Consider the following 54,343-nt stretch of genomic DNA (forward strand, 5'->3'; position numbering starts at 1 on the left):
TATTATATTTACGAAAAATGACCATAGTTTATGTCATAATCTCGTTGTATCTAGAGTATTTTTAGATTCTCTAATACATTGATACAATTATAATTATAATAATGCATTTAAATAAGGTGATTTTTCATTATTGTAACTGGCTGTTCTTTTATTAAGCCCTCAAACTTTCAACTTCCCATTATTAAATTTACACTACATAATCACATAATCACATAATCACAACAAATACAATTGGATTCCAAATTAGTGTAGGTATTCCAATCATATATATACACATGAGTAGAACAATTGACTAATAAACATTTGGATACAACAGACTCAACTATTTGGTTGTAGAGCATAATGTAGTAATGTACCAGATTATGCTTATATTAACTAACTAGTTTCTTAGCACGTGTATATCATATCATATAGTACATGATGTTGTAAAATAGAATTAATATTATTAAATAAAAGTTTTTTTAGTAAATAATTATAATTGAAAGAATATTGGACAAGTGCTTTCAAATGATTAATACAAATTTTCATAGAATTTATTATTTTTTGAGATAAAAATGACCAGATATCATTGAAACATTTCAAATTGCATTCAAAAAATTTAAATATGGGCGAAAGTGATATTTCTTAAGTAGTATTATTCTTTACTTTACTCAATTTGGTAAACAAACTTAACCAACAAAACAGAAAAATAGCAGCAAGATAAAAAAATGATCAGCAATAACTTTTCCTCTCGAGGTTACGACGGTAAATGATGGACACCATTTAAATACAATTACTCTCTTAGATATTAATACTTGAAATTTAATATGTGCATGACACTAGGAACGATTATCATAAATATTTTAATATTTTATCTTTAAACGTGATATGTCTTTTATAAAATATTATTATTCAATCAATATTTGAGTAAGTCCATGATATGGATGCAATTTGACAAAAAAAAAAGTGTACTTATATAGTGAATATCAATACTTTTATAAGTTATTTATAGAATCTTTTATTTTATTTAAGATCATTTTATGATCAATCACTACTTTCTTATTAGTTTTATATAGCTAGCAAATAGTGTATCTTGTGACATAAAATTTTCTTAGATCAAAATGAATACAAAATAACAGGAAGTTCATACTTAAAAAAATTCATACTCAACATAAATATAAGAAAGTAAAAATATGTGGATCAATTCATAGACAATGAATAAGGAATGCGAAAATATATGTTCATGCTATATTCACCCTAGTGTTTCATTTGATTGAAATTTCTTCCCACCAACACTTTACTTTTTATGTTCATTTTACTAACATATCTATTAAAAAATTATTATTATCATATTATAAGTAAAAGTGAAATCTATTTTTGAAATAGTAGACTTAACATCAAAACTACTAATTCAATGGACTACGTTGATGCCTGATGTTTTAGCAAAATTAGAAAGAAACTCCTTCATTTGAGGTTAAAAGAATAAGAAATGGAATTACAAAGAAGAAATATCTTACCCCAATCATGTGCCTTTTTTTATATTTGTTATTATTATTGTCTCTCCCACATCTTTATCTATTTATTTTATTAGAAAAAATAATCCACAATGTGTGTATTTAAATTCTCTCTGGAATGAAAACACAAAAAAAGTTATTCAAGAAACAAAATAAAAAAAATAAATGAAAATTCTCGCGCACTATATATAGAAGATTTATGTGTTAAGAAAAGTTCATAGATAATTGCTTATTTCTTTGTTCTCTTATTTTCTTCTTTAATAGAAAGTCAGTACCTAAATTCCAATGTTAAGAACTTCGGTGAAACATATCAATGGATTGGGGATGAATCATTTATGAAAATTTTAACTGATCTCAAATTGTCACAGAAAAGAGATCCCCTAGAATTTATAAGGAGTGAATGGTTGTGATTTATGACTGAAGAAACATGAAGGTAGAAATTGTTGTGATTATTCGTAGTAAATTAGTCTTTTTTCAATAAATAAAACATGTAGGTTAATAAAAGAGTATTAATATTCTAAAGTGATAGAAATAATATTGATGTATGTATGTGATGACAATCATCAGAGGAAAATATGAGTGTGAATTGATGAATAATTTGCTACAATTTGTTTACCAACTCTTTCTAATGTGGTACCTCGAATTTCGTTGGGTTTCGAACTTAATCAACTATTGCAAATAACAATTGAGATTTTTTAAGAAGAAGAAGAGTAGAAAATCTAAAAAAATGTAGTTTAAAAATGAGAGGAAACCCCTTTATTTATAGCTAACAAATAGTAGCATGAATATGTTCTGATTATGCCTTATCAAATAAGTCACAACCCTTCAAAAGAGTCCTTGCTCATCGGAAAAGACATAACCCTTTGAAAAAGTCAAAACTCATCGGATTAGGCACAACCCTTTGGTAAAGTCACGACCCTTTGAAAAAATCACAATCCTTTGGAAAAGTCACAACTCATCGGAAATGTCACAACTTGTCAATAAAGTCACAAAAATTTGAAAAAGTCACAACCCTTTGGAAAAGTCACAACTCATCGCAAAATTCACAATCCATTAATGTGAAAAGGTATCAACTTTTAAAATAACATAATTAAATAAATAAAATAAATTGAGTATTTTTAATTGAGGATATTATAATAATTCAACATTCATGTTTAGAGTTCATGTTTTTAAGGTGGTATAGATCAACATTTTAAACTTCTTTTAATAATTCAATACAAGTGACAAATGAATCTAATACAATATAAATATCCAGTTGTATAAGCATACTACTGTATAAAAAGTTGAAAAGTATATAAACCTCATTTTCTTCCTAATGTTTAAATCAAATAATAATATGCTTTAAGTACAACAAATGAGTAACATACATTTGGTGCAATAAAATCAAGTGTTTGATTGAACAATAATATGCATTAATGTATCATGGGCAACCCAGAAATATGATAATGTGTTACAAGTATATAGTATTTAAGTATTCTAGGGCATGAAAAAACAAAAATTATACAAATGGTCTAAAGCCTCCCCAATCTATACCCGAAATCCCAACTACACACTCCAACTTTACGGGTGTTCTATTACCCCTGAACATTTTATTTCTCTATTTAGTGCACACCTGAGTGCTGACATGTCATATAGGAGGTGAGAACACCTCCTCTAGGCGCGTTAGAAAAAGAAATAAATTGACACACGTTAAAAGAGGCAATAAATTGGCAGTGGACATCTTCCCCAAATTAAATGAACCTTTGTTCCTTCTTCACCACTATTAATCCTTGTTCCTTTTGACGATTTTCTTTCAAAAATGGCTAGATTTTAGTTGTTTATGTTCATTTCTACTTTAAATTTTGAAGTTGGGGTTTGTAATCTACTCTAATTTCTTACTTAGGTTCTCTAATTTAAATTTTGAATTTTCTCTAAAAACGTTGAAAATGGCAAATGAAAACTTAAATAAGTTTTGTATTGATGAATCAGACCCAATGCTCAACTCTGTAGTGAGATGCAAACATGAAAATTTGCAAACTTCTTGGTCAAAATTAAATTCGGAAAGAAGATCTTTGTCTTGCCCATGCTATGGTGTATGTTTTTTCCCTTGTATTCTTGCTTTTCTTTATAAGGGACAAAGAAAATACACACACGAATTCTTGGATCATCACTAGAAATGTGTATTTAGATGTTGTAATCGGACTTTGGTGAGGGAGATGAAAATGAGAAAAGCGAAAAGAAAGAATTAGGGGTTAAGGGGTGAGGTCGTTAGATCTTTAGGAGGAAAAAGGAAAGGTTGAAGTGGGGCCGTGCGTGCAAATCACCTTAGTTAATATATTTGATTTGTGTGTGCTGATCAACACTCAAGTGTGCACTAAATCGAGAAATAAAATATTTAAGAGGGTGATAAGACACCCGTAAAATGAAAGTGTACAGTTGAAATTTTAGATATAGGTTGGAAGGCTTTAGACCATTTCCTCAATAATAATATGTATTAATGTATCATGGACAACCCGGAAATATGATAATGTGTTACAAGTATATATGTATTTAAGTATTCTACCGTATGAAAAAATAAAATTATACAAATCTCAGTTTCTTTCTTCTGTTCTTCCTGTGCTACATTAAGATTGTTGACTTTTCTTCTCTTGTCAATCTTGATTTTCTCTTTTGAAGGTTTTGAAACCTTCTTTCTTCTTGCTAGTAAATGAGAGAGAAACTAGTTGATTTGGTCAAGAATTTGAATAGTAAACGGCTGCTGATTTGGTGGTTCACCAGTATGATGCATTTTCTTAGCGAAAAACTCAATTGGGTGTCAATAATTTTTAGTCCCCGGAACTAATACCGAAGAAAACTAAGAGAACATATGAACAACAAGAAATGTTGATAGAGAGAGTAAAGCTTTGGGATTTGGAGAAATCGAAAAATATGGGAAAGAGGGAAAGTAGGGGGAATGATGCGGTTATTTGAGGTAAAGAGACTCTGAAGCGTTAAAAGGGTCTGAAAAGCTATGAGGAAAGAGACGCTGAAGTGTAGAAAAGGGTGAAAAAAACTTGATATGGGTGTAGAATAGTATTTGCTATTTAATTAGATATCCATAAAAAATAAAAAAAATATAATACTATAGTTATATTATTTTATTATGTATTGTAGTTTGCTATTTCTCGTAGTTTTCCTATAAAATTAAGGGGGTTGAGGGGGATAATTATATCAAATGACTATTCAGTCAATTTGATTCCCAAAAGAATAGACAATTTCTTATCCACCTTCGTTTTCGTTGTTATCGTCGTCTTCGCCAATTTTTTCTTTCAATTCTTCTTCTTCCAGTTTCTCCATCTTCTTGGGACAATGAATTAAGGGTTATAGAAAAGTTTCAAAATTAGGGATTGGTGACTCAAATTTTAATTATTGAGTAGGGGTGACAATTTTTAAATTAAGAATTAAGAGGTTACATTTTTCATCCCTAAGTTTTTTTATTTAAACTTTAGTCCATCTTATATAAAATCCTAAATAATAAGAAATGGAGGGAAAAAAAGTGTACCAACGGCTCAATTTTTCCTTTTATCTCTCTTGCTTATTCTTCCATTGTTGGGGACCATTGTTGTTGCTCTTTTTCTCCATCATCATTCTTCTTCTTCTTCTTCTTGTTCATCACCATCTTCTTCTGGTTGTTCATCATTTTTTTCTTCTTCAGTTGATAATCACATTGTACTGCTGCTTTCAGACCAATTTTCATTCATATATCATTGGACATTACATCATAGGTGATTTTGGTAAGTAAACTAATGTTTTTTACTCTAATTTTTCATTTTGATAGTTTGAGCGTTTCTTCAAAATTTTACAGCCACATATCCAATAGGTAAGTCATTTGTTGCAATAGATAAATTACCTGTTGGATACATATTACAGTACCATGTCAAGCTGGGACTGAACCAGAAGCTTCTCCCAACAGATAAGTCATTTATTACAACTAATGCGTCATCTGCTGCACCAAATGACTCATTTGTTGCAACAAAGGGCTTACCTGTTGGATACATATTACAATATCAAACCAAACTGGGAAAGAACTAGAAGCTTGTCACAATAGATGAGCCATTTATTGCAACATATGAATCATCTGCTGCACCAGATGACTCATCTGTTGCAACAAATGGCTTACCCGTTGAATACATGTTACAGTACCAGGCCAAACTAGGACAAAATCAGAAATTTGTCCAAACAGGCAAGTCATATACTGCAACATATCAATTACCTGTTCCAACAAATCAATTACATGTTGCAACAAATGACTCATCTATTACAACAATTGACTTACATGTTGGATAAACTTCTGGTTCTGGACATGTATCCAACAAGTGAATCCAGTTGCAACAAGTGAATCATCTGCTGCAACGGATAACCTACTTGTTGCAATAGATAGTTGACTTGTTGGGACAATGATTGTGCATATGATTTTTAACTGTATATAGCCACTCAACTTTACTATACAATCATTATTACATATTTTTAATAAATTCCTTTAGGTATCATTAATGGAAGAATCAATAACAATAGATGTTGATTGTTATGGTGAATAGATTGAGAAAAACAATCGATTTATTTGGCGTTTAAAGGATGGTGACATGTCAGAGTCAGTATTGATGACCGTCCAAAGGGATATTTTGTATAATGATTTTGTGAACTTAATCATTAGGTATTGTGGACTAAATTGTCAACCAAATGATCTTGTCATCAGTTACATGCACAAGTCTTTTGAAAATTAGAGGGTCTTTGCCTTTTAAGATAAGCAATCAACTTCGTTTGGGTGCTTATCTGAGTGATGCAACTAGGTCCGTTTTAAGGGTGTACGTTATTGAAAAACCGATAGAGAATGAAAATGTAGGACAAGACCAATAAAATCTGTTAAATGATGAATTGAATGGGATGAACATGAATATTCTAGATGATGAGATTGGACATGATGTGAAGGAGGACCGAACACCTACACCTATTGTTGATATAGGGGGCAGTTCTCAGTTAAAACAGTTGAACAATCTTCAAGATGATGAGATAGGTTTTTACATAGGATTGACATTCAAGAACAAAGACGAACTAGTCACTTTATTGCATAATGCTTGCTTGAAAAAAGATTTCAGACTTGCAAAGGTGATTAATTCGCGTAGTGTGTATTGTTTTAAATGCGCACATCCAGAGTGCAGGTGGTGGTTGAGGGCTGTGAAATTTAAAAGTTCTGATAGATTTTGTATTAAAATTTATAAAAAGTAATTCAGAGCATATTACGAGTCATAATCCACATGTCACAGAAGTCTTTGGTAATACTTCAAAAATAGCTTTCCTAATGGTAAAGGTCCATCTACAAGAGATATGACCAATCAACTCTGTACAGAATTGGGTTGTAAGGTGAGTTATTGGAAGATATATAAGGGTAGGGAGATTGCAAAGTCTTTGGTTAAGGGAACACATGAGCACGGGTATGGAGTGCTTGATGCATACCGCTATATGCTTGAGTCCGCAAATCCAGGAAGTAAGACGGCATTGCAGGTTGATGAAAATGGAAAGTTCAAGTACTTTTTTGTAGCCTATGCGACTTGGATTCAAGGTTTTCAACAATTGAGAAAAGTCATAGCAGTTGACGGGACATTCTTGAAGAGCAAGTATGAAAGAGTTTTACTATCGGCGGTGGCGCAAGATGCAGAGAATCATATTTTTTCGGTGGCTTTTTGTGTAGTGGATAAAGAATGTGATGCCTCATATCGATATTTTTTGGAACAAATGAGAAGTTATGTAGATGATACCGATGAGCTATGCATAATTTCTGATAGGCATTCAAGTATTTGAAAGATGGTTTCAGTTGTGTATCAATCAGCTCATTATGGTTGTTGCATGAGGCACCTTGGAGAAAATATTCGAAACAATTTTCACAATGCAAAGGTTGTATCTCATTTTTATAATGTAGCGAAAGCGTACAATAAAGTTGAGTTCTATGACCATTTCAATCAGATAAGGGATATGGTACCCAAGGCAGCCGAACATCTCGAATCAGTTGGATTTCATAGATGGAGCAGGGCATTTTGCCCGGGAAATAGGTACAATATTATATATTGAGTATCTTGTTTAAGTTTAATATAATTATATATCTTATAGTTATTTTTTTATAGGTATAATATTATGACCTCAAACATTGCTGAATCTGTGAATGCAATGTTTAAAGTTGAAAGAGAATTTCCTATCGTCGCTTTATTTGACGAAATAAATATGAGATTTGCAAAATTATTTCACGAAAGGCGTATGAAGTTGGTCAACTTACCAAACATATTTGTTCCTTCAATGGAAAAATAAATATCAAAGAATATTACTTTGGGAAATAAGTTATTGGCCCATCAAATAGCCAATTACAAGTTTAGTATCAACGGTCATGGTGATGTTGCCACGGTCGATCTTTAAAGAAGAATGTGCAAATGTAGAGTTTTTGACTTGGACAAAATACCTTGTCCACATGCTATGGCAGCGCTTCGATCCCAATATGGTGCACATTTTGGAAATCAGATCTATGAGTACTCGTCTTCATATTATTCGATGGAAAAATACATAATTGCATATTGTGAGAAAATTAATTTGGTGCCTCCTGAAGATTATTGGATTATTCCTTTGGAGATATTGGAGAGAGAAATACCTCCTCTATATGTTGACCCAAGCAAACCGGGAAGAAGGCGAACGAAAATGAGGCGTGGAGTCGGAGAATCATTTTCAACAAGAAAAAATAAGTGTTCAATATGTAAAAATATTGGACACAAGGGAACAACATGCCCGGTTTGAAATGCTTCATAATTATTATAATAGTGAAATAGCTATTTTGTATTTAGTTATGAATCTGATAATTGTAATTCATTTTGGTTAATTTTATATGTTCATACTTATTATATACAATATATTAGTAATGTTCATTCGTTGCAACAAACTTTGCATATTTTGAATTAGATGCATTATTTATTGCAATAGATAATTCATATGTTAAGAATAATCAAATAAATATGATCATTTGTTGCTACAATTATAAGAATCTGTTAAAACAAATATCTAATATGTATTATCTGTTGCAATAGATGAACCATCCAATGAAAATAATCAAGCATATATGCTCATCTGTTGCAATGAATGCTTCATATGTTGCAATATATGAACATCAGTTGCAACATATGAGCATATATGTTTGATCATTTTCAATTGATTCTATATTATTTTGATATGAAATTCTTCATTAGCTCATAATTAGTGATAAATAAAGTTATTTAATTATAATTATCTTTCAATTAATAAGTTCAATTACATTTTTGTTGCATTATAGAGTAATTACATGATCAGCTAACTGTATTCGTCTTAAATAAAGTGATTAATTAATTATTTTGATATGAAATGTTTCATTAACCCATAATTAGTGATAAATAAACTTATTTAATTATAATTACCTTACAATTAATAAGTTCAATTACATTTTCGATGCATTATAGAGTAATTACATGATCAACTAATTTTATTCGTCTTAAATAAAGTGATCAATTGATTATTTTGATATGAAATGTTTTATTAACCCATAATTGGCGATAAATAAACTTATTTAATTATAATTACATTTCAATTAATAAGTTCAATTACATTTTCGATGCATTATAGAGTAATTACATGATCAACTAACTGTATTGGTCTTAAATAAAGTGATCAATTGATTATTTTGATATGAATGCTTTTTTAACCCATAATTAGTGATAAATGAAGTTCAATTATAAGTTCAATTACAATAGATAACCTCTTTGTTGCAATAGAATAATCCATCTGTTGAAAATAATCAAATAAATATGATCATTTGTTGTAACAAATATAGAAATCTGTTACAATAAATATCTAATATGTATTATCTGTTGCAATAGATGATCCATCTGTTGAAAATAATCAGTTGCAATGGATGATTCATCAGTTGCAATAGATGAGTTGCAACATATTATAACATGTTGCAATATATGTTTCAATAGTATAATTTAACTTTTTACAAATCTAAGCATAAAATAGAATTCATGATAAAATAACTGAACATCTATATAATATAAAATATTATCATCGGCAATTACAAAATATGATTAACTAAATAAGTTAAGTGTTCATGAATTACAATTCATATAAAATTCTCCAGCTTACAAAATAGAATTCATGATAAAATAACTGGACATCTATTAAATATAAAATATTGTCATCAACAATTACAACATATCAAGTTCTTCACCTTACAAAATATGACTTCAGCAACTCATACACTCTACAACTTCTGCTGCTCTTCTATGGCTCCTGAAGATGACTCAACATTGCAAGGAAGGGGAGTAGTTGTAATTTGTTGACTTTTTTTCATATTTGATAATATTTTGGAAATTGATTTTCTTCTCATCTTAATCTTCAATGGTGTGAATGACTCATAAATTTTTCTTGATGGAATAACACCTCTCTTAGATATCAAATCCTTAACAGCACTAGTAAGAGCATCAAGAGACTTTTTCACATCTTCACCAGTAGATATTAACTAAGCCTCTTTGTTCTTGCATTCTTCATATTTACATGTAGTACATGAGCTAGAAGAAAGAGCAGAAGATGTGGTATGTCTACTGAAAGGAGTGAATCCACCATATATATCACCAACATCATCAACATGCTCACCACCACTTTTAGCACCAGCATCACCAATATCAACACCAATATTAACACCAACATCAACATCTAATGCAATATCATCACCAGAAACAATATGTGCTTCCCTTCTGATCGTTGTTGCTCTAACCAATTCTTTTTTTATTAGATCCACTGTAGGGTCTGATTTTTTGTCAATAATTCCTAGAGTTAAAAAGAATGACATTTGCAACTCTTGTTCTGTGGGAACAAGCCATGGATGTACAGTCTATAAACAAAAATAGTTTATATTAAAACTAATCTATAAGTTATAATAGACAAAATATTTATTGTAATATTTACCTAGATATTCTATTTCTAACAGATGACCCATATGTTGCAACAGATGGGCCATCTATTGGAAAAAAGTAAAATAGTAGCAAATGATCAAATTTTCTTACAACAGATGACTCATATGTTGCAGCGGATAGGTCATCTATTGGAAGTAAGCAAAACAACATCAAGCTATTGAGATTTCGTCCAATAGATAACCCATTTATTGCAACAAATTGGTAAACTGTTGGACGAAAGCAAAACAACCAAAAAGATTGAGATTTTGTCCAATATATTACCTATCTGTTGCAACAAATAAGTCATCTGTTGAACCTAAATAAAATAGCAACAAATGACACATTTATTGTAACAGATCAATCATCTATTGGGCAAAAGCAAAACAGTAGCAAACTCTTATGTTTTCTTCCAACAGATGACTCATTTATTGCAATAGATGATTATAGATAAGTCATTTATTGGAAAAAAACTAAACGAAAGCAAAATAGATAATTAGTTAATTTAAATAAATATTATTCTATAGAAGACTTACTATATCATGAGGAGGATCGAAGAGATCAACGAAATTTATTTTTGGGTTGTTCTTGGCAGACAACCACCTAAGAATCCTTGGTTGAGAAATTTCTTTCGAGTAATTATTAAATTGCTGCATGAAGTAAGGTATTGCTTCAAATGCCCAAGCCTAAAAATATAAAAATGATTAAAATAAATATTTAAAATAATTATTCAATAACACAAATAAATAAAATACTAAAATTAGAGGTGAAGTTTACCATGAAAGCCCAAGGAAAGCCATATAAATTGTTAGTCTTCGATGATAACTTTGACACCAAATACTCGACAATCAAGAAATAACTATCATTACCCTATGGGTAATTGTTGAATGCATCCAAATCTCGAGCAAGCACAAACAAACTAAGATATATGACATTGCTGATGTCTTTAGCCCATAAAATGGCATGCACAAACCAAACTAAGCACAATCGCTCTTTGTGCTTTTTCAAAACCTTTTTGCTCTGGAAATCTTCTATCAAATCTTTGGCTTTATAACTAGGTCCAATAATAGCCAACAACTCAATTTCATTATTTAGTTTTTCTTTGCCTTTGTTGGTTTTGGTGTTGACTGTCTTGACTGGCTTTTTACCTTTCTTGCCAACCTTGACAAATTTAGATATCTTTTTTTCTCTTGGCTTTCTTAAGCGTGCAACTTTAGTAAGAGGTTTAGAAGGAGGATGACATCTCAGTCCAGTCACTATGGCAAATTCTTTCATGCCAAAACAAACTGGCATGCCACAGTAGTTTATCAAAATCTCATCCATTTTCTTGTTCTTATCCTCCAAAGCATCATCATCATCTCCCTTATACTTGATCATGTGCTTGAGAAGATCATACACCATGCTCATTTGAAAACGTGCATTGTTAGCCTCCGGCAGATCAAGAAAGTATCCAAAACAGCTAGACTTAAAGAAATCCTCCAACTTTCATCAATATCGTTCTAAAAGCATCAAATTTGGCGTCCATGGCTGATTTTACAACAAAATCACATGTCAAATTTGTAGGGTCATCTATAGGCATCTCTACCTGAAACTTGTCAATATTAAAAGTTTTGACAACATCTTCATCTCCTTCCTCACTTTCAAGATCATCTCCTTCATCACTTTCATTTTCATCTCCATCCTCTTCATCTCCTTCCTCACTTTCTTTTTCACCTTTCTCTTCATCTTCTTTATCATTTTCAGTTTCTTCATCATTGCCATCTTCATCATTTATTTCCTTTTCTTCTTCATCTTTATTTTTATCTACCTCCTCTACAATTTTCATATTTTCTTTCTGTTTCTGTACGACAAGTTCTTCCAATGGTGTTTGTACTTTAGCTACTTTACTTGATTTATCAGAGACTGATTCACTTGTTTTTCTTTTGGAAGCCATTTTTCTACAAATAGAAAAAATGAAAAAACTTACAATCAATTGTGCATCATTAAAAAAAGATAGCAATAAATTTAATAAATTCAACATAATATAATATTCTACAGATAATCCACTTGTTGCAACAAATAACCCATCTATTGTAACAAACAGGTCATCTATTGCAACAGAGGAGGCCCTAATGTAGTTAATTTCAAAAGATAAATATAAGATCAACTTTTTACCAAAACTAGGACATTTCATATACTTATATTGTCTAGGCATTACAAGGTTCAACAAAAAAGTGCATGTTGAATTCTTTACCTACTTCAGCCATAAAAGCAACTAGCACCTCTTCAATTAAAACCTTGTTTAGAGCAAGAAGACTAACTCCCAAAACTTGCCCCTTTTTTCTTTTTTTTTCTCATATTGATGTTTAGATCAGCTTGCATGCATCTCAACAAAGTATTCATTACTAAGTTCAATTACTTTGCCTAGTTTGTCTATACAGATGAAGCATGACATTAAACTTGCTAATTTATCCAACAAGGAGAAGACACAAAGTAGTAGCCCTTAGTTACATAATCAGGTAAATAGTTATGGGAAGCAAATTTATGATTTTGTATCATATTAGTATAGATTAAGCCAAAAATAGTTGCAATGAAAGATCATAAATGAATAGAACAAAAATAATCAATCTTTATCATCCCAAAAGCAAAATACAACAAAAACAAATGTAAGATTAAGAAAAGAGGAATAAACAAGAAAGCAGGGACACCTTTACTTTCTTTCCTTTCTTGAGTGTTCTAACCTCCACCTTCCACCCATTAGGAACCCAATTGGGCAAACCCCTTTTCTTCCCCATCTCACCTAAATTATCAACTAACCCCACTAATCCTCTCCAAGTACCCCAAAAAACAAAAAACCAAATAAAAATCAAATCTTGCCAAAAACTGTCCTACAGCATAGGGTGGGGATAGTCGATTTGCTCTTCCTAGAACAATCAGTTGGTCCACTTCCTAAAGCATAAACAAGCAAAAGCTTCATTGTCTCAACATGAATCACACAAAACCTGGGCAGCTCTTGAGGGAAGAGTATATGCAAATTGTACAGCTATTCAAAAAAAAAAAAAAACCTAAAAAGCCCTAATTTTTTTCAAAAAAATAAAGCTTTACCTGCAAATTGTTGTTCCTTTGGATGGTTAGAATAGAATAATCGAAAGTTCAAAGTACGGCGGTCGGAAGTTGAAAGTTACCGGAGAAATTGATTGTCCCAATCGAAGCAATTTTTAATTTTTGGGAAGTATGAAAATTTTCTGCAGCAGAGTGAAGAGAACGTTTGATAGAGGGGAAGGGAGTGGAAAGTTTGTTTATTTAGTAGGGGAATTGTTTTGTATTTTTAAAAAGATTATAAGTTTTGAAAATGTTAATTGAGTCCACAATGAACTTAATTTAGTATTTAAGTATGTTTGACCTTTTGTTGGCCAATATAGTCACCAATAACTAATTTAAAACTTAAAGGATACCTTTCCTTCAATTTTCTCCAGCTTCTTTATCAGATTCTTCTTTCAGTTCTTCTTCTTCTAGTTTTTATTTTATTTTAAAATTGACGTACCACAAATATGAATCGTTGCGAACGGATTATATATCAAAAGATTTAAAATGTCGAAATGATTTCATATCTAAATTTTGGTACCATTTGGAGGTGATTTTGAGTTGATCGAGATTGAATAGTCGATGTATACTTCATGTACTCAATGTATATTTCATGTATAAGTAAACTATGTTCAATTTTTTTGAGTGCATCATAATGTATAGTTAGTGTATAACTTATGTATAAGTAAGCTGTATTGTATAGTTAATAATTACTTTCTATAACTTTTGACAAGCTATCTTGTATAGTCACTATATATTTCCTAAGATTTTTGTTTTTTTTTATATAAATAAAATATGGCTATATTTGTTGCAAGCTAATTGTTTTATTGTATATATTTGAAATTGCCCTTTTTTGAGTTCGATTCATATAAGCCCTCGTCTCTTGAGATTTGCCAGGTACGACTCATGAGCCAAAAATGTTATATTTAATTTGAATTAAAATAATTGAAGTTTTAAGACGTATATAGTTTATAAGAAGTTGAAAACAATACAATTACAAAAATGAAGAAGAAAAAGAGCCGGTTCGCGACTCTCATAGAGTTGGGTTGGATTGATCATTGTAAGACATTTTTAAATGAATGATCGACTCGTCCCAACCCTTCAAATTTCTTGATTTGCGAGACTTGCCATATGGGCTCCACGGACCGATTTCGATAACTTTATATTTATATATAACAAGCTAAAAAAAGCTGGACAAATAAATTAAAATCAATTTTTTTTAGAATTTTCATATATAACCTCATAATATTCCCTTCTCTCTCTTGTTATTATTTCCGTCTTCAAATGGAAGGACGTAGAGGCGACGAAGATGGTGGAAGCAGCGCCATGTTTTCTGAACTCAAACATTACTGCATTGAACTGCTCGAACTCCACCAAAACCCTAAGAAAAATCCCTCAACCCTCACTCATCTTCTTCAATTTCTTCGCCGCTCTTCTCCTGATGATCTCCAATCCTTATTCGAGTATGTTCCTACCTCTTTACTCTTGCTATATCAACAATTCCTGTTGTTTCTAACTAATTTTTGATATGGAACTTGTTTAATTCTTTAGATTGTTCTATTGTTTTTACATGTATCATTCATTCCTTTTGAAGCTCCAGTAACTTGTTTTTGCGCAATTTTATTACATGTCTTGTCTAGAGAAAGAAAAAAAGCAAAGTGCCAACATTTAGGGGCAAAGTTAATGCTTTAAGTCTTAACACACTACTTATTTGTCCATAGAATACGCCCTGGGTGTGGCAGGGAATTAGCTAAGACTCCTCCTACCTGTATTTCACCAGTTATGCATCAAAAGTACCTGTATATTCAATTCCATTTTGCTTTGGTCTATCTTATTGCTGTAAAACCTTCACAAAGAATATGTTGCAATAGTCCTTTTATTCTTTTATTTTTCTCATTGTCAAATGACAATGAAGAAGTGATAACATTTTGACTTCTAGAATTTAGCACATTTCGCTATTTCAGTTTTATATATTAACTAAGCTTTTAAAAATATAGTACAATGATATAACATGGTTCAGCAAAGCTTAATTGTGCAGCATAACACATCTGTTTACTAAGTGATACTCGCATCACAATGATAATATGAAAGATTTCAGGAAAGCTGTGACAGACATGGTGTATTAGTAATGCTTGTATTAGTTATGTTGAGATTATTTCTTACGTATTTCCCTCTTTCATTCTTTTATCTTTTAATTCCTCGATGGGAAGATATGTGACTAGTTTTTCTTTTCCAGCTATACATTGTTTCCTTTGCTGCTTCTACTGGATGCCGCTGTTGATAGCAAATCACCACCCAATGTTGGTTCTAATGAAAGATATATGATGCCTAATACATTGAGTGATATTGTGATGGAAGGTGCTCTTCATTGTCTTGAGGAACTTCTGAAGAAGTGCTGTTTAGGGTCTGTGGATCAGGTATATAGACTTTCTTCTTAAATGCAATAGATGTATTCCGTATTTCAGTTACCAATGGTTGAGATTAGTTGAAGAAAAACCTTGCTACCTTTCTTTTTCCCAAATTTGGCAGGGAAGTTATTTGGAAATTGTTTTTCGCTAGACTATTAGGTTAATAAATTTCCTTTACTCTCTCTCTAAATACTTTGTGGTTTGGTGCCTGTTAAAGTCACTGAACTTAGTTCTCAGCTTCTGTTCGTGATTGTGTTGCTTGTTATGTGGTCTCACATGCATTGGGCCAATAGCTTTGTCATGCTTTTCTTTTTTTCGATTATTATATTTCAAACTTAATGTAGTTTCTTATATCCTGCTTGGCCTTAAGTGTGTGTTAAGAAATAAGATGACTAAGAATATAAAAAAAAAATGCATTTGTTTTTCAATAAAAAATATTTAGATGATACAAACCAAGAATTATATGAAAAATGAGTTAAAAAAATAAATCAAGTGGAAAAGATAATGTCAATCAATTTTAAAACTATTTTTAATTTCTGATCAAAGAAACATGCAGAGTTAAGTTTCTGATTCAGGTTTTATTGACTAGTCTTTTTGTTCTAAATTTCTGATGGTCCTAGTTATAAATATTATTACTAACATATTTATTTCATAATGGTTCTTTTTTTTTTTTTTTTTGATAACCGAGAAATCCGTCTCCTGTCCTTTGGACCAATCACAGCTTTCTAAACTCGGTGGATAATGGGCCCGCCCCTCTACCCTTCTCCACTTAAATACCAGGCTTAGCTTTTCATGGTGTGGGGCTTGAACCTGCGACCTAAGTCACAAATCCTCCACCTTTTGCCACTCGAGCTATGCCTTGGGGGCTCATAATGGTTCTTTAATAATATGTCATTTTGCTAGCTATACATATTATTTGGTTCGGCACTCAATAACCTATGAGTTGTCAAACTAATTTGTTGAGTTAGAAAGATTTTTTTTTTTTTTTCTATAACAGAGAAATCCTTTCTCCGTCTGTGACCCGCCCTTTGGACCAATCACAGCCTTCTAAACTCGGTGAATAATGGGCCCGCCCCTCTATCCTTCTCCACTTAAATACCGGGCTTCGCTTTGCATGGTGTGGGGCTTGAACCTGCGACCTAAGCCACAAATCCTCCACCTTTTGCCACTTGAGCTAGGCCTTGGGGGCTTGAGTTAGAAAGAATTTTACAAAAGAAATTACAAAATTCTCTTTCAAATAGCCCATAAATAAAAGTATTTTAGAATTGGTTGAAGCTATAAGCAGTTTAGACTTCTGGAACAATATTTTCTGCAATATTAGTAGATGCTATTTGGAACCACCCTTTTAAATCCATATTAGCATCTCATATCCATGATGTAAGTAAAACTATTGGGGCGACTGTAAAAGAGGTAAGAGAGTGTCATCTGCAATGTTAAAGGAACCTTTGATAGGTAAAGGAGCCAGGAGGCAATGTTAAAAGCTAGACATCTAATGAAGCACACACCTTACTGGTTTGGTGTGTGAACCGAAGTACCGTGTTAGTGAGACAAAGCACCTCGCTTATGCTGCATCTATCTTTACGACTTAAGTGCACTGTGCATGTGAAGTATTCCTTGTGATATCTTATAGTTTAAATAAAAATGTCAATGACTAGGAAGCTAAGCTAGATTCCAAACAAGATAAAAATGCTTAAAACTAACATTCAGCTTGGTTTCTGAACAAAACAAGTCCAGCTTAAGCTTGACATTGGTTTCTATAGTTAGAATATAAATTAAACTCTGTCAAGTCTGCTATATTTGCAAAATTTTTGGTTTTGTTTTATCTGTAGCTTCAGAGGAAATGAATTTTTTTGTCTAATCTGCTGCTCAGATCCCATTTTTTCTGCTACTAGATTCAAGATAGAAAATAATATAACATGTAGCTGGTTGTATTTGTTTATTATACACTTTGGGTGAAGACGATACCCTTCTTCTTCTTCTAAGCTGGAACATTAAGCGGCAACTTCCAATTTGCAGCTTGGACTGTATTACCTTTGCTTGTATTCAAAATAGTATATTGCTTGAAGCTATAGGGCTTTAGAACAGAGACTGGGAGAGGTTCAGAAGGTTGTTCCTCATTGTCTGATGTGGGTATTCTGGAGAAAGGGCTAGAAGTACTTTCAAAGGAATTATAACTGTCTCTTTTTGGGGTTTTAAGATATCAGAGTCCATTTCTTTGTCTTTGTTTTGCAGTTGGCTTTCTGAATTACTAATTTGTAGGGATTCCGTCCCTTTCTTGATGTCTTGTGTGCTCTTTTGACTTTGTTTAGTGGAATTAGAACAAAAAATATCATATGAGGTTTGTACCAAGCTAAGTGTGAGCTCGGGATCCTAAAACAAGACAATCCTCAACAAGTCAAGCATAGCTTGAGCCAAGGACCAAGTAATTGATAAAAAATACTTCATGTATGATTTAAGCCTTTTCAAGATCCGTTCTTTTTATACATGTGGTTGTTCCTTGTTTTCCCTATTTTGCTTTCGTTTTTTGATATATAGTAACGTAGAAGGAAGGACAGAAATTAGGAATTTTGAGCCTGAATATTCCTTTGACATCAAATCATCCTCATTGGAGCCATATTTTCCTATTACCAATAGCAGATAACCTCTTTTCTTCTTTCGACAAATACCAGTAGCAGACGAACTAGATTTTGATGTTCACAATCTCATTCTGTCTTAATATTTTAACACTTGGGTTTGATAGCTACCTGTGGAGAATTCAAAAATATCACCGGTTATGTTTATGGGGTTTGTTTCTCGGGGTATTCTGTCTCCTGCTTTTAGCTATCTCTTCTTTCTCTAATACCATTATCCATGCCCAAAGGGTTAGAAAATTTGGAAGCATGGACTTGATGTCTACTTGGATCATATAGATCCCCTAGTGTTACCTGAGGCCCCACACTCACGTTTGTCCACTGGTTACTTACTTTCTTACATGTGATACTACAAAAATACATGACACGGTAACCATAATCCTTTAGAAAGAAGTTTCGCTAAGTAGGAACAATTGACACTGGAATAGTGAATGGACTCTATACTTTCACAATTCCGAGTGAAACTTAGGAAGTGTGTGAATGAACAAACACTCTAGCGGAACTGATAAGATTGGAAAATATGTCTTCTAGAACTTGAGCATGTTTACCTATTGAATGTTTTATTAGTGAACAGCAGTAACAAATATCATTTGAAGTTATAAGCTTCTGCATGTTTGTAAGGCTAATATTGTCGTTCAGGCAAGATTTTAAACTAACAGTTGTACAATCACTTGGCCTTTTTAGTTTTTTTAACCTTCCCAGAAATACAGTGCATTCACTGTTCAAGTAGTTCTGGAAATTATTGTTGAGGGTCAAATAGTCCATACACTCTGTGTGTGTGTTGGTGGTGTGTGCTATTATGTTATAGTTGAATATTCTGCTTGGAAAGTCGTTTAGTAAGCCTTTCACTGGAATTGTTAGTTGATTTTTGATAGGGACTATTCTCAAGAATCCATGGTTTGCTTTTGCAGTTCATTGTATTAACAAAGAAATTGACTCGCGGGGCATTGCTTTCTCCTATGGAGGCTTCAGAAGAGTTCCGTGAAGGAGTGATAAGGTGTTTCAAAGCACTGTTGCTTAATCTGCATTGCTGTTCCAGTGAGTCCTGCCCATGCAAACAAATAAGCGGTTGGCCTTTGCTTCTGGAAAGTAAAAGTTTGCACTCTCCACCTGTTTCAAAACTTAAATTCAAGGAAGAAGAGTGTTTAGTTGCATTTCTACAGTCTGAAACTGCTTCTGTTGCTATTGGACATTGGCTATCACTTCTGCTGAAGGTATATATTTTGTTATCCGGTCGTCCCTCCGTGGACGTACGATATGTTTTTATTCTCCAGTCTCTTCGAGGCAGACATATTTCCTTACATTCTTCATAGTATTGTTCTAATTTTACTTTTGAGATTGTTCGTGGCATTCACAGGTAGCAGATGTTGAGGCAGCACGAGGGCAACAAGGCAGTGCAAGCCTTCGGATAGAAGCCTTTTCCACTCTGAGAGTACTTGTTGCTAAGGTTCCTCTTCTCTCCTTTCTGGCTGCTTTTCCTCCCTTGTGGGCTCTATTGTTATTGGCTTCCGGAGTTCTCAGTTATTCCTTCATAGGTTCGATGACTTTACTCCTGTGAGGCCGTGTCTTTGATACAGATTTAATTTCCTTACTCCAATTAATGCTAGAAATTTGCCCATAAAATGAGTCAGACATGGTCAAAGAAAGTAGAATACATGAAAATTTATGAAGTTAAGTTCATTGTTTACCAAGGTGTCTTTTATCCATGTGATACAATGATACATCTCCACGAGTTCTTTGTCAAAATATATATGTTTATGCCTAGACTCTTGTCAGAGGTTTGTTATTTTTACTACTTCCAGTTTGTTATTCTAGCGGTCAATCTTAGGTAGCATTGCTGTTCAGGTTCATATAAGTTACATCTTTACAATTCTATATTGATGTTTGGCAGGTTGGGACTGCAGATGCTTTAGCTTTCTTTTTGCCTGGAGTTGTTAGTCAAATTGGCAAAGTTATGCATATTTCAAAAACGTTCATTAGTGGGGCTGCTGGGAATGCCGAAGCTTTGGACCAAGCAATTAGAAGCTTGGCTGAATTTCTTATGATAGTTCTCGAAGACAATTTGAACTTGCCTTTTCTTGGTATGCTCCTTGATGACGTCAAGAAAGAGAAATCTTCAGTGTCATTTCTAGAGGCACTTCGTCAGTTGCCCTCTACTATGCATGACCAAAATTTGAGTGAGGTTGGCACCATTGTACTTAGCTCCACAGAGGGGGAACGTGCTAGTCCTAGAAACCCGACCGGATCTTTGCGTGTAATTCGTACAAAAGACTGGATTGTTGATACCTCGTCCCATGTTGATAAGCTGTTATGTGCAACTTATCCCCAGGTAGGTTATAAAAAGTTTCTCAGTGGCACTTGAATTTAGAAGATTTTATATCAAGTCAGTTTAAATTTATAATTACCTTATATATTTTTTTGAGAAACAATGTAAACTAAAATTTGAATATCGTGTTCACAGCTTTGCTTGCATCCAAGCAGAAAAGTGAGACAAGGACTCTTGGCGGCAATACAGGGACTCTTATCAAAAACCAGTTGTGTGTTGAATGGAAGCAGATTGATGCTTTTGGTGAGTTCCAAACTGGAACTTATACCCTTATCATATTTGGGTATCCAATAATTAATGTATCAATGTGGATTTTGTGATGGATACCAGCCCAAGATGGATTTCTCTTTCATGTCAAGTTTTCAATTCTCTCCTTATTCTTCTTTTGATTTGAATTGTCTCAGGCTCTGAGATACTCTTTCTGTCTGCTTGAACTTTCAGAGTAGCACTGATTTGAATTGTAGTTTAAATCATAATGGGTCAAAGTAGGTAGAGAGATTACCTTTTGACAAGTTAAAGATTAATAAGAATAGACACAGGACCAATTGGCTTTCAAGTAGTAATGGGTAAAATCCCCTCTTGAGAGAAGTTTCAAACAGAATAAAAAAGGAAAGTAAGACAGTTTATTTTGGAATTGAAGGAGTTGAAGTTGTTGTGCCTACAGATTATATTTTGCAGTTTTCATCAGTTAACTTTTGCTTATTTTAAAGTTGGTCTTAGATTGCAGTTGCTCTAGCTGATTTTGTTGGATGGGATTATTAATTTTTTTTTTTTTTTTGATAACCAAGAAATCCGTCGGTGACCCGCCCTTTGGACCAATCACAGCCTTCTAAACTCGGTGGATGGGATTATTAATTGTGAAACAAAGTTCCTTCTTATATGCAAATCATATTTTATTCTTGTGAGAAGTAGTATGCACTCATGTCATATTATGTCTATTAGTATGGAGAAAGCTGTTGCATATCATTTCAGACTTCACCTGACTTAAAAAGGGAAAATAAATTAAAGACCTGTTTAGCTGGTGTTGTGGACCAATTCTATTAGCACTTTGGTCTTTTGTAGTAGTTTAAATTGGCTCTTTCTGTCATAGTGCCCTTAGAAGTGGAATTTCACAGTACTATTCCCTGAGATGTCAAACATACATAATCCATTGCAATATCCTGAAAAATTCTTCCCAAGTCGTGTTGGCTTGTGCATGTGCTTCTAGCTCACAGCCAAATTGATTCACAAAGATCGACATTGTAAGACATGGAAGACAAAAATATGTATTTTTTTTAATAATTGGGAATCTCTGAGGACAAATGACGCACAATTTGAGACTCGGTGGATAATGGGCACCCTTTGCCCTTCTCCACTTAAATACCATGCTCCTGTTTGCTGTAGGGTTTGAACTTGTGACGTGTGCCTAACCCACACATCACACACTGCGCTCTTACCACTAGACCAAAATCTGGGGGCAAGAGTAAGAGATGTATTTATGGCATAGGTAATATTGAATTTAAGACATGTATTACACATATGAGATTTATCCATTGTAGGACAATATCAAACCTAACAACTTAGCAATTTCTAACTCACCTCATCAAAATCAACGGGAAACGAAAACCACTTGACTTTACTTAGCTTGAAAATGCAGAAAACAATTTTAAGATTAGTGGATGTATGGAAAAAGTGCTTGACTATTGTTGCTGGAACAGCTATGGGAAACCTTGCTGGAAGTCACTGGAATCTTGTCAGATATAGTGCTGGAGAAGTGGTTGGAATATTGGCCAGACAGCGTTTGATGCTAGAGTGGTCATTGGAAAAGAGGCATGGTGCCAAATGAGAAGTTACCAAAAATAATCTTAGTACCACAGGAAGGATTGCCGGGAAAGAGGTATGGTAATTGGTACCCTAGGAATGATCATCATAGACGGGCATGGTGCTGTTGGAACGGTTACTAGAATAGGAGCGATACTACCGGGTGATCTCTGGTGTGATGCTAGAATAGTATATTATGAAAAGTGAAACACTTTGTTCAGGTGGGCGGCATAGGGCTAACCTTTGATATGTGGAAGTTGATCTCTACCATGATGGGAGAAGCTTTGACACCATATCACAAACATGAGAGAAGAAGATATGTATTAATGACTTGATTGGAATCAACTACAATTCATACTTATTCATAGGTGTGAACTACTCATATTCTTACCTTGTGGGACAATATCTAAGTTGACCAACTTAACAAAACAATTCTAACATTAAAACATGATATTCTAACAGACGTGAACTGTATGATTGTCTGAGCCACTTACATAACCTATTTTGATATACCAGTTTCTTCTTGTGCTTTCCTCTCATGGAACTTGATGCACTAGATTTTGATTGCTGCTAGCCTGCTACAGTCTGTCAAAATGGTACATAAATCACTATCGCAACAAAAAGGTTTCCTTACCTTAGTCATTGACAGTGTTAGATACTTTAATTGGCACTTAATTTAGTTTCTGATAAATATCCGTTCCTTCTAAATCTTTGTTTAGTAATACTTGCTAGCTTGCGATGCCATGATTTTTGATGAATTGGTACAATTATAAATATGCAAGGTGGAATGCATTGAGACTCTTGTATTGCATTTCTTTGGTTTGACATTCTGGTGCCGTTGGGTCTTTTATTAGCAGTCTGGAAGCTTCTTTGAAGAACATGATTTCGTAGGAGTATTTCTTATTTTTCAGTAACCTAATAATTTATTCTGAATGTATTCTTGGCTCTTGAAAATGGCAGGAAAGTCTATGTGTTTTGGCATGTGATGACTCCGAGGAGGTGTCCTCAGCTTCACAGTTGTTCTTTGGACATTTGCTCTCATCACATGGGAAGCTTCACGTAAAACATGATGTTGAAGAGATTTTTAACAGGTCTTTATAGTCCTAATTTTTCTCTGTTGAAACATATGTAGTTGGTAGCGGCTTATGCACTTGATTTAATGGATTTTACATCTTCTTCACAGGCTTGTTGAAAAGCTTCCAAAGGTGGTCCTTGGAACTGATGAATTACATGCAATTGCACATACCCAGAAATTGCTAGTACTGATCTATTTTTCAGGGCCACTACTCGTGGCAGACTATCTTCTTCAGTCACCTGTAGGTGCAACAGGCCTAGTGTTTTCTTTGTTTCTATCCTTTAAAGTTAGAATCTTTTGTCATGATGCTGAGCTATCAATTCTTTGCTTGAGGGTCATTGTCCTTTTCTTTATGGGTTCTCTTTTGCTTGGAGGGGAGGGGGCTGAGTGGATGTATGGCATGGTCTACTACTCTCCTGCTTTCTCACTTGTCAGTGAACTTCTGTGGAGCTGCTCTGACTTACCAGCATTTGTTGTCAGAGTTTTTTTCTTTTCTTGCATCATCCTGCATTCAGGTCAAAATACTTATGTAGACAAATTAAAACAATACCCTATATACAAACAAGATGGAGTTCTGCCTAATTACCTATTATGACAAAAAAAACCTTATCTTCAATTTATGAGAGCAATGTCATCTAATCCACAAGCTTAAAAAAAGCAGTGGCAGATATGGTAACAAAGCACTTATCTGGTACATCATATTGGACAAAAAATGTGTAGAAAATAATTTTGAGGTCCTAGTCTTGGTGGACAGAGTTACCTAGTACATGTTACTGGTGGTGGGAGATGACAAGTATTCCGTAGAATTAGTCAAGATGCGCACAATCTAGGCCCTTACACCCCAATTATAAAAAAACATTTGCTACCAAGAGTCAGATAACATTGTGATTCTTAACCTTTTCAAGCTCATTCTAATTTATGGCTCTCTCTTTCATCAGAAGTACATGTGGGATTCATACTAGTCAAGTAGTTTTACTATGATAACCTCCTAATAAAAACAAGAAGTATTGGTTGGGGAGGATTCCCTTTGAATCAGATTCTATACATCAAAGGGTGACACAGAGCAGATAAGCCTACAATATAACTGAATGGGATTATGTTAGACACGATTTTTGGAATTTTATTTAATTTCACGGATCTATCTTGGTCAGTTAACTTATTCGACAGGAAATAGTAAATAGGTTTTCTGGTTGTCTCATGGATGATCTGTTGATTAGAAGGTTCACTGATTTGTAGTCTGAAAATTGCCACAAAAGCATTGCACGCGAAGGAAGTAGGGGCAGCTTTCAGGTCTGTTTTCACGATTTGCTTGGGTTGGGTTATTCATAGGAAAAATGAGGAAGATATTTTTTATTTCTTTTGAACACGTAAATTCATATTAGGATCTAGCACTGCAGTAGTTTCTTTGACCTAGGGCGTCAAATGGCTTTTGTTTGCCAGGTACATCACACCAATATATTTAGATGACAAGCAAGCACTTTTTACCTCTACTTTTCTGTTTTTTAGTTTATTAAGAGCAGCACTTGTCCTCTTTCCCCTTTAATCTTCCGTTCCATTAAAACTGCTTCTTCACTCATCTAAGAGAAAAGAAAAGAGAAATATATATATCACAGTATTATGGCACATCACCTAGTTCTTGTCTTTATATGTGGAATGTTTTTACTTCCATTCATCAGTTCCTCATGCTTCCTTGCGCTTCATAAGCCCTCATTTGCGTACTCTAATGTGTCTGATTGGTTATCCCCGTATCATAGAGTTCGCTACATTTCATACTGCCTGCCTTTATTTCATATGTTCATTCAGTTGCGTAACCACATATTGGATTACTCCAGTGTGGCACGAAGCCGCTGATGCCAAATCGGATCCTTTGCTGCTATCTATGCCCTGCCTGGTACCCCTCCCCCGCCTGTGATAGCTTGCGGATATTGACGAAACCGTAATCTATCCATCAGATTGCCCATTTGTCTATCTGTCTGGTGCTTCGAAGGCCTGCCTATATTTTTTTCCCAATTTGTCACTTGCTCGTCCCCCTCTCATGAAAATGGTCACCTACTTCTACCATCTTCTTTTGACTGTTAGATTTTTTGATTATGAGGGTCATCTAGAACCACTTAATATCTTTGCCTCAGTACAACGATGCCAGGGGAAGCCGTCTCAGTCCTTACACTCCTGCCTATTCTTTCATATTGAGGCAGCTTTTTCATGGTTCTTTGAGAAAATGCTGTTTCATATCTATAAACATCTCTTGAGACCCAGAACTTCATGATAGTCATAACTGCTTCAATACCGTGTTCTTTGTGTACTTTATCATGGTACTGTCTCTGCAATATTTACCTTTCTAACCTGTGTGCTTTATCATGTTGATGTCACTGCAATACTTTCCTTTCTAACATTAGTGCTAGTCATTAGTTCTTTTGATTGGATGTTAAGTGTAATGCCTTTCAGTGGAATGTGTAGGTGAGAACTGCTCAATTCTTGGATGTTTTAGCCCTCTGTCTGAGTCAAAATTCAGTTTTTGCTGGTCCCCTTGAGAAGAATGTTGCAGCAAAGCGTTCCTCATCAGGGTTCATGCATTCCATAGCAGAGATAAGAGCTGTTAGAGCTGCTGACTCTGACAATCTGGGAAGTAGAAAGAATCAAAATAGAAGAGTACATACCACGGAAAGTATAAAGAATGAGCATCAGCTGCCGCGCTTGCCGCCTTGCCGCCTTGGTTTGTTTATGTTGGCAGCCAGAAGCTGTACCATTCTGTAGCTGGGATCCTTCGACTTGTAGGTTTATCTTTATTTGCAGGTTGTTTTTCCTTTCTTAACTTTTACAAAATAGTTACTTCCTTCCCGACCTAAATTTGTAACTTTATCGGTTGTGTTACTTTTGACTAGACCCTCGAAGTGAAGGACCTCTCTCTGTCATCATTGACTTGCCATTGGAGAACCTGCGGAAATTGGTTTCTGAAATACGGATGAAGGAATACAGTGAAGAAAGTTGGCAATCTTGGTACAGCAGGATTACTTCAGGACAATTAGTACGTCAGGCCAGTACAGCTGTGTGTATCCTGAATGAGTTGATATTTGGTTTGTCAGATCAAGCACTTGATGACTTTAACAGAATGTTTAGAGCATATGTAATGGAACCACAAGAAAATAAGAAATATCAAGAAGATGCAAGTCAACATCAGAAAATTGAACAATCTACAACAAAGGGATCTGTTTGGAAGATTTGCCAAGTTAAGGGAGAAAGGAGTCATTTAGGTGACTGCATTGGCAGTATATTACATGAATACCTATCCCCTGAAATATGGAATCTGCCCGTTGAGCATACATCTGCTTTACAACAATATGATTGTGAGGATGCAAACATTAGCTCACACTTCTTTAATGACAATGTGATGTTGCACCAGGAAATTCATCTTTTCCATCTCTTGTTATGATTGTGGTTTCATGTGTTATTTATCTTATCAACATCTTTGCTAGTGGCTGGATATCATATTGATATTTGTTTTGCTATTGTCAAACAGGTTATTATTGATGGAATTGGCATCTTTTCTATGTGCATTGGGAGAGATTTTTCTTCATCAGGATTTCTTCATTCATCTCTTTATATGTTGCTTCACAATCTTATTTGCTCTCACTTCCAAATTAGAAGTGCATCTGATGCTGTGTTACACATTATCGCCACAATGCATGACTATCCAACAGTAAGCAGAAGCCATGGATTTCTTACTTTTTGTGTCTTCTGAAGGTTATCCACTAATTATGTATCTTCTTGCAGGTTGGACACTTGGTTATAGAAAATTCAGACTATATAATTGATTCAATATGCAGGCAGCTGCGCTCTCTGGAGCTTAACCCGGATGTACCAAATGTACTAGCTGCCATGCTTTCGTACATAGGAGTGGGTCACAGTATATTGCCTTTATTGGAAGAGCCAGTATGTCTCATCAATGATATCTTGAAAATTAGAATCAACAAATGACCCATTTTTTCCTAACTCGTTCTGTTTTGTTATGTCTCCAAACTTAACTAGTTCTGAAACGAGGCATAATTGTTGTTGTAGTTCTCATTGTATGTTTTATTGTGTCTGCATATATGGACATGGTCGGATGTATGTTTATTTTTTAGTTTAAGATGCAATATCTTCACAAATGACATTGTGATTTGTGCAGATGCGTGCTGTTTCCATGGAGCTTGAAATTCTTGGAAGGCATCAACATCCTGATTTGACCATTCCCTTCTTGAAGGTCATTCTTATATTTGCTTGCTGTACTCTAATTTGATAAGCACTTGCTGTTGATAGATATAGCGGAAGGATAGCAGTCAGTCTTCTTTAGTCATATTCAGTGTCTTAAAATTAAAAAGTCCATTTCCTTTTGTCTTGCCTGGAAAGGAAGCTCACTTAGTTCATGAGTCTCTGCATCAGACCTTTTGAAATTACATTACTCTGATGCTTTAGTGCCAATTTGTTGCGAGTTGTGCTAGTATTAGTCTATTAGATTTCTTGAAATTCTGATAATTAGATGTGGTGCTCTCCTTTATTCAGTTGTCTGGTTATAATCTTCCTCTATTCTTCAGGCAATGGCAGAAATAGTTAAGGCATCAAAGCAGGAGGCTAATGCTTTGCTGGATCAAACAAAGTCATATTGTGAGGATGTGAAATCTAGAAAGCTGAACCTGGAGAAGAGGAAAGAAAAGTTTTTTGATGATTCAGGTTCATATAGTGATGAAAGTGTTGGCAAGGGGTTGTCAGAATCTGGTATGTACCCATGGAATCATGTTACAATTGGATAATATATATACACACACACACAACAACAACAACAACCACATACCAAGTGTAATCTCTCAAGTGGTCTGGGAGGGTAGAATGTAAGCACCCTTATCTGTGGGGTAGAGAATCTGTTTTCGGTAGACCCTCGACTCAAAGGAAGTGTAAACAAAACAGGATTGAAAGGAAAATAATGACAACTCTGTGGGGTAGAGAAGCTGTTTTCGGTAGACCCTCGACTCAAAGGAAGTGCAAACAAAACAGGATTGAAGGAAAATAATGACAACAAACTAACATGATAAACAAAGCAAATGAAGCAACATATAGTTGTAAAAATTGAAGAATTGGATACTACACAACTACTAACTAATACTACTAAATACGGAAAAGATGGGAAAACAGTTGACTACTCCCTGCCTCTCCCTGACAGAAGTACTACAACACTCGGCTATCTACTACTTTTTACCCTAATCTTGGAGCTCCATACCTTCTTATTTAGGGTCATGCCATTAGTAAGTTGAAGATGTGCCATGTCCACTCTAATTACCTCCACTCAGTTCTTTTTCGGCCTACCTCTATCCAGTGTTATCAAAGGCGAAAAGCGCAAAAAAGCTCCAAGGTCCATGGGGGCATTAAGCGCAAATAAAGTGTGGGCTTTAATGAAAAAAGGCGCAAAGGGAGAAAAAAATACAAATATATATGTTTAGTCCAAGACTAATAATTATAAACATGAATGACACATTTATGACCAAAGAAATTGATTTTTTTTTTATGATAAAGTGAAATATCAATTGTTTAGTGTCACTTCTTCATAAGAGGCTTATTGGCAAGGAAAAGTTTGCCTTAGAACCTTGATGACGATACTGAAGCACACATAAAGCGGGGCGAAGCGCTCAACATGTTTTGAGCCTCGCTTCAGGGATTAAGCGCGCTTAAAGCACGCCTTTGATAACACTGCCTCTATCTCTCCTAAAATCTGCTACAACCAGCCTCAAACACCTCCTTACAGGTGCATCCATGACACTCTTCTTCACACGCTCAAATCATTTCGTCCTCGCTTCTCTTATCTTGTCCTCCATGAAGGCCACTCCCACCTTATCTTGTATAACTTCGTTCCTGATCCTATTTCTCCTAGTATGCCTGCACATCCATTTGAGCATCCTCATCTTAGCTACCTTCATCTTCTAAATGTGTACGTTCTTGATTGGTCAATATTTTGCTCCATACAACAAAGTAGGTATAACCACCACTGTGTAGAACTTAACCTTTAAGCCTTGGTGACACATTCTTATCACAGTACCTTGGATACCAACCTCCATTTCACCCACCTTGCTCCAATGTGATGTGTGACTTCATCATCAATCTCCTCATTTCCTTGGTTACAGACTCGAGATACTTGAAACTTCCTCTGTTGGGTATGACACTATGACTTGTGTATCGATCTTCACTTCCACCACCGTTTCATGTGTTACGTCACTGAACTTGTACTCCAGTGTTGGATTACGTCACTGACAGGTAATCCTAATATTTTTTTTAACTTTCGATCACACAAAGAACCCTCTCCAATTACTGTAGCTGATGGATCAACTTGTGATAGTATTGGATTTGGAATTGTTCAACCAACCACGTCTATTATTCTGTCATTTTTATTAAGGCTACCAAAATTGACCTTTGACCTGATTCCTGTTAGTAAAATTATGAAAGACCTTAATTGCTAAACTTAATTGTTGTAAGGCTAATGAGCTATAACTCATATCTTGTAAGTCAATGTTATTATTGGGTTTAGTAGTTACTTAACTGGTTTTGTGTGTATAATTAGATCATTGTTTAACTGGTTTAAATGTATGATGATGTATTAGTTCTCTATTGTGTTTTTTAGAGGTGAGAAGGCATTTGCAACAACAATTGCATATTCAAAGAAAGTTCACATGGATTGATAAGGAAATATGTTATTGTGAATAAAAGTAAATTTTGTATGAGGATCGGTGTGACCATAAAAAATAGATATTAATTTTGCTTCACCTATAGTTGTTGATTAGCCAATAAAACATAAATATTATTTGCTGCTTGCATGAAATAGTTTTAGGACAATACAACATAAGACAATATCTTGCTTTTTGTGGCTGCAGTGCTCAAAATTTACTGCAATCTCTATCTGATACAGTGTTTTCCCGTATGTTATTGTGAATAAAAGTAAATTTTGTATGAGGATCGGTGTGACCATAAAAAATAGATATTAATTTTGCTTCACCTATAGTTGTTGATTAGCCAATAAAACATAAATATTATTTGCTGCTTGCATGAAATAGTTTTAGGACAATACAACATAAGACAATATCTTGCTTTTTGTGGCTGCAGTGCTCAAAATTTTCTGCAATCTCTATCTGATACAGTGTTTTCCCATGTAAGGGTATTTTTTATTAGCCGACATGATTTTATCCTGTCCATTCCAATTATCAATCTGGCCACTTAACTTTTCAGTGTGCTGGATGTCTAGTTGTGCTTGTCTGACCAGAACAGCTCTCTTTGTGGCTCAGTAAAACATGCAGAGAAGGCACGTTACTGACAACAAGGGGATCTTTGACAAAAAGATTATACTGAAAGTATTCTGCTCTCACAAAGTATACTGAAATAGGAGCATAGCAAAAGTTTTCTTTTATCCATTGCATCCAGAAGGAGATTTTACGATAAAGCTTATTATGGAGTGCTTAAACAGCTGCATTTATCTGAATAAAATTTTGAGATTACCAATTGCAAGCAATGACAGAAACATAATAATATTAGTAATTTCTGTTTGACTCCATGATGCTGACCTGAATTATGGTGATATCTTATTCTTGAGTATCAACTTTTCTTTGGTGTTGAATCATGTTTGAAGAACACTCCGTACATAATATTGAAACTTTGGGGTTGTCTGCCTTATTTGGAGTTCATGTCCCTATTAACCCAAGTGACTGCCATGGGCATCTGATGTTGGTATTCTTCTTTTAATAGGGATGCAGATCTACACTAATGATGTTCATATGCAAATAGAGTGGGAGACTATGCTGTTCAAAATGAATGACTTTAGAAGGTTTAGACAAACGGTTGGATCTATTGCAGGTTCATGTTTAACAGCTGCAACTCCATTACTTGCTTCAGCGAATCAAGCAGCATCCTTGGTAGCACTTGATATAGTTGATGTATGTTTTTGATCTTTACTCTCCGTGTCGCAATTAAGAAACTTCACAACGAAAAGGTTACAATACTAGATAAGTTCTTATAATGCTGAACCTTCTATCCTAATGCAAAAACATATTATCCATTTCTTCCAGATATATTCACTTTCATCTGCAGTTAGGACTGCATGGGCCTTAGGAAATCCCAAACCTCAATCCCATTCCTGCTCAGTAAAAATAAGATCATGCCTATTCGCGATAAGATTACTTTACTGCCCAGTCCCTCTTACACCACTTTCCTTTTCTCCTACTATAATTCGTCTTAGTTGGTCAGTCTTGTTTCTTATAGATATTTTATTGACTCTTCTGACAGAAGGTCTAAGTTGCGGTCTGAGGATTCATTATACACTTCTCTCTCAATTTGCCATGGTTTTCTCATCTATCCACTCTCATATTTTATTGAATGCTCTGCATATATCGTAATTCCTTGAAGGAACAACTGCCTCTTTTTTTCTTACTAGAGGAACAACTGTTTATTTAGTTACTGAAATATTGTTATAGAAGTTTCCTTTGATTCATTTTGTTCCAATGTCTTTAGGATGTATTTTTGACAGTAGCCAAAGTGGAGGATGCTTACAAGCATGAGAAGGAAATCAAAGAGGCAATTGAACATGTGGCTCATGTGTGTTCATTTAATAGTCTTAAGGACGCTTTAGATGTTGATGCTGATGAAACTACCGAGAACAGACTGCTCCCTGCAGCCAATAAAGTGTGGCCTTTTTTGGTTTCCTGTCTTCGAAATAAAAGTCCATTGGTGAGTGATTTTAACATATTTATTCTCTGGAAACCTACTAATCTATACTACTTGATAACTTTTTCTTTTTTTTATTTGACTATTAACTATAAGTATGAAATGTGCTGGGGAAGCACGACTGGAAATCAATAGAGTTTTAGAAGTTCCTATTATGGTTTGGATTAGGGAGATGCAGATGATAAGTAGTTAAGATGAAATAACTGAATACATAATGGATGGACGAGTGCATAAATGCAATATTGTTAGTTTTCAGAGAAGGAAAACATAACAATCTGATTTTATTTTGTTATTGAACAAGTAGGTACATTAGTTTGATAAACCAACAAAGAAAAAATTTATGAAAGCAAAACTACTAACTTCATTATAAAACAAATATTTATAGAGTTTACAAGTAAACCAACTCCTAAGGATAAGATTAAAAAACTAAGGATAAGATAGAAACTAGTTAACTGCTAAACAGTAAATAACTATCCTAACTACCCTACAATACAGAGAACTTGGACTGTTGCAGTTCTTATGCATATTTCTAACACTCCTTGCTTTTAGAGCTGCAAACTCCAAGTTTTTGCCTGAGAAGTTGAAATTTATTGCCTGATAATGGTTTGGTGAAGATATCAGCCACCTGCTCTTCAGTTTTGCAATAGAGCAGAATCACGTCACCATTATTTTGCACTTCCCTCAAGAAGAAAAGCTTGATGTTGAAGTGTTTTGTTTTCCCATGAAATACAGAATTATGAGAAATTGCTATCGCAGATTGGTTGTCCACAAATACTTCAGTTCCCTTTGTCTGATTCATGTGCAGATCACCAAAAATTTTCCTCAACCACAATGCTTGATTCACTGCTGCTGTTGCAGCCACAAATTCTGCCTCTGCAGTGGATTGAGCCACAATGTCCTGCTTCTTTGAGCACCACGAAAACATTCCTGAGCCAAGACTGAAACAATATCCAGATGTGCTCTTCATGTCATCTGCGGATCCAACCCAATCACTATCAGAATACCCAAGTAGTTTCAGATCTAATTTTTTCTGAAACTTGACACCATAATTGATGGTACCTTTGATGTATCTGACAGCTCGTTTTGCTGCTTTTAGATGCACTTCACTAGCACAATGCATGAACCTCGATAGAATGCTTACAACATACAAAATATCGGGTCTTGTAGCTGTGAGATACATCAAACAACCGACTAAGCCTCTGAAGTATGTTTCCTCCACTTTCTCTGCTCCATCATTCTTGCTTAGTTTCTCTTTTTGGTTCATAGGAGTACTGATCTCCTTGAAATCTTCCATGTTGAACTTCTTGAGAATTTCCTTAGCATATTTCTTCTGGCAAATTAAAACTTCATCCTGTTCCTGCTTGATTTCCATACCAAGAAAATAAGACATTAGACCAAGATCAGTCACCTCGAAGGCTTGCATCATTTCTTGCTTGAAATCCTCGATATGCCTTGTATTGCTTCCTGTAACTAGTACATCATCCACATAAATAGACACAACAAGAATATCAGTGCTATGATGTTTAACATAAAGAGTAGATTCTGATAGACTCTTTTCAAAGCCTAAGCCAAGTAAATGGCCATCTATTCGACCATACCGGGCCCTTGGTGCCTGTTTAAGTCCATAAAGTGCCTTTCTTAGCCTATAAACTTTGTCCTCCTTTCCTTTCTCCACAAAGCCTTCAGGTTGCTCAACATAAATTTCTTCCTGAAGAAAGCCATTAAGGAATGCTGATTTGACATCCATCTGATACACTTTCCAACCCAATTGTGCAGCAAGAGCAAGAAGTAACCTGATATTGTCAAGCCTAGCTACTGGTGCAAATGTATCAAAATAATCCACACCAAAAATTTGAGCATACCCCTTAACTACAAGTCTTGCTTTATGCTTGTTCACTGAACCATCTGCATTTAGCTTGGTTCTAAAGACCCATTTCAACCCAATTATCTTTCTGTCTTCAGGTTGTTCAACAAGCTCCCAAGTCATGTTCTTCTCAATCATAAACAACTCTTCTTTCATTGCAGCCACCCATTTTTCATCATTCTTGGCTTCATTGTACCCAACAGGTTCACATACTGCTACATTGTATCTCTGATATATATCAGCGAGTTGTCGAGTACCTTTGACTGGTAAATGACCCACCATTTCATCTTGCCGTGAGAGTGATATTTTCTTTTCAAAAAACTTGGTAGGAGACTTTTTTGCTTTGTCAGAAGTATTAAGGACAGATTTCTTCGAGTCTTCCCAACACCACTCTTCATTCTTTATAAAATACACATCTCTACAAAAGATTATATTTTCAGTTTGTGGTTGGAAGACCTTAAATGCCTTTGAAACTGAACTATATCCAATAAAAATGCCTGGGACAGATTTTTTATCTAGTTTATCTCGTTTAACCTGAGGAATGTAGGAAAAACAGAGACAACCAAACACTTTAAGATAATTTAACGATGGTTTAAATCCATACCAAGCTTCAAATGGAGTTCGGTCTTTCACTGCCTTTGTGGGAAGCCTATTTTGAAGAAAAACTGATGTATTTGCTGCCTCTGCCCAAAATTTCTTTGGCAAGTTCTTCTCGTGCAACATGCATCTGGTCATCTCCATAATGTATCTGTTCCTTCTCTCGCTTACTCCATTTTGTTGTGGAGTATAGGGAGTAGTAAGCTGATGATGAATCCCTGCTTCCTCACATAACATGTCGAACTGGTAAAAAGTGTATTCCCTTCCATTATCTGTTCTTACGGACCGAATTTTACAGTTAGCTTCATTTTCTACTTTTTCTTTGAACTTTCGAAAGACATTAGCAGCATCTAACTTATGCTTGAGAAAATAAATCCAGCACATGCGGGTTAGATCATCTACAAAAATGATATAGTAAAGACTACCTTTTAGTGAAGGAGTCCTTTGAGGTCCTGCTATATCAGTATGAATTAGTTGCAATTTGTTCGAGGCTCTCCAAGTTGTCTTTGGAAATGGAAGTCTGTTTTGTTTTCCATATTGACACGCAAGACAATTTGAAAGAATGTACTTCTAAAACAGGCAAGTCCTTAACTATTTTCATTTTTTGCATTTTAACCAACCCTTCATAGTGATAGTGTCCGAGTCTCTTGTGCCATACTTCTGCAACACTTTCTTTTGCTGAAAAAACAACATGCTCCTCCTCAAATGGATCTAATGAGAAACTTTTGCCTCTCATTCTTACTTTAAACATTTCTTGATCTAAGGCATCCTTGATCAAGCAATAATTATCTTCAAAATTTAATTTGTAGCCTTTTTCCATCAATTGACCAACACTAAGCAAGTTTTGATCTATGTCAGGTACATAAAGCACATCAGAAATTGTTTTAGTGCCTGAATGACTTGGAATAGCAATGGTTCCTTTCCCTCTTACAGGAAGATGGTCGCCATTACCTATTCTGACTTTAGTAATGGTCGTGGGCTTCAATTCCTTGAAGAGAGACATGTCATTTGTCATATGATTAGTGCATCCACTATCAATCAGCCAACACTCGCTTGATGATCTGCTTGAAAAACATGTAGCAACAAAGAGTTGATCTTCCTCCTCACCATCAACAATTTGAGCCTCTGCTTCTTGTTGCTGACCATTATTCTTGCAAATGACAGCTTCATGCCCAAGTTGATTGCATTTACTACATCTAGCATCAGGCCTTCTCCAACATTTATATGGTGGATGACCTTTCTTGTTACAATGCTTACAAGGAGGATAACTTTTCTTTGAGTGTCCACTTTTTCCTTTGGTAGTACTTGCTGAAATGCCTTCACCATTCTTCTTGTTCTTCTTCTTTTTGTTTTTGCCTCCATCTTGACGCTTGGCAAACAATGCTCCCTCGGTATTTCCTTCTTCTCTCATGACTCTTCGTTGTTCTTAAGCCTGCAAAGCATTCAATAACTCTGCGAAGGTGATCTTGGACAGATCCTTAGTGTTTTCCAAAGTAGTTATGGTTGCTTCAAATCTTTCCGGCACAATTACCAGAATCTTTTCAACAATACGTGAATCATTAAACACGGAACCAAACAATCTTACCCTGTTTGCTATGTTCAAGAGCCTTTCAGAGTAATCTTTGATGGTTTCAGTTTCTTTCATCTTCTGCATCTCAAAATCTCTTATAAGATTTAGCACTTGCATACCTCTGATCCTTTCATCCCCTTCGTATTCTGCCTTGAGATAATCCCAGATGGCTTTTGCTGACTTTAGAGACATAATTCGAGTGAAGATTGAAGAAGATACTGCTGAAAATAAACAGGCCTTTGCCTTTGATTTTTTGGTTTTCCTGTCTTTATGGTTTTTGATCTGGGCCATAGTAGGATTGTTGGGCAACGGAGGAACTTCATAATCCTCTTCGACTGCCTCCCACATATCCATGGCATCTAGATAAGTTTCCATCCTTACCGCCCAAATATGATAGTTACCACCATTAAAAACAGGTGGTGTCATTACGGAAAAACTTGATTCTGCTTCCATGATTGATAAACTTGTCTTCTTGATTACAATCGTAACTTTGATGAAATACCCACAGATCCCTCAAGAAATAAATGCTCTGATACCAATTGTTAGTTTTCAGAGAAGGAAAACATAACAATCTGATTTTATTTTGTTATTGAACAAGTAGGAACATTAGTTTGATAAACCAACAAAGAAAAAATTTATGAAAGCAAAACTACTAACTTCATTATAAAACAGATATTTATAGAGTTTACAAGTAAACCAACTCCTAAGGATAAGATTAAAAAACTAACTAAGGATAAGATAGAAACTAGTTAACTGCTAAACAGTAAATAACTACCCTAACTACCCTACAATACAGAGAACTTGGAAGATATAGGATTCTTGTTTGAGTCGCGTGGATCACAAAATGGATCTATGATTTCAAGTCCACTCGTTGATTTCGAGAAAACCTAATCAATTGGCTTTTTTCCCAGAAACTGATTTCCATAACTATGATCGTAAATCTGGGGGAATATCTAAATATCAAAATGCTGTGTTTGATTTGTTGGATAGGGCTAAAGGTGACGCTGATATACACCACCCTGAAAGTTTAATAGAATTACAAAAGAAGATAGAGTCTCTTGCGCATCCTTACGATAGTTCTTATGCATATTTCTAACAAATATGTCCAATTTGAGCTTTCATGCATGGATCAGATGTTGGTAGCAATAGGCAAATCTATGTCCAATGACTAAGGTTCCACTGTTCTCTTTATTGCACGAGTTCAACTACAGTTTTATAGGCCACAATTAGAGTCCTCAAGTTATCTGAAGATGAAATTTGATTATCATTTGACATCCAGACAATGAAATCTGTAGTATGACGAAGTAAATAGAATTTTTTCAGATTGGGAGGGATTGTAGATACACCCCTCCAATTTATATTTCTTGGTTGTATGATCTTTGGTCCTTGCTACACCCTTTCCCCATCCCCACCCAATGAAATGAAAAGAACTGGTAAAGCAGAGAGAATTAGAAGTATTTTTCATGGTAGTTCTATCCCCACCAATAGAACTGTTATCTGATTAGTGGTTTTTTGTTCACTGATAAGCAGGCGGTTCGAAGATGTGCAAATACAATTAGTAATATCGTGCAAATATGTGGCGGCGACTTCTTTACTCGGCGTTTCCATACAGATGGGAAACACTTATGGAGCTTTTTAAGTACTTCACCATTTCAAAAGAGAGCCCCAGGGTCTTTAGAGGAGACTCACTTGAAGCTTCCATACCGAGGTGGTTCTGCATCTTCAGGAGATTCAGCAGCTGAGATTTCTGATCTAAAGGTACAGGCTGCAGTGCTGAACATGCTTGCAGATCTTGCTCGGAATAAACATAGTGCTTCAGCACTGGAAGCAGTTCTGAAAAAGGTCAGTGGTCTTGTAGTTGGGATAGCATGTAGCGGTGTTGTAGGCCTACGAGATGCATCTATTAATGCCCTTGCTGGACTGGCTTCAATAGATCCTGATCTTATTTGGCTTCTTCTTGCTGATGTTTATTACTCGAAGAAGAGAGAGACACCGGGGCCTCCTACAACAGGAGAGTTTTTAGAGATATCTGAAATTTTACCTCCACCCTTGTCCTCTAAAGGTTACCTTTATCTGCAGTATGGGGGCAAGAGTTATGGTTTTGACATTGATTCTACTTCTGTAGAGAGTGTGTTTAGAACACTACATACTCAGATTTTCAGTTCACAAATGTACAGTTGAGTTTCCTATGTCTCTAGGAGCTCTTGAATTGTTATCCATTTTAGATAAAGTTTTTTTTTTTTTATAAATAAGATATTTATAGATTATAGGCATGAATGACTAATTTTGCAAAGTTCCAAGTACAAATTTGGACTTCTTTTCTTTTATTTTTTTCTCTAGAAATGAAGATCATATGTGATACTAAAAGGGCATGTCAAACTATATAATCGGTCCCATCTCTCTCTAAATCTAACGTGGTAGTTTTCCATCATAGGTTGGCTACTTGAGCTTTCACGGGTTTGATTCCCGTAATTCCCTCCCCTACCTCTATCCTATTTTTTTAAAAAAAATTTCATACACATGTAACTTCATCACGATATTAACAGATTGAAGAATATTTTTGATGATTTGGCTAGATTTGGTATCTATGAAAAAGTAGAAGTTTGATGGAAACGGATGGTAAGGGCTCGATTGTCGAACCTTCAAATTGAACTTAAATTTCAGATAATATTGACTTACTAATCGCATATTTGACTAACTTTTATTTAGATTAAAACTTTTAAGTATTTATTTTAAAGAATGAAGAAAGTGTATGGCCAAACTTTTCGTAAAAAACTTATGTGATATTTTTGAATACCAACATAAATAAGTTTTGAAACAAATGCTGAAAAATAGTTTCATTAAAAAATAAGTTATTTTAATTTTGTAGGACAACATGACTATCAAAACTACACATTTACCAAACTTACTAGTACTCTATGTATTATGTATTAAAACCCATATATTTGAGATATACTAGTTTAGTGCACGTGCCAAGTGTGTATCACATCAATTAATAATGAGATAAATTCATGTAAAGCTTCACAGTAAAAGGTGCTAACTCACTGAACAATATATATAAGTATGATAAAATTTACTTTTTATTTTATTAGGGAGTTTCTCTAATCAACAACCATTACTATGAGCCTGGTGATGATACAATGTCTTGCTCATGTTGTTAGAACTGCCCTTGCCTTGCAGGGTATAGAACAAACTAAACTCATGGATCCATTTTAAAGGTCCTACTCAAAGACACTGAGGAGTCGCCCGAAAGTCGGTGAGATCCTAGCCTACGTTGGCTACGTGATTTATGGAGAATGTGAGTTATCTGTATTGAAGACTGATTCAAAGTATGACCTGGTCACATTTAATTTGTAAGTAGTTTCCTATTTCCTTGGGCTATTAGCAGTCATACTGTATTATTTTCTAGTTTTCTGATATAATATAGTTGTTGCTTAGTTAGTGGAGTAGTAGTCAACTTAGTGACTTAGTGGTTTGTTTATTTGTAAGCCTATTTAAAAGACAATACTTTGCTTTTGATTTAAAATATACAGAAAATCTGAGATTTCAGCACATATCGAGAACTTTTACTTTCGGCCTTTGTTCTTAAAGTTTTGCTGTGTCTTTTCCCAACATTCTGAACTCTGTTTCATATCAGTGCTCAATACTATTCCCAAAATATAAAATTCGATGCTCAAGTAAAAATACTCTCTCTGGATTGAAATAAGTTTTCAACAGGGCCTCTTTAAGAGGTAACTTCTCTGTAATAACTCTGTCTGAGAAACACTTACACTTTTATAAAAAAATTGCTCTCTTTCTCAATGTAAAAACGATACATTTAGGAATCATCTAATCCCCTTAAACTCTATTCAAGATTTATACTTTACTCTTGAACTCGTTGTAACTTATTGAAATAAATTTAGGGAAAAATGTTTGACCAAAAGATTCTCAACGGAAACTTAGTAAATAAGGTTCATGTGAGCATATAAACATGAACAACAACTCAAAGATCTCAATGCATAATATATAGCAACTCAAAATCAAGAATTTAGAATTCGGAATCGATAACATAACTCATATCGAGAATTCTCGAAACTAAGGGTATAACCTTAAATTAAATTCTTACCGTCTGAATTGATATGTAGGGTGTGAGGATTAACTCAGCTCCATCACTATGAGTATCCTTACATACGTGGGAGAATTATGTTCTTGGCGTAACTCATAGATTGACTTGAAATCTTAACTTTCTCCTTTTGGATCCTTGCTCTAGGTCTTGGAGGTGTTAATGAACATAAAAAGATTGATCAATACTGTCTAAACCCTTAATTAAGTGTAAAAATGTCGAGATTTAGACTTAGAAGGGGTGGGAAAGGACTGAATACCCATCTTAAAATTACTGAATCGATTCTACCACCTATGACTCGTAGAAATTTCTACGATCTATACCGGCCAACCGTAAGTAGGTAGGACTCAACTTCCGAAACACTTTCCATGAGACCCTTCTTATGAATCGTGGGATTTTCTAAGGTCCGTAGTAGGACCCTCTCGTAGGATCCAAAAGTTCCTCAATTTTTTTCTATGTCTGGAATCCTTCGACGGGAATTTCCATTTGAACATGAGATAACTTACTTGAAATCATGCATAACATGAAAATACTCAAAAGTAGCTTTCATAACTTCATAATTAATCTTGACAAATACTTGCAAAATCATAATCATATAATAAAACATGTAGTTCATTTTAATATCATATCATATCATACTAAGAGGGAAGCCGCAAATTTGATAGTTGAAATATCATTTTACCCCTATTCTAATCTAAAATATTATAAAATATCTAATAAAATAAATATTAATTAATCAAAATATTTGCACAACCTTTTCACCTCCTAACTTAATTGCAAGCTAAAGAGTTATAAAGTCGCCATATTCATTTGTAAGTTACAAAGTGACCTGCTAATTATCTAATTGGTTATAATATTATGAGTAAGGACTATGTCATAAAAGTTACTCATGTAAGAGTAAAAATTTAGAGGACCAGATTAATGATGTAGTTGGAATAGGAAAAAATAATATTCTAAATAATAGTTATTAATAACATATGTAGCGGTATACTGATCTACTGGAACGATAGTTATTAAGAAAACATGTAAGGGTGTATTTGATCTATTGAAATTATTGGCATTTCAATGTAGCTAATTTATTTTATATCCTTAACTCATAATTTATCAGCTTCCATATTTATTTGAGGTTTATCCAACTTCAGTTACATTTTTTAAATTCTCATAACTTTTATTATTAGTACACTAAACGGAGAAAAATTTAAAAATTTGCATTCAATATTATATTAATTAGTATTAACTAAATTCAAATGACAGTTATCAAATATATACAAAAAATAATTATTTACTATTATAAATATAGAAACTTAAACAAGTGCTTCAAGTTTAGATGAAAAGAGATGAATAAACACAAAAAGAGACCATTGATATATTAATGCAGATGAGAACATAAGGACATTAGGGAATCAACTTTTTTCATAATGTTAGATAACTTAATAGATAATATATCTAAAATAGAATATAAATATATTCAATACTTAAAAATACAATGAATAACAAGAATAAAGAATATAAACAAAAACTTAATGAAATAATTATAGCAAAACGACAAGAATTAGAACATAGGCAAAATAGACTTAACAATAATATATTCGCAGGAATTTGTCACAAATCTATAATAGCACAAAGAAAGACTATTTTATATCTAGAAATACAAATAAATAACTTAGAATATAAACTACAACATAATTTATAAATGAATAAAGAAGAATACGCAATAGATGAAAAAACATATGAAAATTATGACGGATTAAAAATAAAGATAATATTTTCTAATCTAGGAAGAAGATATAAGAAAATAGGTGACAATATAAGTTTAATGTTAGAGAAAGAAACGATAAAACTAGAAGATAGTTTAACTGCTATGATAAGAATAACAAAAGAAAATGAAGAAATAGATAGAAAAACAGAAATTGAAAAAATAAAACAACAAACAAATAAGGAAGTACAACAATAAGAAGAAAATTAAATAAATTATATCCGGAATATAAACAAATTAATATCACAAAGACTGATAACGAAAAATGGTCATTTTTATTTCTTCTTTATGTTTTTCGCATAGTTTCATAAACAATCGTTGCAAAAATTTCATTCTAGCTCCTAAGGTGTCTGTTAATTCTGCTTCATTCCAATTTTTTATTATATTTCTTTTTATTTTTATAATACCTATCCGTACAACCAAATTGATGTGCTGTTTTATTTTTGCAACATGCCAAGTTTTTTACTAATATTTTTTCCATTCTTTTATCTTTTTTTTTTTCAAGAAAGTTTTTATTACGTTAGGCATTGCCTGCCTTTTTATTTACATATATCCTCTCTTATATAGAAAGGAATTCTCACGTACTACACTACTTACAATAATGTGCTACTTCCACCTACCATTCCTACTACTTACACTTATCCATATTATTTTTACACTTGTCCATACTTTTTTTTACATTTGTCCATCCTACTTTTAATATTCACATGCACACTACATACTTTATTGACTATGGATAATAAGAAACACGGTAAGAAAAAATGGTATCAGAGCTATGGATAATAAGAAATACGGTAAGAAACATACGAGTAGAAAATTAAGAAAAATAAGAAGAAAATTAAATAAATTATATCCGAAATATAAACAACTTAATATCACAAAGATTGATAGCGAAAAATTAGATCAAATAATAGATAATATTTCTAAAATAGAATATAAATATATTCAACACTTAAAAATACACTGAAAAAGAAGAATAAAGAATATAGACAAAAACTTAATGAAATAATTATAGCAAAACGACAAGAATTAGAACATAGACAAAATAGACTTAACAATAATATATTCGCAGTAATTTGTCACAAATCTATAATAGCATAAAGAAAGACTATTTTATATCTAGAAATACAAATAAATAACTTAGAATATAAACTACAACATAATTTATAAATGAATAAAGAAGAATACGCAATAGATGAAAAAACATATGAAAATTATGACGGATTAAAAATAAAGATAATATTTTCTAATCTAGGAAGAAGATATAAGAAAATAGGTGACAATATAAGTTTAATGTTAGAGAAAGAAATGATAAAACTAGAAGATAGTTTAACTGCTATGATAAGAATAACAAAAGAAAATGAAAAAAATAGATAGAAAAACAGAAATTGAAAAAGTAAAACAACAAGCAAAAAAGGAAGTACAACAATAAGAAGAAAATTAAATAAATTATATCCAGAATATAAACAAATTAATATCACAAAGACTGATAACGAAAAATGGTCATTTTTATTTCTTCTTTATGTTTTTCGCATAGTTTCATAAACAATCGTTGCAAAAATTTCATTCTAGCTCCTAAGGTGTCTGTAAATTCTGCTTCATTCCAATTTTTTATTATATTTCTTTTTATTTTTATAATACCTATCCGTACAACCAAATTGATGTGCTGTTTTATTTTTGCAACATACCAAGTTTTTTACTAATATTTTTTCCATTCTTTTATCTTTCTTTTTTTTCAAGAAAGTTTTTATTACGTTAGGCATTGCCTGCCTTTTTATTTACATATATCCTCTCTTCTATAGAAAGGAATTCTCACGTACTACACTACTTAAAATAATGTGCTACTTCCACCTACCATTCCTAATTTTTACACTTGTCCATACTTTTTTTTACATTTGTCCATCCTACTTTTAATATTCACATGCACACTACCTACTTTATTGACTATGGATAATAAGAAACACGGTAAGAAAAAATGGTATCAGAGCTATGGATAATAAGAAACACGGTAAGAAACATACGATTAAAAATTAAGAAAAATAAGAAGAAAATTAAATAAATTATATCTGAAACGACAGCGAAAAATTAGATCAAATAATAGATAATATATCTAAAATAGAATATAAATATATTCAATACTTAAAAATACACTGAAAAACAAGAATAAAGAATATAGACAAAAACTTAATGAAATAATTATAGCAAAACGACAAGAATTAGAACATAGACAAAATAGACTTAACAATAATATATTCGCAGGAATTTGTCACAAATCTATAATAGCACAAAGAAAGACTATTTTATATCTAGAAATACAAATAAATAACTTAGAATATAAACTACAACATAATTTATAAATGAATAAAGAAGAATACGCAATAGATGAAAAAACATATGAAAATTATGACGGATTAAAAATAAAGATAATATTTTCTAATCTAGGAAGAAGATATAAGAAAATAGGTGACAATATAAGTTTAATGTTAGAGAAAGAAACGATAAAACTAGAAGATAGTTTAACTGCTATGATAAGAATAACAAAAGAAAATGAAGAAAATAGATAGAAAAACAGAAATTGAAAAAGTAAAACAACAAGCAAAAAAGGAAGTACAACAATAAGAAGAAAATTAAATAAATTATATCCAGAATATAAACAAATTAATATCACAAACACTGATAACGAAAAATGGTCATTTTTATTTCTTCTTTATGTTTTTCGCATAGTTTCATAAACAATCGTTGCAAAAATTTCATTCTAGCTCCTAAGGTGTCTGTTAATTCTGCTTCATTCCAATTTTTTATTATATTTCTTTTTATTTTTATAATACCTATCCGTACAACCAAATTGATGTGCTGTTTTATTTTTGCAACATACCAAGTTTTTTACTAATATTTTTTCCATTCTTTTATCTTTTTTTTTTTTTCAAGAAAGTTTCTATTACGTTAGGCATTGCCTGCCTTTTTATTTACATATATCCTCTCTTATATAGAAAGGAATTCTCACGTACTACACTACTTACAATAATGTGCTACTTCCACCTACCATTCCTACTACTTACACTTATCCATATTATTTTTACACTTGTCCATACTTTTTTTTACATTTGTCCATCCTACTTTTAATATTCACATGCACGCTACTACTTTATTGACTATGGATAATAAGAAACACGGTAAGAAAAAATGGTATCAGAGCTATGGATAATAAGAAATACGGTAAGAAACATACGAGTAGAAAATTAAGAAAAATAAGAAGAAAATTAAATAAATTATATCCGAAATATAAACAACTTAATATCACAAAGATTGATAGCGAAAAATTAGATCAAATAATAGATAATATATCTAAAATAGAATATAAATATATTCAATACTTAAAAATACACTGAAAAAAAGAATAAAGAATATAGACAAAAACTTAATGAAATAATTATAGCAAAACGACAAGAATTAGAACATAGACAAAATAGACTTAACAATAATATATTCGCAGGAATTTGTCACAAATCTATAATAGCATAAAGAAAGACTATTTTATATCTAGAAATACAAATAAATAACTTAGAATATAAACTACAACATAATTTATAAATGAATAAAGAAGAATACGCAATAGATGAAAAAACATATGAAAATTATGACGGATTAAAAATAAAGATAATATTTTCTAATCTAGGAAGAAGATATAAGAAAATAGGTGACAATATAAGTTTAATGTTAGAGAAAGAAACGATAAAACTAGAAGATAGTTTAACTGCTATGATAAGAATAACAAAAGAAAATGAAGAAATAGATAGAAAAACAGAAATTGAAAAAATAAAACAACAAGCAAAAAAAGAAGTACAACAATAAGAAGAAAATTAAATAAATTATATCCGGAATATAAACAACTTAATATCACAAAGACTGATAACGAAAAATGGTCATTTTTATTTCTTCGTTATGTTTTTCACATAGTTTCATAAACAATCGTTGCAAAAATTTCATTCTAGCTCTTAAGGTGTCTGTTAATTCTGCATCATTCTAATTTTTTTATTATATTTCTTTTTATTTTTATAATACCTATCCGTACAACCAAATTGATGTGCTGTTTTATTTTTGCAACATGCCAAGTTTTTTACTAATATTTTTTCCATTCTTTTATCTTTTTTTTTTTTTTCAAGAAAGTTTTTATTACGTTAGGCATTGCCTGCCTTTTTATTTACATATATCCTCTCTTATATAGAAAGGAATTCTCACGTACTACACTACTTACAATAATGTGCTACTTCTACCTACTATTCCTACTACTTACACTTATCCATATTATTTTTACACTTGTCCATACTTTTTTTTACATTTGTCCATCCTACTTTTAATATTCACATGCACGCTACCTACTTTATTGACTATGGATAATAAGAAACACGGTAAAAAAAAATGGTATCAGAGCTATGGATAATAAGAAACACGGTAAGAAAGATACGATTAGAAAATTAAGAAAAATAAGAAGAAAATTAAATAAATTATATCCGGAATATAAACAACTTAATATCACAAAGACTGATAACGAAAAATTAGATCAAATAATAGATAATATATCTAAAATAGAATATAAATATATTCAACACTTAAAAATACACTGAAAAACAAGAATAAAGAATATAGACAAAAACTTAATGAAATAATTATAGCAAAACGACAAGAATTAGAATATAGGCAAAATAGATTTAACAATAATATATTCACAAGAATTTGTCACAAATCTATAATAGCATAAAGAAAGACTATTTTATATCTAGAAATACAAATAAATAACTTAGAATATAAACTACAACATAATTTATAAATGAATAAAGAAGAATACGCAATAGATGAAAAAACATATGAAAATTATGACGGATTAAAAATAAAGATAATATTTTCTAATCTAGGAAGAAGATATAAGAAAATAGGTGACAATATAAGTTTAATGTTAGAGAAAGAAACGATAAAACTAGAAGATAGTTTAACTGCTATGATAAGAATAACAAAAGAAAATGAAGAAATAGATAGAAAAACAGAAATTAAAAAAGTAAAACAACAAGCAAAAAAGGAAGTACAACAATTAGAAGAAGTAAAAAATACTAAAATAATAGAGCTAGAAAAAGAGCTAGCAATATTAAAAGAAATGTATGAAATTAAACAAAAAGAAAAAGAACAAAAAACAAAATTAGCAAATGAGATAATTTAATTTAAAGAAAAATTGCAATTACAAGATGAATTACAAGAAAAAGAAGAAAATAGCCAAGATTATCTACCCGAAATAAAAATTGATGAAATAAACGACGATGATCTAGAACAGCATTCGGAAACAAGCGAAATATATACGGAACTTTTAGCAAACATAGATAATACAAAAAATATAGAAGTAAATACAGAAGACGTTATAATGAAAATTATGAACAATATGATAAAGAAAAAACTACATGGGATAAAAGATTAAGTAGAAGATGGACGCCTAAACCAATAACTGGACACCATGATTTTTTAGATTTAGACTGTGTAACAGATATAAATAAAACAATCCAATTATGGATAGGATACATATCAAAACAATTAATAGATAACAAGATAGTAATAGTAGAGGCACCACGATACATAGAAAGAACACTTATAAGAACAATAAAATTATGGCTATAAAATTTAACAAGTGAAAGCTTAATAACTTTAAAAAATAATAAAAAATTTGATGGTGGAATATCCACTACAACTATGGAGATATTATATAAATACAAAATAGCTATAAGAAATGAATTTAGTAGTATGACAACAGTGGTAGAAGAACAAAATAAAGAAAAAATCATAAATCGGAATCTAATGACAAAATTAGCAATATGTAATATGTGTTACATAGATGAATATACATGTGCATTTAGAGAATACTATTATAAAGGAACATATAGCACAGAAGAAAGTAAAGAAATAAGAAAATTATATTTTACAAAATTACCAGAACCTTTTAATTCAAAAATAATAAAAAATTGGAATGAAGTAGAATTAACAGACACCTTAGGAGCTAGAATGAAATTCTTGCAACGATGGTGTATTGAACTATGTGAAAAACATAAAGAAGAAATAAAAATGGAAAAAATATTAGTAAGAAACTTGGCATGTTGCAAAAATAAAACAACACCTCAATTTGGTTGTACAGATAGGTATTATAAAAATAAAAAGAAATATAATAAAAAATACAGATCAAAATATAAATATAAAAGACCAAGAAGAAGGTATTATGTAAAAAATTACAAAACCAAAAGATCATATAGACCAAAAAGAAAACTAACGGCATGTACTTGTTATAATTGTGAAAAATTAGGACATATAGCTAGAAATTGTAAATTACCTAAAAATCCAAAGAAAAAACAAATATCAGAAATAATAATAGAAGATGAAAAATATACGCAGATAAAATATATAGATTATGAATTAGAAAGTGAAGATAACATATATGAAATATCAGAAAATGAAATAGATAATAACATAGAAATAGAATCAGATAATGAATTCTATAATATAACAAATGACTGAAGCAGACATACAAATAATAAATAAAGAAGAACATCAAGATGAAGAATCTTTAGAACAGAAAATAATATTTGATAATAGTATATTTGAACAAATAAAAGGAAAAGAATTAGACCTAAGCGTAACAAAAATATTCGAAATACCAACAATAAGAAACTGGTTTAAACGACAAAAAGAAGAATATTATGTAGTAAGTCAAAGAGAACATATCATAGATTGCAAATACACTAAAGGAAAGGCTAAAATACCAATAATAAATAAACGAATAATAAATAAAGAAATACAAGATATTAAGGCTAAAAATCCAATTAAATATGTACATTTAGGAGGAACAAAAATATTAATAAAAGCATGTTTTAGAGAAGGAATATATACATCCATAGAAATATACTTAGCGGATGATAGAATTATACAACCCATAGAAAAACGTATAATAAGTGCAGTAAGAGGTAACCTCATATACCAAAAATTTAAGTTTATAATAAGTGCTAACTACTCAGTAGCAATAAATGACAGAAATATAGATAAATCACTAGTATTATATTGGCGAATGTCAGGGATAGAATAGCCCTAGGAAGTAAAATATTTACAGCTAGGGTGTGTTTGGTATGAAGGAAAACATTTTCCGGAAAATGTTTTCCAATTTTCTCATGTTTGGTTGGGTTAAATGTTTTGGAAAATGTTTTCCAAATCAACTCATTTCCCTCAAATTTAAGGAAAATGACTTCCCTTCAAAACTTAAGGAAAACATTTTCCAAAACTCTCTTCCAACTTCCAATTAAAAAAATATTATTGAAAAAATCAATTTATTTGGTCTCTACCCTCAAACCAGCCCCCCAACCACCCCCCCAAAAAAAATAAAAATTAAAGTTTGTTTTTAAATTCAATATTTTTACCTCACCCTCACCCCTACCCCCAACCCCTACCACCACCCCTCCCAAAAAAATATTAAAAGTTGTTTTTAAAAGATATTTCTAATTTCAATTTTTTATTTTTTTACACCCCCACCTCCTACCCTCGCCCCCCAGCCCCCTATCCCACCCCCTTCAAAAAGAAAAAACTTTAAGTTTGTTTTAAAAAAATATTATTTCATTTTTTCACCCTTACCCTCAACCTCCCTACCCAGGCCCCACCCACCCCCTACCAGGCCCCCCACTCCCCAAAACAAAATTTAAGTTTGTTTTTTTAAAATATTTTCGACTTTAAAATTTCATTTTTTTCACCCCTACCCTCCACCCCCCCGCCCTACCAGCCCCAGCCCCCCCCACTCCCCAAAATTTTTTTTAAGTTTGTTTATAAAAAATATTTTCGACTTCAAAATTTCATTTTTTCCACCCCACCCTCGAGCCCCACCCCCCCCCCCCCCCAAAAAAAAAAAATTTTAAGTTTGTTTTTAAAAAATATTTTCAACTTCAAAATTTCATTTTTCCCTCCTACCCTCGACCCCTCCCCCCCCCAAAAAAAAAAATTAAGTTTGTTTTTAAAAAATATTTTTAACTTTAAAATTTCAATTTTTCACCCCTACCCTCGACCCCCACCCATGCCCTACCAGCCCCACCCCACGCCCTACCAGCCTACCCCCCCCCCCCCCCCCCCAAAAAAAAATTTTAAGTTTGTTTTAAAAAAATATTTTTAACCTCAAAATTTCAATTTTTCACCTCTACCCTTGACCCCTCCCCCACCCCCCACCCCCACCCCCTACCAGCCCCAGCACCAAAAAAAAAATTAAGTTTGTTTTTTAAAAAATATTTTCAATTTCAACAATTATTTTCTACTCTAGTAAAAATAAAAGAAAGTTTTCAAAAACATTTTTCATTCATAAATCAAACACTAAAAATCTTTTTCGGAAAATATTTTCTACTCATCAACCAAACATGAGAAATAAGTCAAAAATCAACTTGTTTTCCATGAAAACATTTTCTAGGAAAACATTTTCTATGGAAAACATTTTCCTTCATACCAAACACACCCTAGATGTAAAAACTTATATGTTCTAACAACAAAACATAAAATAACAACAAAAAATAAAATAAAATAAATAAAAATAGAAGATCCCTTTGAAAGAATAGTTACAGTTATAGATAAAAACGATTATAGTTATAATGAAATTGATATAGAAGAAGATTTAGAAATAGTAAAAGAAAGACTAAGCTAACGAAAAGAATAAACAATGAGATACCCCAAATATCATAAAAAATGAGTACCTCAAGGAGAATAGATAAAACCCCACAAAAATCAATGGAAGAAGATATAAACCACATCATTACTACATAACGGGAATAATGGAACAACGAAAATATTTAATATTAATAGATACAAGACGAGAAGAAAACTATATTACAAGAGAATTAGTGACGGAAGATGAAATAATAACTATTGAACAATCATGCCCCGAACTACCAAAAGCATTAATGTATACCGAAGAAACAACAGAAAAGGAAATAATCATTGGAGGAGTATCAATAGTGATAAAATTCAAAATATATCAAGGAAATGAAAATATCATTTTAGGAATAAAATGGCTAGAACAAGTAAAACCATATAATCTAAAAGACAAACATTTAACAATAAATTATGAAAATAAAAGAGTAATAATAAAAAGGACTTTAGTATAATAAAAATATGAAAATATATATACTTGCAAAGATAATAATAGTATAATAACCCAAAAACCATTAAAATATAATTTTAATGATTTAACTGAATTTAAGATACATATAGATGAATTACTAGAAAAAGGATATATACAAGAAAGCAATAGTAAGCATACAAGCCCGACATTTATCGTAAATAAACATAGTGAACAAAAAAGAGGAAAAAGCATAATGGTTATTGATTATAGAAATTTAAATGCAAAAACTAAAACATATAATTATTCGATACCAAATAAAATACTAAAGATAAGACAAATACAAGGATATAATTATTTTAGCAAATTTGATTGTAAATCAGGATTTTATCACTTAAAACTAGAAGAAGAATCTAAAAAACTAACAGCATTCACTGTACCACAAGGATTTTATGAATGGAATGTATTACCATTTGGATATAAAAACGCACCAGGTAGATATCAACACTTTATGGACAATTACTTTAAACAAATAGAAAATTGTGTAGTGTACATAGATGATATATTATTATATCCCAAAACACAAGATGAACATATAAGATTATTAGAAAAATTTATACATATTATAGAATATTCGGGTATAAGTCTAAGTAAAAAGAAAGCAGATATAATGAAAAATCAAATAGAATTCTTAGGAATACAAATAGATAAAAACGGAATAAAAATGCAAACACATATAGTACAAAAAATAATTAACTCAAATGAACAACTAGACACAAAAAAGAAATTACAGTCATTCTTAGGACTAATAAATCAAGTAAGAGAATACATACCAAAATTGGCAGAGAATTTAAAACCATTACAACAAAAATTAAAGAAAGATATAGAATATCAGTTTGATAAAAAAGACCAAATACAAATACAAATACAAAAAGTAAAATTATTATGTAAAAACTTACCTAAACTATACTTTCCAGATGAAAACAAAAAAATTACTTATATAATAGAATCAAATGCGAGTGAAAAAAGTTATGGGGGAATATTAAAATACATATATGATGGCACTACGATAGAACATTATTGCAGGTATTATTCAGGAACATTTAATAATATCGAAATAAAATGGGAAATAAATAAAAAAGAATTATTTTCAGTATATAAGTGTTTATTATCATTTGAACCATATATTGTATATAACAAATTTATTATAAGAACAGATAATACACAAGTAAAATGGTGGCTAACAAAAAAATACAAGATTCGGTAACAACAAAAGAAATAAGGAGATTGGTATTAAATATATTAAATTTCACATTTACAATTGAAGTAATAAAAACTGATAAGAATGTTATTGCAGATTACTTATCAAGACAAAGCTACTCAGACTGAGAACGAAAATACAATGGAAGAGATACTCAAAGCCATAACTACACTTTGTATAAAAGTGGACAGTATGGACAACGAGATACAAAAGCTAAAGACTAATGAAGATAATCTGAAGTCTAACGCTAGTCAACAACATGACTATAAAAATGCGGAGCTATGTCGATCGGAAGACAGAAAAAATCCAGAGCTAAAAGGATACGATGGGAAACTCCTTAAAACCCATAACATTTGTTTAAATATAGCTGCAGGTACAAGCAAACAGATTAGTGATAAACAACATAAAAATGCTAACTTAAACCAGCTATTCGAAAAAACCATTTACCCAAAGGACACCTAGACATATGTCCCTAGAACCACAAACATCTACGCAAATAGTTTGCAAAACCAAAATGAGAAAAAGACATATAACTACATCACACGAACCTATATTGAAAATATCCACAAAATCCAAACCTATTTAAACCGCAACCCCAGATCAACTACAAAAGAACCAAACCAGGATTATTTGACACAAAAGTTACAAGGATATAACAAGTTAATTGCACAGCCGAAAACTAACACTAATTTAGTAAGAACATTTACAACTACGGACTGTTAAATACCGTATACACATACGACAGAGAAGAATACCAGAACTACACAAAGCATTCGTCACATACAAAAGAGTAACGAAAGGAAATTTATTCGAGGAAATAAAACCTCCAATACAAGTTATCAAGATAGGATTAACTAAAGATATGATTATACCCGAAGATATCGGACAACAGGAAAGATATGCAAAATAGAGATACAAGTTTTTATGCCAACAAAAGAATAATTGGTATATCAACTATTATACAAGAGCTAGCAAACAATTATTTAAACGGAAATGCTATATGGAGTTATTACTCGAGAGATCAATTAATGATATATTCAAATTCAAGAGAACTACGAAGAGCAGATATGGATGAAGTCCAGCGATGGATCTTATCACTATTAAAGCCAGAAGAACGACCTACGACAAGAGCACTAAAGGCATAATTTATTTCAACAGAGTTATTAACCAATATTTGCAAGTTAATCGGACAAAAATACCCTGATCACATATGTTCGAAATGTAACGGAGAAGATAATATAATTCCAGATGTCCAGCTGGAATGATCTAATAAGATAAAGACGGAAGAAGATAAGAAGAAGAAGACAAGAAAAAGAAGATAGAGACGGAAGGATAAAGAAAAGAAGACATTTGTAAATTTACTAGTCTTATTATTAAATGTAGTGTAAAATAGTCAATAAAGTAGGTAGTGTGCATGTGAATATTAAAAGTAGGATGGACAAATGTAAAAAAAAGAGCATGGGCAAGTATGGGCAAGTATGGACAAGTGTAAAAATAATATGGATAAGTGTAAGTAGTAGGAATGGTAGTGGAAGTAGCACATTATTGTAAGTAGTGTAGTACGTGAGAATTCCT

At 32.6% G+C, this 54,343-nt stretch overlaps 1 protein-coding gene across 1 annotated transcript; it reads left to right on the forward strand.

Annotated features, from left to right (window-relative positions):
- The first annotated feature begins 14,814 nt into the window (after nucleotides 1–14,814).
- Nucleotides 14,815–38,747, forward strand: LOC125810222 (uncharacterized). The gene is given in 18 exon segments (XM_049489729.1): nucleotides 14,815–14,994; nucleotides 15,768–15,948; nucleotides 19,481–19,783; nucleotides 19,927–20,016; nucleotides 20,461–20,898; nucleotides 21,031–21,138; nucleotides 23,656–23,786; nucleotides 23,879–24,011; nucleotides 26,228–26,464; nucleotides 26,467–26,563; nucleotides 26,653–27,167; nucleotides 27,285–27,467; nucleotides 27,542–27,700; nucleotides 27,936–28,010; nucleotides 28,342–28,522; nucleotides 31,529–31,716; nucleotides 32,291–32,506; nucleotides 38,065–38,747. Coding segments are annotated over 18 exon segments (4,065 nt in total). The 5' UTR covers nucleotide 14,815; the 3' UTR covers nucleotides 38,716–38,747.
- The last annotated feature ends 15,596 nt before the right edge of the window (nucleotides 38,748–54,343 follow it).

Source organism: Solanum verrucosum, unplaced genomic scaffold (genome assembly GCF_900185275.1).
Source record: "Solanum verrucosum unplaced genomic scaffold, falcon-dt-bn FXZP01000276.1, whole genome shotgun sequence".
NCBI lineage: Eukaryota > Viridiplantae > Streptophyta > Magnoliopsida > Solanales > Solanaceae > Solanum > Solanum verrucosum.